Below are 59306 nucleotides of genomic sequence, written 5' to 3' on the forward strand. Positions count from 1 at the left end.
TCCTCAATTGCTTGGCTTATCCATCTTGAAATTGGCATGAGGAAAGTGTCGTCCTACAGCAATGCAGTGGGTACCATTCTACAAATTCAGGAGCAAAGTAGTTTGTTCATGTATTATTAATGCCATATTTGACATTACACATTTTGCAATATGAAACTCTCCCAAGTGGCCATTTTCGTGCCCAACAATTTTTGCAAAAATTGAAGCATTGAAACATAAAAATGACGCAAATCCAGAACACTTGCATTATACACAATTCGTTTTTTAAAAACATTCTCCTCAGGAAAAACAATTCTGGTTTTACAGAGTAAAGAAGGGTTGAACTGAATTTTGAAATCAAAATTCTGCTGACCAATAAAGACCTGTGTACGCAATATGAAAGTCATTTTTAGTGATTTTGTTTTCCTTCTCCCTCTCTCTCTCTCTCTCTCTCTATCTTTCTCTCTCTCAAATTCAATTCCCCTGTAAAGAGTGAACCGATATTCCCCTTTCAATATCCAATGGGGTGTAAATAACTGGCACACCAAGGGCGAAAAACAAATCCAAATTATAAAGAGGTTTATCTGTCAACAATTCTTCTCTGGATGCAGTTTTGTAAACAAAGTGACCTCCATGCAAACATATTCCACAATTTTTAAATAAGAATGCAAATCCATCGTTATTAAAATCCTGTTACAAATAGGTTGCAGGCAGCTTCATATCAATAACAACATTATTCTATTTCTGTATTTGTATTGTTCTCCCACTGAGAGAGATCATAGCTCAATCTGCCAGTGAAGTGGAAACAAGTAAACAAATACCAAATCATACTTTTTTTCCCTACTAATAATATGTCAATTAACCTAAATTAAACAGTTATATGTAGACAAACTTCTAGGTCTACAGTTTAAAAATGAAATAAAAAATTGAACAATTTTAAAAGCACAAAATACATTTTAATTCAAAAGTTGTGGAAGTGTCAGTATGCATACATGTACGTCATTTGAAATTGTTATTAAAAAGTTGCAAGGAAAAATTTGGTATGTACTGAAAGTTCAAAAGAGATATTTTCTCTTTTGTTTCCTTAATAGTGCATTAACAAAATGCTGTTCAATGAAACAACTAATATTAAAAACTTTTTTGTGTGTAAAGAAACACATCACTAGATGTTCTTTGTTTATTCATTTATTGTAATCAATGTCAATTTTGATGGTTTTGGTATCATAACTCCTAAGATATAAAATAACACATTTCAAATGTCAATGCATATACATGTAAATATAATGTTTAATAACAAAAATCCAGATATATAATATAACAGGATAAGATCCTGGGCTGAGCCATGGCAATTTTTTTGTAGCCATCAAATACATTTCATTTCCTCATAATCAGGCATTGACATCATAAGGAAACAACAACAACAACAAAAAACACACAAAGTTACTGAATTGGAAATATTTCTGTCTCATCATGACGCACGAAAATTAGGCCTTTTCAATTAACAAAAGATGAACCGCTCCGATCGGACGAGAAAAATAATTATTAGAGTCATCCCGGTAATGATATGTGCAAGGTCACAAATTGCACTAACATAATCCTAATATAACTGAAATTATTTCTTTTGTGGTCAAACAATTGGTCCTGAAATAGACTGTAATAACAACCAGAGGAAATTAATTCAATGTCCATTCTGGTTGGCAATCACCAATTGGAGATTTATTGATTCAGTGGCCAAATTCAGTAACCGAATTCATGGGAACAATTCCTGCAAAAGAAAGGGTAGGATTTGCAGAAAACCTTGTAATTTTTATTGAAAGACACAAATAAGGCCATGTTTTATGTACATTGAGTGTAGTAGTTTTATAGTTTTTTAATCAATTTCTGGATAAAGACATGGTGTAATCACAATGATAGTAATAATAGGCACAAACAAAAATATATACATGTATAATGAAATTATAGAAAAGATTGATAAGTAATCAAACACAATGATTGCATCTGCAAGGTCAAATCTTTGTTGGAATCAACATCAATAAATTTTCAATAATATACAGAAGGATTAAAGTGCTATACATGTAAGCCTACATTTGTCGAACTAACTGCACGTGTACAAGCATGCTCATGTACATGCAGCAGACCTACAGAGCATTTTACTGGCCCCAAAATAATTGTTTGTGCCTTCAATAGACCATCACTAAGGACTATAAATTTGTACTCAGAAATTGATTGCTGGCTAATGAACAGTTAACAGTTAAGCCTCTTAGCGAAGCCAGTTAAATGCTTATGAGGTGATTGTTATAAAGCAAGCATGCACGGTGGTGCTTTCAATTCTTGTTTTGTAAACCTGTGTGTCCTGGCTAGATCTTGAGACAGAGGACGTCCTGTCGTGAACCCTCCAAAACAGCAAAAAGACACATTGGTGCTTTCAATTCTTGTTTTGTAAACCTGTGTGTCCTTACTAGATCCTGAGAAAGGGACGTCCTGTAGAGAACCTTCCAAAACAGCTAAAAAGACGTTATTTTGAGACTTTCCTCGCAATGTTTTGGTATTGTCTGCATCAGGTTTTGACAACAAACCTTCAAGTACTGTAAACATTGTTATTGTCGTGTGATAAATTTTTCGCGCTGAGCGACCCTAAATTATAATCACTGGTTCTTAAATTTGAGTTGCTCGCAATTCAGGCCGTTCAAAACACGCATAAGAAGTCATGCTTATATATTTGCGGGTTTTAATATTCGTGGACACAGACTTTAGCACAAAACCTGTGAAAATTAAAGCACCGCAAATATTACCTCGTTTACAGTACATGTAAACCTACATCTCTAATAGTCAATCACTAATAGGTTGCCTGTTTGGAGCCATAAGGACGGTAACCTAATATCATTTCACATGGAGTTAACGCCCTTCTCGCTCCACACAGCCGAGGTGAGGGATGCACTTGATAATGATAATGTAATAACTAGCGATCAGGAAATTTTTTTTTTACTCTCATCCTTTCCCTGCTGTTTTCAAATTAATTTTCAATGATCAAAGTGGCCCATGCTGTGTAAGAGATTGAGTCATAGGGCCATGAACAGGCCAACTTTTAAACAATAGTCTATAATTCTTTTCTATTAAAGCTATTATATACATATATGTACATTAATTCTCAAAATCTGTAAATCACAATACACATTTGTTTTAATTACTTTATTTTCTGTTAGACTGCTCGAAAAGAGATGGAAATCCTATTTGCTCCTTCAAAATTATATTCCAATCAACCTGACATGGCTCCTATAAACATTTTGTCCATGAAAACCATTCTTCATTTGTTTTAATCTAAAACAGAAGATAGGATAACAAGAGTTGTTTACAAAATACATGTCTCAATCCAAAAATAGCCTGTTTGTCCTGTGCCATTCATGCACCTCCTACAAAATCTGCATGAGAAGTGATCTTGCGAGTGATCTCTGTTTTCCAATCGATCTGATAATAATATATTGCTTGGACCATGGAGATGTTTGCCTGGACCATGGACAATCTTGGTGACCTAATAAGCAGAGGTTGTGTGTGTATGGCGGACAGCTGATCTGAAGAGGCCAAGAAATGTTTGGAGATGATTCTTTGTTTACCTCTTGATGACTGACCAAGTATCAAATGGGTTTACTCTTCATCGCAAGTTTGCTCTGCGGGTTAATGTTTACCTCGGCCCATGGCACATAAACTTGAAGAGTGTGTGGCTCATATATGTATGTGTGCTGTTTGAGAAAACAAAGCTTGCATCTCATTTATCCAATTAAGGTTCATCAGGGAGTCCGAGATGTGCAGAGCATTCACAGAAGAAGACAGTGAAAAAATACATGGGGGCTCAGGGCGAATTTGCCCCCAAAATGCCCAAAAGCGCCCCCGAAAATCAGAAAAGAGCCCCCGTAAATTTGCATAGAGTTCAATGCAAAACAAATTTTATAGTGTTATTTTTATGCAGGCAAGCTTGAAAAGTAGCCCCCAAAAATCCCTGGAAGAAGAGATTGAAACAAAATTTGATGTGATAAAGAAGTGTTGTATAAAGAGTCTCTGTAGCGAATGTGGTGCCACACAAGATAAATGTCTTATGATTATAAAGGAACCTAAATTATAGAAACTAGCTTTAGGTAAGCTTACATCATGGGCGTTGCTCAAGGTATAAAAATAACGGATTTACTGTATATGTATCCATGGTTACATAAGTACATAATCATGATAAGCCTCACCCAGTTATATGGTTTTAGTTTCATACGATATTCATATCGGCAATGAACCCACTTCTTTATCAGGTTATTGTTCGAAATGATGCTCAATAATCTGTTCGTATGACTGTGAGCAGGTCTAATGAGAATTTCTCAATCATGAAATTAGGACTAGGAGAGTCGTGTAGAATTACTGTAGATGTTGCCAACGGAAAAATCGCATGGGTTAATTGTCTGCTCTGTATCAAATATATAGCTGAATTGAATCATCATTGAGCCTAGTATAGTGAACGTCTACTTACACACAACATTTCATTTGAATACACACAACATTTCATTTGAATACAATGTTCAGACGAGAACAATCGACAATTGCATACATGTTGTAAGTACAATGTATGCAGTTTTCACATTGTACATTGTAGCTAGGAGCTACATGAGAAGTTTAGCTAGTCTGAATGAGGGTCTGAAAACAAAGCAGGCATCTCATTTATCCCCACCCCTCCAGGACAGGAATCATAGAGAACGAAGATGGATGTCAGGGGGAAGCGAGGCATGACCTTGTTTGGTTGGCATCATTCATCAGCCATTTATTGACTTGAACTTGAAGATTCATCATTTAGGGCTATGATTACACCCAGGGCAAACAACGTTATGACCATAATGTTTGTTCTTTCAAGATTTATTGTCGTTCAGGTATATAATTACATGATTAACATAATACGCACAATGACAACACTGGGGAACTCTCTTTATTAAGCACTATGCCATTTACATATGCAGGTCCACAGCTGTGCACAAATCAGCATGTTTAACAGTTGCCTTTCATATCATGCTAGTTTTCCTCTTGATTTCTCCTGGTCGATCACTAGGTTTGATGTAGAAATAAACACTTTTTGAGAGACACAGAAACGTGAACAAAACAATTTCTATTCCAATAAAGAAGATGCGTGAGCCAATTTAAAAATTAAACAAAAAGCTTGGTGTAATTGGCTAAATTGATTATGCAGGTTCATATATAATTATAATTTTCTATACCTTCATTGCAGGAAGGGGGGGGGGTCATCAAAATTACAGAAACGGAATGCTGCCTGGCTCATGCAAAGTACAAAGAGAGGCCCCACAAAGGAGCAAAAATCTTTCACGTTATCATCCCATATCTCCATCCCCCTTGAACCTCGACGGGTCGGCATTAATCATCCCTTCCTCCACCATTGGTATTCAAGTCATGATTCTCTCTCCGTCCATGGGACTGCATGCATTCGGACAGGGGTAGAGCGGAAGGATACCGATGCTTACTATCAAAATTCACTGACCCCCATTCACAAACATCCCAGTGCATATGAAATGAGGGATTGTGGGGGGGGGGGCAGCAGAGTTCTGCCATTGTGATGCATTACCTCTGAAGTGGAATGGCCAACAATTTATGAAGTATGATGCAAATTCTGAAGGGGCTTGAAAAATATGAGTACCCAGGTCATGGAGGAACTTTGGAGGGTGGGAAAGGGCAAGTGTGGCTGTGGTTTTCAACTATAGATTGCATGATGAAAAATGCAATTCTTTCAAATTCAGATACAAAATAGACCCATTCACATTAGAAAGAAGATGCTCCTAGCGGCGTGCCTTAAATGACTTTTGATAGCATGTTTAACTTTGCACAATGAGTAGATCGAGTGCTTTCAAGTCATATAATAATAATAATAATAGCTCACATTTATAATGCGCCTAATACTTGTTTCGAGGCGCGGAACATATTATTACCCCGGTCATCGGATTCAGGCTTACCCACACACAAGGTACGCACATTCTCCACTCCCCGGGGAGCATTCCAGCCAGTCGCCATTTTACAAGCGCCATTGCTAATCAAACCACATTAGCTTTCGCATCCTACCGGGTACCCATTTTAACACCTGGGTGGAGAGTGGCAAATGTAGATCAATGTCTTGCCAAAGGACATTAGTGCCGCGGCGGGACTTGAACCACAGTCCGGTGACATATCCACTCGACCACGACACCTCTACATTGTGCAAAGGGACTACCTTTTGATAGAGGTTAGGTGGAACACCTCTTTCGCGAATGTTTCCTGGTGCAGTTGTGTCCTAAGGCTCCTGTGAGCGCACTTTAAGATGATACCTCCTGTACTCACTTTTTTAAGTGTGAATGTGGGCATACAGTCACCTGTTTTTCTCTCCTATGAATCATCTTCTTGAGCCATCCCTGCATAAATACACATCTCTCCATAAAAAAACAGAATATTTGGCACAAATAGTCAGATATTATATTTCCCTCAGTAATAGTTTCTTCATGAGACCACGTTATTATTCTGATCTATTTTGATGCTCTACACTCAAGACAGAATCAAGTTTTTTCAGAGCCTAACAGTTTGTAAATAATACAGGTAAAAGCTGATACACTTCTATGAAAAAGTTGTTAAACTTGAACTATGTATGTAATTCCCATCAATACCAAATTATGATTTTGTAGCATTTACCTTTTTTGCTGGATTCAAATCAACAGGAACCCAACTGACCCCAAAAAAGAAGTGGAAACAGTCAACTTGCTGGCATCTTTGGAGGCATATGTATTGAGTTAGGGTGAAAGTTTGGAAAAACAATGACCTTTACTCAACAAATCAAACATCCGAATCAAAGCCACATTTGTGGTTCTGCAGCTCAGAGAACCCAGGGCTATTTTTCTGGACGACTTCTTTCTACCAGGGTTTGCTATTCTTCGAGCAGACCTCAGTGTCACAAAATATGGTCTCTTGGGTCTCTTGTAGGATAATATTTTCATTTATACTATTTTATTTTGCATTTAAAAAACAATTGCTTATCCCAGAGAGGGTAAATTGTCAAATTCCTGTGCACACGAAGCAAACGGAAAACAAACGGAAAAATCTCTCTAACTAATGAATAGAGAAATAGAAATAAGGTTCAGATGAAAAACATTATCAGTCCATGTCGCACTGCAACAAATCTGCTGAATTATAAACAGAACTGCGAAATAAAAGGGTTTAATTTAAAAAAAGAGAGGCCTCGATGTCGGTTAGCAATTTGTTTGTTTATTTGTTGTTTTTGTTTGTTAGATTTGTGTTTGTTTGTTTTTATGTTCAATTTGTTTTGAAGTCGATAACGCTCGTTTTCAAAAGGACAGTAAGGTATCGAAATCATCTTCATGTTACATCATATGTACATCTATATCTCGAGGTGCTTCCTGACACTCACCTCCATGTTGTTTGCTGACATAAACATGATGAAGCCATATGCAACTGGGTGTGAAGAGCAGACTAAACAAACCTCCTGTCGACCCTGGACATGCACTTTCATCCAGCCTTTGTTCATTGTGTGGGGGACAGCCTCTGAGGGAGGCACCTGAGGTCACCCAGAGGTCAAAGTTCACTGCCATGGACCAATCAGGGCAGATGTTCTCCAGCAGGATTCTCTATTTGTTTTTACATGTCATAACACTAAACATGTGAAAGAGATATCAATTTGGGCTGTGTCTTTGAAATTGCAAAAAAACACTGAGAACAAACGCACATTCAGCTCTGGCATTGCACCAAAGAACGAGTCCAGATGCTATCTCCATGCCTTCCAAAAGTACAATTTTTCAAAGTGAAAATGAAAGAAGTTATATTTAGCACTTTCGTTCAAAGTTTATAAAAAGCTGTTTCAAATTGTATACATTTGAATTTTAAAGAATATTTCACTTTGGTTTCGTTTTCCTTACTGTCCACACTACTCTGGATTGATTTTTGCCTCATGAATACATTAAGCTATAGCTATAGGGCCATAACAGTTTAACGGTCCCTATATTTTTTTTAGCACAGTTGATTAAAAGTTATCTAAATTAGTTAGCTATCATATTACATCAATTTAAGACCTATGACTGGCACTTTCCATGCATACACCCCACCAGCATAATTTCATCCATTTATATCAGCTTTCAACGAATGGTCAAACATGGCCATGTTACATAACTCGTCTAAAACACAGGGTCAGAAATTGATTATGTATCATGACTGCTTTTAGTTTTAGACCAAATTTGCAGTCGTATCATACACGGCAACCTGTACCTGTACGTTTCAAAGGGGAGGCGAGGGCAATTCAATTAACATAACACCATATGGGTGGGAGGATTTATGGGGGGGGCATGTCATCCTAACATCCAGTATATATTCTTTTTCTCCACTTCTTATTTGACGGTCATACAAGTTCAAACAAACTGAGGAGGGTTAGATCGAGACATTGTAAATTAAAGCAGCATAGGATTCAGAGTTCAGACAGAGGATACAATCAAATTTTGACAGACCATCAAAAAGGAAATCGTTTCAACCGCCAATAGGAAAAGGAGGAAGTTTTTCGCAAAGCAATAAAGGCTATGTGGTGCATTGCATGATGATCCATGATCAAAAAGACATGATACAATCAAGCTGTCAGATTTAATTTTAATTTTCATCTTAATGTGTCCTCATGCCCTCTCTCTCCAGCTATGTCTATTTTGCTGTCTTGAAGTAGAAAAGCAATGAAAATAATCCTTCATGAACACTATTTACTTATCTATTGAGGTGAAAATTATTCCCATTACATGTATATCAAAAGAGACAAGGATTACATTAGCACATAGACAAGGCTAAGACTGGTTTGTCCGTAGATGAGAAAAGAGTAACCATTACGATCATTCTCAGTCATTGGCTTGCATTGTAAAGCATACAATCTCGGCACAATTGTTAAGATGTAATCCTTTTTTACCCTGACCAGCAATCAGCATTGTCATTATTGCAAGCACAAACCCATGCAGTCTCCTTGCCAGTGTATTGAACCCTACATGTAGCTGCATTGGTCTAATAACCCAGAATCTTGTTAAAACAGTCCGGTGGCCACAAAGCTGACGAAATGGGATTAACCCATAGAAGGCTACTTGAGGATTTAAACAGAGGAAAGGATTTACTGTGGATTTAGAGGAAGCATTTACTCAAGTTCAGAGGAAGTTCCATGCCCTTTCAAACTTGCCGGCCGCTAAACCTATAAGCGCAGACAATCTTGGCAGGCAGGGAGGAGAATGCAAGCTGGTCAAATAATAGAAATGTTTGATGCCTTGTGGAGAGGAGGGTGAAGGAACTTCTCGAACAGGAACGTTTCATGTAAAGCTAGAAGGGCATTAAAGACAATATACATGTAGAACTTTAATAGATACCGGTACATTAACATCTGTCTAGCTCTTTGAATACCATTTCACAAATAGCACCATATACATGTCAGTTAGAAAGAAACTGAACTGAAAGAAACACTGAATCAAGAATGCCTTCTGAATCCAAAGTTGAAATGGCCGTGTTTATCGGCTTCAGGTTTTCTAAGGTTGTTGTCATCAGGACACCAAATTATCTACTGGAGAAAAGTGATATACATTATCGCATCTCATATCTCTGTTCCACCCTATAAATAGCTCTCCCACACATCGCCTAAACAACTTTCTTACTCTGTATCTGTTTAGCAAGGGATGAGAAGAGAGATAAACCCTGGAATAAACCTGAAGTTCCTTGGTATCAGTGACAGATGCTGATAGCCAAATCTTTCACATGATAACATGAGATTTTTTGAAATGACACATACTTTCTTGACAATATGTTCCTTTGACTGCAGAGATGGAAGTGTGAACTGATTCGCCGACCCTGTACAAACATCATCAAGCCATATGAAAATACACAACAATAGAAACAAGCTCCTTACGAATATACACAACGAAAGAAACAAGCCTTTGTTGAAAAACGTAAAAACATTATTTTTAGTCAGCAAATATGTGACTTTGAATGATGATTTAATACAGGTGGCAACTTCTTGAATGTTCTTTTTTGGGAGTAGTGCTACGAGGTTTCAAAATTGATTTCTCTCCTCCTTTGATGGGTTAATTGGTATTGTCTAATAACAACAGAGCTTATCTACAACAAAGCAGGTCTAGGAGCAAGGGTAGAGGATATCCCCAAAGACACATCACTCATCAGCAGAAATGCACCCTCACAACCAGGTCAGTGTATCCGTCCTCATTGACTCAACCCCTGGCTTCCTAACCTGGATAACTTGAGGCCAGCAATGATGGAAGCCCACTCAGTGCATGCAGAGGTCAAACCCAAGTTGAAGACATGGATGAACCCCCCCCCCCCCCCCCCCAACAGGAGTGGTGAAAGAACAGAGAAGAGTCTGAACAGAACATAGTGTAGACTACTACCTATCACAGGCATTTTGTTGTAGCTGCCCAGTGCCTGTCATAGCGGAGCTGATTTGGGCTATACTCCAAACACAGTATTTTGCAATTAGTGGTAAATAAAGGAGGATGATATCGCAGACTGGCCAAATTTTTATGATTAGAATACAAAATGATTAAATTTACATCAAACTTTTTCCAAAACTGATATTTCTCTGGTAAGGTATTTGAAACACAAAGCAGATGCACAGTAATGTCATACAACATTTTTTTAAATCAGTGTTGAACTAACAACATGAAGCAAATGCAAGCTGCCGGGCATTAAATCCCCTGGTTTGGAAACGATATCCATACAAACGTAATGCAATGAATACATTAGATTTTATTCAGCTTCAAAGGAAACATTTGCTCTCAGTGAAGTCGTTCAAGATCCATTGGAGACCAGCCTTCTAAGATCAAGAAACCATAATTCACTCATCAAAACCCAAAAGTCTTTCTCCTATTGGAGACATCGTAATTTTACCCCAATCAAGATGCCGACCCGTAGACCGCATTTTGGCTCGGAACCAATACAGACCAGACTAATCCCGCAAAAAAAACCTTCTTCAAATACAGCAACATATTGCCAATATTTATCAATCAATTCCATATTCCTCCCCACTAAATCCGGTCGGGGAAAAATTACCGGCCCATCTACTTAACCGAATTGAAAATATTTCGGGAGTACTCGAGCATGCCCGGCAATGAGCGCAAGACGAGTACGCAATGACTGACAGAACGGCCCAGCTCGGCTTATGTAGGCTACATACACTGTAAGGGCATGTGCAAATGAGCTTGTGTACACACATGCACATGGACTAGATTCGCATGGAATGAATTAACCTCTGATTGGAGGTTCCAGTGCGCGTGAGGCACAGGCATGTGGTTATCAAATTAATTTGCAGACGAAAGTAAGCCATTTCTTCGGCTTGATTAAATCGGGGAGTTTGCGTTCGCCGGCGACTGGATACCCCAACGCTCGACACGGAGAGTAATTATCTTTACACGGTTCCTTGAGAAGCAGCTAGTAGACAGAGAGGAGATGGGAGGTTTAATAAAGGGGACCCTGGACACCTATGGCCATTAGCAGTATCTCTATCAGAAAGGGGAAATATAATCAAAGCTACCACAATTACATTGCCCTCAAGTTCAGGGTCATAAACGCACGTTTGTGATTTGATTAATATCTGTCATTTAATCATTTGTTTAATTAAAATAATATGAGAATAGTAGAACAAAACTTTCAAAATGCTAGGGGTAACAGTGTATTTTCTGTTCTAATAACTTCACGGTCCCTATCCAATATTCATTAAATTATATTTTATTATCAACATCATATGCAAAATACATTTGAATTATAAAATGATATGCATACCTTCAATATATTGGTTAATTAATATCATCTTAACCCGTTGTCTCCTGAATTGTATCGGTCCCATAGGCTTAGCACTGGGATCACCAGGTTCCCGTAAGCAAAGGGTTAATGCTTAAAGGATGTCAACAAAAATATCTTTGATGAACCAAAATCATTTGTTACATACATGTACATGACTACATGTACATCGAACATGAATGTCTACAGTTTGCAGATGCATCCTACCAAGTTAATGTTCGTCCCATGACAACCATGATGGCCATAAATTACAGATTCACACCTTGGATATTAATCATGCTACAATTTGTACAAATCCAAATGAGCATTAGCAAACATCAAAGCATTACACCTCGTAAAATATAAATAGCGAACAAGTCAAAAACCATGTTTGTCGCATTTGTCGCATTTGCAGAACAGAACCCCAAGATGTAGCGAGGCACCCCTCGCATTATACAGGGCCCAGGCATCTGCTAAAGCCATGCTCATTACTAAGAATGGCAGGAATTTTCTGCAGCCCTGACTCTTGAAATCAATCTACCAAATTTGTCGGCTACAATGACGAGATTTACAGCTTCCCCGTTGGAGACGTCCATGCATCTGTGTTTATGGTGTGGGGACTGGGCAGGGGGATGGGGTGGGATGGGGGAGGGGGGGACAATGCCGTTTATCTACTATCCTTGGTTCGGTCTTCCTCCACTGCTTGGTTTCTACATGTAGGTTTCTTTCAAGTAGAAAATGTATAATTGTAGACACTATAGTATCTGCAATTTGTTTTTATCAACAGTTTGTAACCATGGAGAAAGTGTGTCTTTTCTGCAGAATGCACTTTCTGTTACGAAAGAAAAGCCATAAACGTCGTCATTAAAATGAAATAATTACCAGCATTTGAAGAAAAAAACTTGAAGAAAAAAACTTAAGCAAAAACATCTACTGGTAACCATGGAGAAAGTGTGTCTTTTCTGCTGACAGCACAAAAAGCTTATCAAAGGAGTCAATAAAAATGAAATAATTACCATCATTTGAAGGAAAAAACTTAAGCAAAAACAAGTAAGGGTACAACCCACGCATCATATTAAGAGAGTGTTCAAAGAAGCATTTTAGAAGCTCCATTGAAAAATAAGCCTGAACCCGCCTTGTCCACGAAGATTAGATAATAACTTCTAAATATAAGCCTAAATTACCTAAAAATATCAGCCCTTTAGCACGTCCAATGCACTAATGCATCCTTTTTCAGGATAAAGTAGTACATAATTTGCAGAAGGGCACGCACTCTCATGAAGCATGCATATACTTTATTGAATCTGCTGGTATAAAATTACGCTTCACGTTTCAAAGGACATCAAGTTTCAACAAAGGACTGTCATTCTTTCACATTTTGAAAAGGTTTTCCTTGATGTAAGATTCACCGGTGCATTCTTTAATATGATACTTCACAATGCAAGCAAACAGGCCTATACATTTTGTAAAATTATATATTACCATCCTTTACAGCAGTGCTTAATCACACACAGATGCTAAAGCAAACTGATGTACCGTACAAGTGTCCTATCGATATATGCTAACAACATAATAGAGTTCTTTCTCGTTACGGGTATTCAATATTGTACAAGCCCAAATCTATTATATAAATAACTTAAAATGTACTTTTGAACTGTCCTTCTCTCACTCTTTACCACTTGATAAAAAAACAAGTCTTGGTTGCCAACAGCAACCAAGCTCCCTGAGGCTTGTACTTGCAGATTAGTCTCCCCCCCCCCCTCCCAAATTTCCATTCAATTGTTTCTTGATCCCTTTCAACAGGCATGCAAACAGGGTACTTCCCATTGTATTATAATTTCACCAGCTTTGACCCCCTTACAATATTTAAACCAAGTATTATATTACGCCAACCCACCAGGACTAGCCAACAACAGGATACTCAATTAATTAGTCAAGACTGCACACTAATGAAGATGAGATAATAAGACAGCTCTATCTGCAGAATACATAAAAGAGGCCAGCCGTAAGCTGTCAAAAATAGCTCAACCTGGGGTGCATGTTATTACCATTGGAAGGATATTACATCTAGCAAAGCAAGAGCAGTCGTAAGATAATTATTCATAGAGCAATAATTGCATAATACACCTCTTTCGCACTACCATTCTTCACTAGAAGAAATAAAGTGTTAACTTGGAGTGCAGATTACATAACTGGATAATGTACATGTCTTCTTCAAGGGATAATCACCAAACCAATTATGAGTTTGAAGGGGGTCAGCGAAAGTGTCATCTCATTAAATATGCATCTTCATTTCAATGCGTTGGGGCCTGCATAGATCACATAATATCCATCTGCGCTATTATGCAGTGACTAGGTTTGATTTATAATCATCTTCTTTATCCAGGGTAGCCTCATCGGTGTTGATATTTGTCTTCCTGGGGTCCTGCAATTATTATTAGTAGCAGTAGTAGTACCTTGGTATTGCCAGGTACCAATTGGTTCGAGAAAGTTGTCGATGAAACACCTTGTCTAAGGACGTAAGCACCTGGCAAGGCTGGAACCAGGAGCTACACAACTCATGTACACAATTCACAGATTTATACGTTTACAATATTTTTTCTCTCTCTTTCTCTCTCTCTCTCTCTCTCTCTCTCTCTCTCTGCAAGCCTAACAAAAATGAACATTATTTTCATGAAACCCATGGATGCAAAGCCTTACTTCTCACGCACACAATATACACTGTAATTACATGTATGATTAAAGCACGCAATTAAGCTCGACTCCAGCCCTGTTGCCAACTCACTCAGCATTTCATATCTTGCCCGGAGTACTGATTGATCCTATTTGTAGTTCATTGTTAGTATAACAGTATCACCATTGTTGGTGTTAAGTGGATTAAAGCTTTGAGCTGTTGGGAAAACATGCTCCCCAATAATCAAAAATACACCGCAAAAATGGGGGGTTTACAAGGGGAAGCTGGTAAAATGCAGCCTGAAAATTAGCATTATTTTATCTTCTTCTCCCCCCCCCCCCCCTCTCTCTCTCTCTCTCTCTCTCTCTCTCTATCTCTCCTTTTCTCTCTTTTTCTCTCTCTCTCTCTTTTTCTCTCTCTCTCTCTCTCTCTCTCTCTCTCTTTCTCCTCTTCATGAAAAACAAATTTCAATGATTAAAATGCCATAACTGACTTATTCTCAAATCAATTAATTCATTTTTGTATGCTCAGCACAATACAAAATGTAATTCCATTTACTGGGTATAATCAATTTGCAGTACAATGACCTTTTGTTCTGTATACAATACAATTCATAAAATCATTGCATGAATTGTTTATGAATCCAATTTTGTCATCAACTGAATAGACTATGATGAAAAAAGAGAAATAAATATCTTCCTATGCAATAATTGATGACTCATTTTTCATCTACTCCACAAACTGCTTACTTTCAAATCAGGTAAATTCATAATGCAGCTTTTCTATTAAAATTAGTCTGTGCACGTACAATTGTGGATACTGGACGTCCTACCGCAAATATAAAGCATGTATTCCAAATTGCCGTTAATCTGACTGTTCGCGATTCCCTTTGTTTTAGTCATCGCCGCCGTGTATGCCTGTATATTTTTTCAATCAACATTTAATATCCTGGATATTACTGTAAGTTCCAACCGCATGATATATACAACGTGGATTAGTTGAAATATCAGCTATATTTAGTGCTTTCATTGCTAGCCTCAAGTTCATGAATAGTTCAGGCGAAAGCTAATACTCATCACCATCACTGCTGACGCAGGCTTGCGTGCATCAGGGAATATATTACATAAGTCCATTAGCTTAAACACGCTCATCTGACCTGCTATTTTTAGTTTATAAGGATTAATTGAATGACCCATGTAACGATTATGAAACTTGTAATATGCTCTAAGAAATGTCAATTGCATTTTGTGAGGTATTCAAAATATTTATGTCATTTCAAGTTTGTTATGCAACCTTTTTTGTCTGATATTTCAATTCATATTTTCCATATCATAGCTCTGTGCGGTTGTTTTTAATTTTTAGGCAAGACAGTGAATTGAACTCCATGATCATCACCTGAATGATATGCTCGTACATAAATAACATTTTTGAACCAGATGGGTGTCAACTCGTATACTTTAAAGGTAATACAAAGTTTTGGGAAATTTTGAAAATTGGGTGTATAGTGAATCTTCACAATTTTTATATATTTGGATGCCCCTGTGGATGTATTATAAGCACTAAAAAAATTAGCCCCAAAAATACTTCTGTTTTCGAGAAAAATTGAATATAAAAATTTACCGGTACTCCCGGTAAATTTTGATAAATTTCAAATGAAATACCGCCTATGGCCGTACGATGGTAGCTGCGACCATGAAAATCTCAGAATATGTAGTTGTGATATATAATTTCCGAACGGGAATAGCTAATCGGTCGATTTTGGTCAAGAAACATTGTTTCATAGCTAAATGAAGATCTTGACCTTGAGAGGGAGCTATACAAGATAAAGATTTAATTATTTACAATTTCATAACTTTAGACTCGATTTCAACCGCGACAACGATCAATGAATATTGTAGGAACGCATATGCTTCCAATATGTTAATTTGAACCAAATTTATGACCCCATACCAAAACTTTGTAATACCTTTAACATAGAGCTAACCCTCATTTGGCTCTGAACAGAGCATGATCATGGGACTCATAGAAAAGTTCAATAATTGCAGTTTTATGATAAAGCAAGAAATGGTCCATATCTTTCATTCTACAGATTCTCTCTTGGTTTGCTGCGCAGGCAGAGTGCCATGCTTTAAAAGAAAAACCTTCCAAATGTTCTTTCATGAAACCAGCAACAGACTATAATATGCAATTCAAACTGAGCTGTTTAAAGACATGGTCATTTCCTTTGTAAGTTTGTCAAGAATAGTTACTCTTATCATCCACCTAAAGAGAATAAATATGTCATTCAAAAATAAGATGTAGGGCTACATGTCCCACATATTGTATTGTGTGTGAGCCTACAGAATCCAGATTGTATTGTATTCATATGAGCCTATCAAATACCCCAGTGCCTACCTCTTGTATTGGTAGCAGCATCGGCCAGCCGCTGGAATGCATCCAAGAACGCTGACAGGACTGTGATGGTGGCCCTAAACACACAAACAAGGAAAGAGAAACAGAAAAATAAAGAGATTGGATGATTAATGATAAGATGACATCAGAGTCAAGGCATCTGACAGTAGGCTATCTGTACTGTCAATAGGCCTGTCCTCATCAGCTTGAGATAACCAAATAACCCGCTAATCGAACTATCTCGATCGCAAATTATCCAGTTAATTTGTGTTTTCATCAGCCCGAAGATGCAATTAGCGGGATATTTGGTTGAGATAATCATCCCAAGATATCTAGGGCTAGTTTGCAAAATATCCCGCTATTTGTCCGATGCGTCTTCACCAGCCCGAAGACTCACACTAGTGTGAACGCTGAGCAAATATCTCAAGCTAATATCCCAAGCTCGAGGTCGAGTTCGAGTTCCGAGCTGATGAGGACGCGATTTGTAACTTCGGGATTATTTCCCAAATCAGAAATAGCAGGCTATTTGGCGTTCTCGAGCCGATGAGGACAGGCCTAATGTCTCAATAAACCAGAAGGACCATGTATTATCTCACTGTGCTGTAGGATGTATGAACCTTTAAACAGGCCTCTTTGCAGATAAATATACACGTGCGATGGATGTCCATAGTTTCAGTTGCGTTTCAACTTTCAAACCAAATCTCTTATACACAGGATCTCTTCTGTTCATCTCAATTTTTAAGAGCATAAAATATGAGGTTCATATAATTGATTATGATACAGGATCTGTATTTCATATTTTGTCATTTAGGTGATTGAGCAAGTATCAGATGTGCCAACCTTTACATTCAGAAATCAGGGAGGTTTCTATCAATAGCATACAGCATAATAGGAATAATCTTTCCAATCTATCAAAAATCTAATTATCAGGGACGGTTTAAGCATCTCTGAAGTATGATGCATACATGTTGGTCACAAACCTTTTGTGACTAAAAAATGTTTTTCAAAAGTGATCTTACAGTTTCAGGTTTCATATATAGAGCTTGGGGAAAAAAACGTCAGGTTGATTGATAATTAAATTCATGAAAATACACATTATATTGACTATTCAATAAGTTTTCAGGTCATACTCATTCTGTTTGAATCCTTAGAGTCATTTATATGTACTTGTATGCTAGCATTCACTGTCACTAATAAAATGTGGCAGACATACATGTAACCAATAAATTGAACTGCACATAATTTCCTCCGACTGGATTTACTCTTCGTTGCACACAGAGCCATGGGGTAGACAGTATGCAATTAAATTAAGTTTCATTAGCCTGACCCCTCGTGGCTATGCACAGCTTGTTACTGTTGCCGGTAAGAGGGCAAAACGATACAACGCACAACAATGGGACGCCAGTCAATGGCAAGCCAGTAACTTTTCAATATCATGGGTAAAACGAGACTTGAACCATATTAGAAGAGGGGTACTACACTCTCCTCTCCGCTATGTCTAATTATTAAACCCCCCTCGACATCCCCTAGAGTACGTATTTAGATACATAGATAGGAAATGAATCTAAGCCCAAAATGTCATCATAACTGCCTTGATATACGACCGCTTTTATTTCCCTCTTATACCGCCATAAATCATGAAAGATTGTTCACTAAGAGATGACTCATCTTTTTGTATAAATTGTGGATACGAAAGGCCGAGCAAGCTGTATGATTATGACAGAGAATTAGTGAAGCGGGCTAAATGTAAGCAATCTGCCCTGCCAGTGACAAAATTGGCCGAGCGTGCATTCTGCTTCCGTGACAGTAATCACTCCAAGGATCGTCTCGTAAATGTTTGCTTTTATTCCGTGTTTGCCCAAGAATCCCGCCTAATTCATGTTTTGTTTCCGACTAATGAAAGATTCATGCCGCATGTCATCTATGTGAATCTTTCTCTTTACACAAAATTTTGATGTGTCTCATCTCCTTCAATTTCCAGTGATTCTTCTGAAGCATCCAAGCGTAACAGACAAACGTAATTAAAATCTTTTGTTCTGGAGAAAAATCATGATTCGCAATTTCAAATAACATGCGGCGTTCATAAATCTTCGTCATATAATCTTATGAAAACTAAGTACTGTAACCTCCATTTTAAATCAGACATGGAAATGATTGCCCATTGCAATAAAATGAATATCAACTGAAACGAGAGGACCATATGTCACTCTATTTCTTCTTTTCATTCCCAAACTAACGAACAGGAAATCATATCACGACATTTCAGACACACATAGCAAGTAGAGGCGATTAAAAGACTCACTTTTGTTCTGCACAGCACATGTGTTTGTAGGAAGGTGCTAATATCAACAAATGCCGCACATGTTACTAAACAGCTGTAAATTAACAATTGGTCAACATCTGTTTAGCTAATGTGTGCTGTTCATGTGTTCAACGCACATGTAGCCCTTCACACGTACGTTAAAGGTGACTGGCAGGCCTACATGCATAATGTATGCAAGTATTGACAAAGACCAGGACACAGAGTACTCCAGATGAAAATTTGCATGTAAATGTACTATTATCTGAATATTGAACTTTACTTGACTTTAACCAGTAAGATAAAAGTTTGATTAAAAGTTTGAAACTCACACAGTAAGTAGATATGCACAGTGAAATTCACACAAAAAAGGGTGTGTAACAAAGGAAAGTTTGGGAAATTTCAGAAATGTACAAGAAATCAACAAGGAGTATTTGGGGGAGGGCAATATTGTAAACAAGGAGGAATGTGTAATTTATAAGGCAGTGAGCTCCTGGAAATGAAACCTTTTGCAGTTCTATTATGCTGAAGCTCATATTTCAGGGTACTGTACACAAACAGCCTCTTGCAGTACGACTTTTGATGAATAGCAAGCAAAGGACGCAAATCACGAATTGAGAGCCAGAAGGGTATTAACTTTGTGTTTAAATGTTTGAGTAAACACCCTTCTGGCTCCAAACAGATGAAATGTCTATTTCTAGTTGTTGCTACTGCTACTGCTACTGCTACTTCTACTACTACAACAATTACATATACTGTATACTACTACTACCACCACTATCACTACCAGCACAACTGTACTACACTACTCCTACTACTGTATGATCTGAGAAGTATTGAATGGGGAAGTTAAAACATACCTGAGTTGTGTGTGGAGCTTGCCTGCCTTGCTGGAGAAATCATCCCATAGAGGTGAATGTGACTGTAAAAAAGAGAAAATAAAAAGATATAGCAGGTACATGTATAATCCAAGGAATACATCATGATGAACCCTGATGAAAAAGAATAGCAGCATCAAAAATATGACACAATCCTTATAATACATCTGCTTCAAAAGACATGATAGCTACAGTAAGAGTTTTAAATAGAGCAGTGGTCTTAAAACTAGAAGATCCCAAGTTCAAATCTGAATCGGTGGGGGTTGATGTTCACACGACACAGCCAAATGAAACTGTGTTTCACATGTAAATGAATGGCGAGTGAGATGAAAAAAGTACCTGCGTGCAACAAAATCCCGTAAGCACAATCGATCTTCGTATTAAATTATACAGAAATATGACACGCACTACCCTTACATGTACACTGTATGTGTCATTTTATAATGCCACAAGCAACAATTGGTTTCCCAGCAACTTTCTAGCAACCATTTTGAAAGTGTTTGCTACATTAATTATCATGTTGAGGGTAAAAAAAAAAATATATCACAGAATTGCCACCAAGTACATGTATGTTACACTCACAGAAGCAAAGTCCATATCTACTAAAGATCATCTTCTACAGATCATCTTTACGTGTAGACATTTTCCTGGACCGTACAATCCTTTTCCATAACAAGCATTCAACATCTCATGTACATTTGTACCTCTCAAATATCAATTGTAAGGTCAACTGCAATGTTGCTCTTTCATTATCAAAATTGGAAGGGAAATTCTATCCATGGGTTACAAATTTCTAAACATACAAGTCCTGCTTTATTATTAGTCCATTCAAAATGGTACATCATATCAACATTAATTTGCCTCCTCATTCACGAAACTTGGAAGGTGGACAGACTCTTAGTACTGTAGCATGAACAAAGAATTACCAAATTTGACATGAAATAACAAAAAACCAAACAAATTAATTACACATTGCATACTGTACACCTGTACCTGTACATTTATATCAAGGTTCAAATACATTGATGTTTTCTTCAGGAGCTTCAATATAAATTCTTTATTGAATATTTTGTTTAAGAGTTAAATATTTACATGTACATTAGATAGCAGCTGTTACATGTACAATGTAGATAGGGGGATTGAGAATGGGGCTTTCATTTTCCATCTTGTGCCTAATGAAAGATTATTCATACTTAAAAGTGTAGGTGTGTACAAGTACAAAATGGTCTTTTTAGCAATTTGAAAGCAATTTGGAATATGAATTAGTGAGTGGGTTTGAATTGGCATCCTTGGGATTTCCCATTAACTATATACACTGTAGTTTGTTGGGACTTAAGGAAAAATGTTTAAAAAATAAATGGAAAAATAATGCACATAGTATTCTCTCTACTCTCTAGAATAATATTTTCACATTACCAGGTACTTTGAAATATTATGAAAGTACAATAAAAGTACACAACAGAATTGTACAGATTGTATAACGTAGATACAAAGTACATCTATCTTAGATTTGTAGGAATGAGTAAAACCAGAACTACACCTGTACATTACATTATATGCACATTACATTTCACTACTAAAAATGTAGCACTTTTCGGTTTCCTGAATTTCCACCCCATCCTATAAACGAAGACATGAAATCCATGACTCATGCTCGATTTCACTTTAATTATGGCAAATCTGCAGCAAATGCACGTTTCGGGAGGTAACCTTGTCACACGTTCGTGATCATATTCAGCCATAAACAGCGAAGCCGCGCACTCTAGCCCCGTACTCCATTAGCTGGTGGCTGGTAGCGGGATGGGAGACGACGGCGGCTTACCCCCTAAAAGTAAAAATGTCCCATCCCCGGGTTTTATGATGTCCCGCCATCACATAGATAGCAATTAACATTTTATGCATCTCAGGGATGCGCTCCTACTCATCGATAGCATGAGTCCACAGACGGTATGGTCTTTGGATGGGGCTCTGTCGGGGGCGCATCGTGATGTCACTGAGATGGCTTGAGTGCTATCGAGGGCCTGCTCACATAGTCTACCTTTCATACTGATATGAAATAAATATGCTATTGACAACACTCATTAACAGTAAAAAAAAAAAAAAACATGCAATAAAGCTCTGGGGGGTTTTCCCCTGATCATGTGATAGGACAAATTTGGTAATTACTGTACATTTAAGTTGAATTCCATAAAGATTGTACAGTCAAAGTAGACTCTGATGAACTGCATTCTTTATTGCTTGACCTAGATTTCACTTCCCTAACCAGAAAAAGGAAAAATTGCAAGCATACCTTGTCCACAAGAAACAAAGCAATTAAGGATAGCATACACCCAAGTAAATCTGTGTTACAGTTTACCTGGAAGAAAACAAAAAATATATTCCATCTAAACAGAAACTGACAAGTCTGGTTATTTTGACACAAATACAAAAGGCTAGTCCACTACATACAATGTATGAATCCTTTAAAAGTGTAATGTTTCAGCAATGAAAACTTCATGTACATGTACATGTACATGTACAACAGTAGTGCGACACAAAGTGCCGGTACAAATTCAAAAATGTTGAGGCTGTGGCAGGTATATGCATGATTAGGTTTCCACCACATTTCCTCAGCTTACAGTTCATTTGCATAGCATTCAAGACTACATGGCGACGAGTACATGGGGACGATGGCCCATTAAATGTCTGTTGCTAGGCAACCGGGCCACAAGTGTGAACCGGGCTCGGGAGACAAGGCATCGTGTACTTGACAGAGTAATAAGAGAGTGGAACACTAATTGGAAAATACACTGGAAGCTTCAACAATGCATGACACGTGGGCACATGACGCTAGTGGCTCGACATCGAGCGCTCTTTTTTGATGGCGGCAAAAGCGTAAAGGCTCGTTCAGATATGGCGCGGCAAAACCGCAAAAAAGCAGCCGCTGCTTTTTAACGTGTAAAAATGAATGGCAACAGAGCACAACTACGGACTAGCACGTATGCACTGCGCTCTGTGTCATACATGTAAGATGCAGAAGTGTGAAGCGTATTATACATTTTACGTCATCATATTTTAAAGGTAAAGACCAGTATTGGAAACGACCCAATTTCAAAAAATGAAATGGAAGCTCTCATTACCAATCATGTGAAAGAATATGTTTTGACTAATACATGATGATAAAAAATTTGCCGGGAAACCGCCTACTAATTCATATATTTGGTAAATTTGTTTCTCTCATGGTCTGTGAGAGATATAGGGTAGTCCCATATACATCTTTCTGTGTATAGTGCTTGTAACTTTACGAAGAATGGGCCAAATTTCTTATCATTTTGATGATTCCAGAACCTTGCAGATGCTAGATGCTAGATGATCAACCTTTTCTGATTTTCGATTCCACAACGTTTCTTTCACAATGCAATCGCATGACCATAACTGGTCTTTACCTTTAACTGTTTTGCCTAGTGCTGTAACATCACGGATATCTCCAATTCCGTTTAACCGCCTGTCAAAACCGGACGGTTTTCGGTTAAACGATTTATTTTAAAAAATTAAATTAAAAAAAATAAAAATTAAAAAATCATTTTTTTTTTTTTTTTTTTTTTTTTTTTGGCCGTGTGAAAAAGCAGGAAGGTGATTTAACTGAAGGCGCCGATTTGTGCTTGTGAACTAGTCACAAATAATAGTAACAATGTTGTTTTAGAATAATGTGTAAGATCATTAAAGTAAATTAAAAACAGTAGAGGACCTAGGATAGAACCTTGTGGTACACCATGTGTTAAACTTGGATGAATATACATGTATATTGAGATCTATTACAAAGATTACTTTCAAACCAAGATGACAGACAAATTGGAGTGTTGTTCTAGTTTCCAAGTGGTAAGTCATCACACCGATTACTGAGCTGGGAGACATTGCTAGGCATAGTGCCAGGTGGAGGGGCATAAATCGAAACTTAAAAAAAAAAAAAAAAAAAAAGAACATCGTATTTCGATGGAGGCACAAGGAAAGACTTGCATACAGTATATGAGCATGCACATGTTAATGTACATGTACATGTAGTACTCCTACATTGTACGTTGGTTTTTATAGGTCAAATAAGAGCAATTATTACAAAAATTGAGTTAATAGAAAATTGATTGGAAGCTTTAACAATGCATCACACATGCATGTAGGCATATACTGTAGGACACTGAAAAGCGCCAACCAATCATTTTTCGATGGATGTAAAAGGAAAGAGAGCAAGTGGCCATGTTACTTGCATAATTTGATCGCGGACATGTACATGCTTAAGTCTACATAGCATTTCAATGAGTCAAATAAGAGCAATTATTATTAAAAAACTAAGTTAATGGAAAATATGTGAAAAGCTTTAATACTGGTATATTTTGATGGAGCCAAAAACAAGAAAGTATTAAGCCTGACTTACTTGCACACAAATATAAGTAGGAGTATAAAACCAACACTGCTTTTTTAAGGATAAAATAGGAGCAATTATTTCACAAAATCAAGTTGAATCAATTTGAATTGCATTATGATCCGACTGCTTGAGATGATTACGAGCCTCCCAGGTCTCGCGACGATCATCCAAAACCCCTGGAGCAGAACATCATTTTCCATTCCAAATGAGGGCGATAAGACTAGCTAGATAAGACGTCACCTGGGATGGTTATCAGGGGAGCAATTGGAGCCCCATTATAAAGCAGCCATTAATGCAAATGATCGACCATTTCCATTGCTTTGACACAAGGGAGAGATGAGGAGTGATTTCGATTGAGAGAGCTCGGACTTAAAGAAAAGGTTGAGTTCTGGGAAGAGGTGAACAATAATTTGTGAGCGTTATCATTGTATTATGCAAGTATGGAAGAGCATCAGATAAAAGATATTCCCTGAAAAGCATGGCTCTTGAAATGCCTTGATATTCTAAATTGGGCATGTAACATCGTAAAAATCAGGAAAGATTTTTACGCCGCTTGTTCGTGTATACTTCCTTCTGTGTATACAGTGCTTTTAACTTTACGAAGACTTGGCCAAATTTCTTATCATTTTGATAATTTCAGAACCTTGCAAATCCACACAAAGACTTACTGTACATATGCTAGATGATCAACCTTTTCTGATCGATTCCACAACATTTCTTTCAAAATGCAATCGCATGACCAGGACTCAACTTTATCTTTAATAGATGCTTGCGTAAAATCAAGGAGATATCCTTGGTAAAATGTGTGTCTTGGGTAATATTATCCCAGGGTTAAAAGTTGAATTGAATGTACTGGATATAAAGAGTTTTCAGAGTTGATAGTTACATCATGCAGATTACATAAATTTATTTATTAAACCAGATGACAGAAATCTCTTTTATCTTTTTCATTTACAGTAGCTGCCATTACTAGTGTCTACGGGACCATGGACCTACAAAATGTACATTGTAAGAGGTCCATGATAGGACCAAGGAGATTTAAGAGCACTTGAATCTACTTGATGGGACATACATGTATCACCAGCTGTTAGCCCTTTGTCGTTTTTTTTAATAAACGAATAAATGAATCCCTTCATTTTGTGTTCATGACTATGTACATGGACATGTAAGCCTCTATGGACATCCTGTAGATCCTTCTTTCAATAAAATTCAGACTTTTTAGACTTGGTAATGGATGTTCAAAACATCAAAGAGAAAAGTAAATTTCATTATAAAGAATTAAATGTACATTACATCCTGAACATACATGTACATAAACATGTAAAATGATCAGAAAATCAAGAAGACAGTCAAGTATAAAATACTAGAAAAAAAATGCTTAGCTCCTGGATTTTAAAATGAATATTGTACAGGATGACAAGAAGTTGAAGGTAAAAAATCAACAAATACTTTCAAGTGAAAGAAAAAAATGGATTCTCTTTTGTGGAATCCAGACTATGGGTTGTACAGAAGCAGAGTAGCTTACTATTTGATCAGCTGAAATGAAGTGAAGCAAGATGACAGTGAGGATCGTATGGGAAAGCCGTAGAGGCAACATCATACAGTAGTATTCAGTCAAGCAGTTCGTTTGAGTTCCTATTTTTTGTTTGTGTCCAATGGGGTACTTTCAAGTACACGTACATTGTACATACTTTGCATACATGATACATGTACAGTAGAAAATTTACATGTTCAGCAAAAATCCAAATTTTGACATTTTTCTGTTTTTACAATCAGTTTTAATAGTGAAAGACAGTGTATGTCAAATTGAGTACCCAGTACAGTTTATGAGGGGGTGGGGAATACATGTACATTATATGTGGTTATTATCCTCATACATACATGTACATGTACATCTACATCTACATCTACATGTACAAAATGGCACAATGTACTTTGTATGTACACAAGATTAAACCTGTACATGTGATGTACAGGTCCTCGTTATGGAACTGAAAATGTTTTTTTTTTCTCTGTCTCTCTCAGTCGATTTTTTAATTATATGCATTTTTTAGCTTAATTTTTTCAAGATTTCATTTCAGTCCAAATAATCAATATTTTCACACTGAACACCGTAAAAAGAGAGTGAAATAATATTACCTGTCTAAAACTAAGATCTTTAACAATCAATATCAAATGGAAAAAGGATCAAATAATATTAACACAACCTGCCAAACGTCCCACTCCATGACTGGATGCCCCCCCCCCCCCCCCACCCATATCATTATGTCAAGCATGCACACACCAATATAGTAAGCACATACGTAACTAGTATGTACACATGCAGTGTGGTACATTAGTACCAGGCGGATGTTTGAAATATGAATATTTCATTGTCCACAGACGGTACTAGAAATCAATAAAGGCTTCCCACAGCACTGCATTCATGATGACGTGCATATATCTCGGTGTGCCATAAAAAAGAATCACTAATCTCCTTGACATTTTGTCTGTGCTTTGGCATCCATAGACCAAATTACACACAACCCATAAATTAAGGAGCGGACATCCACTTTGCACATTAAGAGATTGATGCTTAATGAAATTGCGAATGAATACATGTAGATTTGCCTGGAAACATTCACTCTAAGTCTTATTTAATACGATTGACAATTTTTGGAAATCAAAGTCAATTAGCATAATCTAATCAACAATGCAGAAAAATACAGACTATGTTGACAAGAAGACTTATTCTAGCACAGTTTGCATATTTAGGCATACTAGATAATGTACACATACAATGTAGGTAGAACACTATTTCAATTTTCAATCAAATCAATTTCATTTCAATCAAATATTGTACTATATATGTACACTGTATAATACTGTACACGGTGTACAATGTGAACATTTGCAACACAGTTCCAATTTAAATTTAGTAATTCACTGAGATCATAAATAATTTCACTATTAAATCTATCAATATTACTGCCATACGCCTTTATTGCAACTTCAGTCTTGTGGACAAATTAGGGAAAAAGAAAGTAAAAAAGGTAGGCTCCACAACAACAACGACGTATTCAGTGTATCTGCTCAAAGTCATATTGGATGGTCAGAGCTGTATGCTTCAATTGGCAATTTAAGCCCACGCTGTGTGACCTCCCTGTGAACTCAGCTTTTAATAGAAAGGTGCATATTGCTCATGAGTCCATTAACAATTATTCCCTGGGTTGAAATCAATTCCAATGAAGAGAAATATGGCCAGCTTTTTTTTTTTTTGCTTCACATCACATGTGTCTTCATTATGCTCTTGAAACAAAGGTGTGAAACTGTTCACTTTGTTTATTGAGAACTAGAAGGGCATTGCCTCGACATGTACAGTATGTGGGAAAGGATATGGATTAAAGTCCTTATGGAAATCAGCATTCAAGATTTGTTTAAGGTAATGTCTATCCCGACTTCACACTGATTTGAATAAAGGTAGAATTTTTGCACTCAAAATCAAAACACAATTTTATGTCATTTGCTACCCCGCGACTATACTGTACTCTCCCAATTAATTAACATTTCTACCAATGCCATAAATGTACAACATATAATTCACTGAAAGCATGTTGTTAAATCCTTCTGAAGGAATATATTATCATCAACAATCAAGAAGACACATCTTTTATGATGTGACTGTGTAGTGTACAAATGATTCTGATAATTATCTTCATTGCCAATTTATACAGTTATCTTCACAACTCCACTAATCAAAATTCATTTGAAATCATTACATTATTACATTCAGAGCATTCTTACTGCATTACACACATTGTATGTACAGGTGTACAACTTTAAAACCACTCTATTTTTGTGGTTATTCAAATTCAAAACTGACACGCATTCAGTACATCCAGTCAATGATTATCTTTCTGTTGTTCTGTTGTTCAGTTGTGGACGCAGAGTCCAAAGGTCACCTAAAGTTAAATAACAGAAAATATGACTAACACATGTACATGTATACTGTCTGCTTTATTTTATTTGAACGAGCACATGCTTACTCAAGTGGATAAACAAATTAAACAAGCACTAACACTGTAAATCCAATATAAGCCCACATCAGGCGTCCAATGCATAAAATATGCCATGATAAGACCAACACATTCAAATGAATGTTTATTGTCTTTTTAAAAAATGTACAGGTACTGTGTACATGTACATGTGTTCAATTTCTACGACAGAAAGGAGGAATCAATTTTTTTTTTTACATTTGACATTTTGTTTTCTACTTACAAGCAAGTAAAGTATCTTGAACCCCATAAATATTAACAGGACATAGGTTCACTGTCTTTCTAAAAAAAACTTAATCGTTAACCCTCCTTGGAATCCTGAAGGTAAACCATACTAAAGTAAAAGCTACTTAACACAGGCTGGATAATAAAGGGCAGACAATGATATCCTGAGCTAGCTGTTTTCCTCTACTTTTTAAAACCCACTCAACTGGAAAGACAAAGTACCTGTGTGGGTTTTCACAGCCTACATGAATTGTTCACCTGAGTATTAATTCCTTTGTTGGTGCACGTGTATTCAAAAGATGTCCTCACTGCACCCACCCAGCTGTTTTCTAAATTGATTCGCTAGTCCAATGAATAGAAGACGAGTGTAATGTGATGGTAGTAATAAATGACGATTCAGGAAATGAAAAGAAAACTGCCTGAAAGCCTTACCTTAGTCTAGACCACATGAATGTAATGAGACAGTGACTTCACATCAACACAATTCAAACATTTTGTTATACTTGTATTTGATTAATCCCTCAATCACCTTCTAAAAAGGCATTCTTTCCAGAGAGACAATGAAATATAAATCATATCACAATTCACAATGTAATTCAAAGTGAACATGGCTGCATTTCTTGAGGTGCGGCCAGAACTTGCAATGAAGGCTGCTAAAACTTCATTGTTATAGATGCTCCCCGCCCCCTCCTTGTTTTGTTGATCTCTTTAGGTGGGAGAGATACACCGAAGTCTGCAGAGTGTAGTACTAGGAGTAGAACGTTTGTACTGTAGCTGCAGCAATATCCTCCAAAAGGAGTTACAGACGCAGCACAGGCAGATTAGACTTGATGGGAACATTTGATCAATTTATGAATAAAATTGCTTTCTTTTGCCATTGAAATCCATGTCATAATAAAAGTTGTATGATTAAAACTGAATATTCTAAGAGACTGTCATTTTGGAATCTCACTGATTCTCAACTTCAACTTTTAAAGTTTTAAGATTGAACTGATTTTTTTTTTTCTGACCTCAAAATTGAGCCAAATTGATTAACATGATCATGAGGAATTTATTTTTAGAGCATACTGCACAGGATAGTCTTGTTTCATAAAAAATTACAGGTCAACTATAGTCTTTCAATCAGAGACTTATATTTTAAACACTTGCCATTATATTCTTCATCATGTTCATTTATATTTTATAATTCTTTTAATGTCGAAAGTGTCAGTCTAGACTAACTCAATTCTCTCTAGATCTACTCACCTTCATATCATTAATCACACTCTGGAATAAGCCTCCAAGAACACTGCAATCCCTTTCACTCCCTTCCATTGTCACAATATTTTCCTGTTTGTTTTATAGAAATAACTTAAATATCCACACCAAAACTCCACGAGGCGAGGTTGGGGAGAGGAAGTCCCAGATCTTTTGTTTGTGTTGTTCCAATTTACTCGCTACTCCTGAGACTAGACCGCTGGGCTCTCTGTGTCCCTTCGCGCTACCGCACCGGCCGCGGCGTCGGCTGCAGCTGGAACGAAGTCCGCTACCCGTTCCTCGAGAGAGATTACAAGTTCAAACGATACTCCACTGTTTTGCAAAACGAGCTGCCGACTGAGTTTTCACAATCATGAAGTGTTTGTGATATTCATCGCCCAAAATTCACATAAGTTTCTTCGAAAATCCGACATTGACGTGGTAACTTGGGAGAAGTCCGCAACACCATCAACGTTGAAAACGCGAGTGCCATGTAGGGAACGAGCGCACGTACGTACGGCCGGATAGTGCGCCCGCGGATAATGCACATGTACTGCGCGCTCGCGGATATTACAAGCACATAGACATCTAAATACCGGTGCTGTGTTTCTGTTTTTTGATACTTTGTTTATGTTTGTAAATTCCGATTTTAATTCCGTATATTGATGATTTTAAGGGCTCAACTGAAATCCAACAAGATTTTAGAATTTTTTCTATCGAAGAAGAAAAAAAAGTCCCTTTACATTTCAAAAAGTGCCAGTGGAGCCCATCGATCTTTGTGTTTAGTTTACACTTCCCTTTATTATCTCATTCAAATTATACATGCAATGCTTTGTGTAATTCTATGAATAGTTGTTGTTGTTGTTGTTGTCATGCATTTACTCTGTAATTGCGTTTTTTAAATCGTTTTGAACAATGAAGACTCAAAGAAAAACAAATCAGAATGTATATCATCTAGAATCCTACTACACGGTACATGTAGATGATAGATCAAAATAATTGAGCTGCATCGTCAATTTCGGTGTCTCTGTTAGAAAACCATCGAAAAGGTGATAAAGGAAGTAGAAAATGCTCTTTACTTGTATTACGAGTTATGACATAATCTAATGTATTCTTAAAAAGAGGGTAATTATGAGGTATAAGACAGGGGAAGGGCATGATTTGTTTGTTGTTGTGTCTCTGTAATCAACATCTTGATAGTGATTCCTTATGTTTATAGTTTATGCCATTATTAGTTTCAAGATATTAAAGGATAATTTGAAGAAAATTCCTCTGTACGGCCATGCATTATGGTTCAAGGCATGGCCACACAGAAGATATTTTTTATGTAGGGGATCGGGGCAAAATGCAAAGAATTACTAATAATTAATTGCACTTTTCTTTTTGTTTTTTGTTTATTTGTGGGGGTTGCCCCCTACGCTAGCCCCCGCTGCGTACAGTCATGATTCAGTGGTCAAGTAATGGCCTCCAGTAAACAGTACTGTGAGGCCCCAGGATCGATGTGTCTTGTAGTGCCATTTTGTGAGGTATTAATCCTTATTACTGTCAGTATGGCTTAAGGGCCGTAGGTTCCCTAGTTGATAAGCATAGTAGCATACACATGCTCTAGCAGTCACGTAAAACAAACACTGCCAACTATTATTCAATAACATCTAGGAAATGTATACTATTATTTAGATCTATAAGAATAAATCATTGTCAAAATCATGAGACTGGGCTAAAATAAAATTATTCCACCTTTATGACCAACAGGGTATATATTGCATTAAAAAAAATATATATATCTTTCTCATCGCGCCATGTCAAATTATCGACGATCTTCTTCTTCTTCATATTTTGTACGGAACCTATGATTTTTTTACGAGCTTTGCTCATATAGGTTTCATCATATTTCACTTTCAAATAAATATATTCATCTTCTTCAACAACTAAATTTGTAACATGTATCTAATTTTCCTTCTTGTGATTATAATTGACAAAGTATTGTTATATATATTGTAATATTTGTATAATGTGGAATATGAAGGAAAAAAATATAAACTGATACTGAAACTGAAACTTGTTTCCCACTTTGGAGAAAGAAACAGTTTGTTTTTCATGTTAACACAATTGCAATTGGTACTAAAATTCCTATGGCATGAATTATAATTTACAAAGTATTGTTTTATATAGTAATGTTTGTATCGTGTGAAATATGGAAAGAATAAACTGATACTGTAACTAAAACTTGTTTTCCACTTAGAAGAAGAAAACAATTTTGTTTTTCATGTTCACAAATTGCAATTGGTACTGAAAGTCGTATGAATTTCTGGTGTTTTTTTCTTCTTCTCTTCCATGAATCACAAAAAAAGGCATTCTCCTTCCCAACATTACCAATTCATAACTTATTTTGATCGGTTTTTGCTCAAACAATCGAGGTTCCTATTTAACTTGAGATTTTGTTAGCACATGTGTACTGTTGTACACTGTTCCCTCTGTTTCTTGTTGGTAAACTTCGGGCAATGGGTCGTATATAAATTTTAAAAAATAAAAACAAAAAGTTGTTGGCATATTCGTGTTTGTTTTTGATTTGTTGCTAGCCATGCAGTAGAAGCTCACAGCCAGGCGTGGTTCTGGAAGCAGTGGAGCATCTCAGGGCCGGGGTGCTGAGGGGGCACAAAAAACCCGCAGAAATTAAAAAATAAAGGAAGAAAATGAAGAGAACTTATTGTTCCTAAAGGATTATGCTCTCCCAATCCAGGGTAAACTGCAGAGGGAATCTTATATTAGGAGCAAATACAATTCATACATTTTCTCTCCGCTTGATTGCTTTGGCCTAAAGTTCGCTTATAATTCTTTAAGATCTGTTAATTTTGCACCGCCAAAAATTGGATATAGTGCATTATATAACTTGAAGGGAAATACATCAAATAACTTTGTTCAACAGTTACTGAAGAAAAGAAAATAATGTAAATAATAATAATAATAATTGATTCTTATTGAGCGCTGCAGTCAAACTGATCAGAGCGCTATACAACAGAAAAGAAACATACAAATCATAACAATTAAACAAGGAACCGTAATTAAGATATTATGAACGAAAAGAAAATTTAGCTACTCAAAATGTACATTATGGATTCAAGATGGAAAGAGTTGGGTTTTTTTGAAAGTGTCTTCTGTACTACATAGGCGGAGGTGTTGTGGTAGAGTGTTCCAGGTGGATGGTCCAGCATAAGAGAATGAGCGTTCGGCTGCCTTGGTGTTGGTGCGTGGGATGGACATAATAATCATGTTCTTCTTAAACCGTATAAAAAAGCGAACTCTAATTATGAAAAGATTTCACAGTGTAAATTTTCCATCTTCCTTTTTAATTTCAGTCATAAAAAATTACGATGAATGTATATTTTGGATGCGAATTGTGTACAAAACTATAGATGGCGCCATTCAATATCTACACTACAGTGCACCGGCTGAACACGTTGAGGCGAGCTCATGAGCTTTATTCTTGGCCAAAGTGTGAGGATATAGTTATTGTCCACCCCCTCAATTTCGATATATTGATATAGATGTCGGACAAAATTGAATGTTAAGGTTTGCCATGCCAATCTGTAACACATAACTTTTGTTTTGTTTTATTTTGTTAGGGTTTTTTTTTTTCTCTTTTTTTTTTGAATTAGAGAATCCATTTTGGTTGAAACCCAATTTTTAAAAGATTCATTCTTTATATGTTTCATGGAGGACGTACCAGAGATGTCGTTATGTGTTTTTGTAATGATCATATAAAATCAATGTTACATTTAATGTACCTATTTTTTCAGTAGATAATCCTTGAGATAGTTATATTGACGGTTCAAATTAGGCAAAGCAAATAATATGAGAGCTGTATTGAGTACCAAATTAACTTTTAAGGAGACATTAATTACTGGCTCAAAAATCTTAAACCGATGGCGACAAAATAAAAACTTTCATCTTAATCCTACTTTGAGGTGACTGGCTCAGAAAAATTTCTGCCCGTCCAAAAGTCAATATTTTGTAATGAGTTCAACACTGGAGAATTCTTTTGAAGTTTTTAATAATTCATCTTCTTTCTCTGTTTTAACTCTTGTATATAAACTTTTAAACTAAACGCTTTTGTTTTTTTCATTCAACAATACGTTAAAAAGCATTATTTTGTTTTTCTCTTCCTGTGATAGCGCCAAGCTCCCTTCTGAAAATGATGACAAAAGATTCGCCTATTAATATTATCATGTCCGTCGATCGAGTAAATAGAAGTGCAGTGCCCAGTGTCATTCCACGCCTGCATCCTTTTTCATTATTTAAGTTTTCAAGAACAAAAAAAAAAAAATAGTTTTTAAGAGGAGGCGTTGAGGGGGGAGGAGGGGGGGGGGGGGTAGTCGTGGAAGGCCTGAACCTATCCCTGTTTTAAGAAAGCCCAAATTAGCCATAAATCAAGATGGGAATCATGGGAATGAGGGAGGGTAAATGATTGAAACAAAGCATGACAGTGGGAGAGGGACAGAGAGGGTGGGAAAGTGTGTGTGTGTGTGTGTGTGTGTGTGTGTGTGTGTGTGTGTGTGTGTGTGTGTGTGAGAGAGAGAGAGAGAGAGAGAGAGAGAGAGAGAGAGAGATAGGGAGGATGGGAGTCAAACCGACAAACAGGCAGATAAGGAGACAGACACAGAAAGAAAGGGGAATTGATAAGTGGGAAAACTGACATCACATAAGAGATTCGTTTTCTTCGAGTGAATTATGTTTATCATGCGAAGAATTAATGTTAGTCAGAGTTAACGGTTTTTATTATTTGACACTGTTTGAACAAAAATCTGCTGAAGTCATATGAGGTAAATCCCCCTGTATTGTCGGTATTGTATATTACGTGAATTGGGCGCATTATAAAATGAATATTTTAACTCTTCTAACCAAGTGCGTTTAGACAGCACGTTTGTTCTTTTGGGCAGAAGGGGGCAGGGTTTGTTAAGGCGGAATAAATAATGTACCCCTATACACCTCTCTCTTCTCTCTCTCTCTCTCTCTCTCTCTCTCTCTCTCTCTCTCTCTCTCTCTTTCTCTCTTTACATCTCTCTACCCCCCCCCAAGATATTGGAATGGGGTGCTTGATCCAATGACCCCTTCCCTAAATTCCATCGGATCTTAAGTTGCCACTGCACCGGGAAACGGGCCCTCCGTTGAAGGAGGGGTATCCTACAGAACGGATAGAGGCCCATAGTCATCTTAAATTGAAGTGTAGCACAATATGTGAATATTAGATGGTACAAAAGCAGCGGCGTAATCACGAATCTCGAAAATTTGAAGGGGTACGACACTATATTTTCTTTCAAATGGTATTTTCTCATGAAAATACAAAGCGGTTTCTGATAATAAGTTATGTTGTTTTCACGAAATTGACCTTATTCCAAATCCAAAATAGGCCTATGTTTTTATTATAACTAAATTTCTCTCACGGCACCCCTAGGGAGATGTATTGCGGCCTCGCCCCCCCCCCCCTTCAATACGGGGTCGGAGGGACTTCATTTCTTTAAAAAGGGTGTGTTTTTTCTCTCTGGACTCCAAGGCAGGAAAAGCCCGCGAATGGGAGGTTCAGAAATGTTGGCAGTCCTGAGATAGGGGGTGCATTCAAAGGGAAGGAACTAGCCGGGGAACAAACATACCCACCCTAAAAAAAACACTGAGTGGGGGGGGGGGGGGCGGACCGTGTGGCACCCTGGTTGGAAAAAAAAAGTTGCCATAAAGAGTGGGAATGTAAATTTATCAGTGATCATAGTGATGTCTATAGCAAAAGGACTAGATCTGATCCAATCTAAGCATTTATAGAGTGCCTACTTTCAGTAAGGCCCCCCGCCCCCCCCCCCCACTCAGTGTTATTTAGGGTACGCATATGCGTGTTCCCAGCTACCCCCCCCCCCTTACAACAAAAGTCCGGTGTGTACGGGTCGACCTTTTTCTTTTGTTATACGAGCCTTTTTCAGTACCCCCCCCCCCCCCTTCAGCAAAAGTCTGGTATGTAAAGTCAATATGGGTAGACCTTTTTCTTTTTTTACGAGCCGGAGAGTTTGGGAACACGCACGGAGTGTGTGTGTGTGTGTGGGGGGGGGGGGGGGGGGTAAGGCCCTTGTGCGACTGAAAAGTACTGTACCATAATACATGGATGCAGTCTACGATGTACCAGGGAAGGATGGAGGGAAGGATGGACTACTTGCATGCCCCTACTTTCAGGGGGGGGGGGGTCGGAATGACAGCATGCGTGTTACCAAAATGTCCGGGTAAGTTTTCACGCACCAAAGTCCGGCTCGTACATACACATTGATTTTACACACCGGACTTAGGTTTTTTTTCAAAAGGAGGGAATACGCATATGCGTATACCCTAAATAACACTGATTGGGGGGGGGGGACGGGGGGACGGGGGGCGGGGGGACGGGGGGACGGGCTTGCATGAAAGTGATGAAACTGTATCAATCTAGAATCTAATTATTTAATTGCCTTTAATAAATAGTTTTCTAATTGTGTGACCTACTATCCCATAATTCAGACATTAAGCCTGAACTCTGAAGGCGCCTGTTGGCCCGAAAAATAGCAGAATTCTTTTGATGTTTAGAAGTGAATCTTTCGACAGATGCTAGATTTTCGGGGTCGAACTTACCGGTACCTACACCGGTACTCACATCACATTATTTCGGTTATTGTTTGTCCTTCACAGACACCCACATTGCACTAACTGCAAGTCAGCGCGTGTGTATCGTCCGATTTTAAACTAGAACTTTACCATTCTACAACATGTCTTCTAGGTACGACAGAGCAATCACTGTTTTTTCACCAGATGGCCACTTATTTCAGGTAGAATATGCCCAAGAAGCTGTGAAAAAAGGATCAACTGCGGTAAGTTATTATGTATTTACTTCTCATGGTCAAATTGCTCTGCGCTCAAAAAAACTGATCATTGTCTTGTCCCACACGTTGAAAATGAAGGAGTGTTACAGAGTGACATAAATGATTGCATTGTTTTGTGCCAAATAAAATTTATCGCTGGTTGCCGGTGAATGCTGTTTTTGTGATAAGAGTACAGACTACGCTATATCTACTGCTTCTTAGCTTGACATTTATAAACTCAACAGAGCTGGAGAATGTAGATCTAAGTAGAACTAGAATAGACTAGATGAGGACTGAACATGCTGAATAGTGTTAGTGAATTGGTTTCAATTTTCTTTTTCATTTTGTTTTGAAAAAAAGTTTTTTCGTACAATTAGTCTATGAGAAAAATTGGCGCTAGTGCAGAAGTCTAGCCAAAATTTTGGCCCGTAACTCCAGCATGGAGAAACCCTACTAAAACATACCCAAAAGGAAGTAAATATTCATCAAATGTCCAAATAAAGGTCATGATTTAAGTCGATATGTTTGTTACCTGTTTCCTGTCAATTTTCTCATCTTTTTCGAGGTATTTTTCCTAAAAATGAAGACTTGCACCTAATATGCACCTTCTCACAGGATTCACGGCAAACTGCAGCACATTACAATGGCATACTGTACCGACAGTGGGGTGCAGGCATGCACGTGTGTTCAGTTAGCAACTCTAATCTTAGTTTACAGTCGCTAAATGAATCGACCTCAACAAATCGACAGTCACAATGTCGCACCCTAAGGTCTCCCTAAAGTTGCGCCCCTGACAATTTACAGGTTTTTATGTATACATGTGTGACCTTTTAAGGTATGGATTCAGCGCTCTTGGCCACAAAGATACAAAACGTGTCTTCGCCAGGATTGACAATAGATATCCGACATGTGTGAGTTGGCAAGACAGAAGTCTACATTAGCCACTCTTCAACCCCAAAGTAAAGGGGTCCCCGGTAGGAAAACATCCTTGGAACGCTTTGGCGTCCAATCATGGCGGCTCAGCCACAGCCGGGGTAATAATATGATATTTGTGGTAGTTACACTTTACAAATGAACATATTATTTTTATTAACATTGCTCTTCTTGTCCAATTCAGGTTGGTGTGCGTGGAAAGGATCTGGTAGTCCTGGGTGTGGAGAAGAAGTCGGTTGCCAAGCTGCAGGAGGAGAGGACAGTCAGAAAGATATGTGTTCTTGATGACCACGTCTGTATGGCATTCGCTGGTAAGTCGGTATACCTTAAGCAGGGCCCACCACCCGCATACATGTAGGCTAAATGGCAAACAAGCATTTACATTGATCCTTAGCTATCATATTATTCAAGAAATGGTGAAGACCCCCTCGTTTTTGATGATTTCTTTAAAATCATTACCAGTGCCACTATGTTTAACCATGTACACAAAAGTTTATTGGAGAGGTTTTACTATTCGCAGTGCTTTTTCTTTGTTTAATCGAAAACAACACGCTATGATATCCAACTTCAAAAACTTCACAAATGGTGTTTACTGGAAATGGAAAGATTTCATTTTTACCGTGCAATGTAGAAAGAAAGAATGTACTTTCTTTCCATGCAATTTCTACTCATGCTTCAATATGAAACTGTTTATTGTGTAAATTTTATTACTAGAAATATCCAGTTTATTACTGTTGCCTGAGCTACTTTGCTTGGGCAAAATTTTGCTGATGAGTGAAAAGGCAAAATATTGTTTGAAACATGAACTGTGAATTAGATTGATTTGATGACTTCATGCATCATGATTGGCCCAAATTCTCTTGTCTGACATAAGCATTCATAAAGTAGAAGTTAATTCCTTTGAGATTTATTCAGCAAATCACATTTTGTTTCATTTTTGGACCCTATGAAGAAAATGGAGCAATCAGTATGACATGGTTGCAGCACAGATAAGGTGCTGGATGCTATTTTAGTATTCTAGAAACAAAGTTTCTTGCCTGATGCCTAGACGAAATGTAATCCAAAGCAAAAGCTCAAGAACTTTTCCTAAAAAAGAAAGAGAGGACGTATTCTGTATAAAACAAAACTGAATCTCAACTTTGTTTCATCTGGCATATTTCTATCTTTGTTCCCTTACAGGCCTGACAGCAGATGCACGCATCCTCATCAACAGGGCTCGTATAGAATGCCAGAGTCACAGGCTCACTGTGGAAGACCCTGTCACAGTGGAGTATATCACTCGCTTCATGGCCCAGCTCAAACAGGTATGTATTAAAGCGGGACTGCACTACTTGTAGCTACTTGCGCCCTCTATACAGCCAACAATGCTTAAGCGGTACCCATTGATCCCCCATGGTCCCCTTTTTCTTATGTTAATTGAGAGCTGATTTGATGAGATAACCACCTGTCTAGTAACCTTGCAGGGCGGTCTATTCCCTCCTATAAACTAGTACAAATAAGCTTTAAAGGTCTTCATGGAGCATGTTGCCATAATACTTTTTCATACTTTATGGCTGATGAATTTAATTTAGGTAATTTTCAAGAGACTTATTCAAATGTATTTACTGAGGGGAAAAACATGAAAGTGATTTTGAGAAGACATAGAAATTCCTTACAATTTTCTCTCGATCATGAAGTAATTTGTAAGGGATATTGCAATAATTAGTATTAATTATCTGAGAGAATTTCTACAAGAAAAGAAAAACGTAGGAAATGGTATTGTGACAAGTGAGTCTGTATGAAATGAATTCTGGTCCATGAGCTGATAATGATATATTCATATGATGTAGACATTCCTTTAGATAAAGCTTGCATGCAATATAATACACAAATTACGAAGGTTGTATGGAAAGATATGCTGATGTTCCTTACAGTCGTACTGATAACATATAAATGTGTACAATCTACAGATGTATGAATTTATGAGAAATACAATCAAACTTTAGAATTAACATCTAGTTTCTGCTTCATTAGAAAACTTTGCTAATTACGAACTATCCTATCATTTTAATTTCTTTTTATCAGCGCTACACACAAAGCAACGGTCGAAGGCCCTTTGGACTGTCAACTCTGATTGTAGGTTTTGACTACGATGGTTCCCCTAGACTGTACCAGACCGACCCCGCTGGGACATACCATTCATGGAAGGTAAGAAACGACCATCAACGACTCTTTGAGGGTCTCTCTGCACTCTCACCTTACTAACAAATTGAACCATTCATTTTCATTCATGTCCGATCCAAATGTGTGGTATGTGACAGTGACTTTACTCACATGTAGTATAGAGGACATTGCAGTATTTCACTATGTTCATGTTTAAGTCAAATGCTTGAAATGTAACAGAAAGAGTATACTTTTAGCTGAGAGGATATAGCAGCAATAACATCTAGTACTGTATCGAATGATTCGAATCGTCAATTAGTTTGTCATGCCTCCTAAAATTTCTTGAGGGGGTTAAAGGGAGCATAGTCAAAATTGTATTTCCTTAGACTAAAGCATGTTTTCACATGATGCAGTATTAAAAACTGCTAAAAAATCTTTAACGAAGGCAAAGACGATATATTTTGGGGGAGTAAATAACTCAAGTGATCCAACATTTGTTCCAGCAACATTTGCTTTGGGCTTTATTTTATCAAAGATAAAGGATGTGTTTGTAACAAATTTCAAGCATGCTACTTTCATCTCATTTAATTTAGTTCTTGTGGATTTTATTGTATTTTGGTACTTTGGTGAAAGAAAAGGGAGAATATCAAGCTGAATATTTAGGGACTAACTGGCAACTGTAAATGTTGTAAACAGGGAACACAACAACATCCCTCTTTCCATCACAGACAGGCCTGATAAAAACCCGATTTAAATCGGTTTCCCGATTTTTTTTATTTTTCCCGATTTTTTCCCGATTTTTTTTTTCTTCCCGATTTATTAAAAAAAAAAAAAAAAAAAAATCCAGATTTTTTTTTTTTTTTTTTTTTTTTTTTTTTTTACCAATTTTTTTTCTTCTTCCATATTATATTTTATCCTGATTTTCCCGATTTCCCTCTTATTTTTTCTACTCTTCCCTATTTTGCCCTATTTTTGTCCAAATTTGTTTTACTTGAAAGGCGGGAATGTTGATACATGCCATTTTTTCCCCGCGAATCCTCTTCTTTTTTTTTTGCTCAAGGGGGGCGTGGTTGAGGGGAAAACGAAAAACCTATTTTTTTTTTAGTGCTCACTATCACCCCTGCACAGAAATACCTTTCATGCCACTTTCAAAAGATGCCTTAAACCCACTTCTACCATGAGGAGTAATGTATTTTGGTGTACCTATTTTATGAGTCTGTATTTTTTTGTTTTCTCTTCAAATCCCGTGATTTTGTAAGGGTCATTCCTTTTTTTTGGTGCTTCTAAATAAGTATATTCTTTTTGTTGTCTTATCAATTTTACAGGCCAATGCCATCGGACGCAGTGCCAAGACAGTGAGGGAGTTTTTGGAGAAGCATTACTCTGATGAAGTTGTGGAGAGTGAAAGCGAGACGGTCAAGCTAGCCGTGCGAGCCCTGCTTGAGGTTGTCCAGTCAGGCGCCAAGAATATTGAACTGGCTGTGATGAGGAGAGGAGAGCCACTCAAGGTGAGATACTTAACAAAACACATAGATGTGGGCTCTCATGAGGAATTTGACACTATTTGGGTGTTTACCCAGTAAATAATAATAATATGTAGCTTTTATATAGCGCTTAATACAATGTCTCTAAGCGCTTTACAAATATACTATTACCCCCGGTCATTGGATTCAGTGCTTGCCCGCACACACTGTGTGCACAATCTCCACTCCCTGGGGAGCATTTGAGCCAGGTGTAACTTGACGCTCAAAACTGTTTGACCAACAATGACGGTCGCATCCTCCCGGGTACCCATTTTAACACCTGGATGGAGAGTAGCAAGTGCAGGTTCATATCTTGCCAAAGGATATTAGTGCCGTGTCGGAATTCGAACCCTTGACCTTCGCATCTCCAGTCAACCGCCTTAAACCACTCGACCACGACATTCCCACTAATAGTAATCATCAAAAGCAATTTTGAGTAGATGTGTCTTAAAGGTATAGACCAGTTCTGGTCATGCGATTGCATTGTGAAAGAAAAGTTGTGGAATCGATCAGAAAAGGTTGATCATCTAGCATATAAGTATTGGGTGTGTACTGCAAGGTTCTGGAATCATCAAAGTGATAAGAAATTTGGCCCAGTCTTGGAAAAGTAACAAACACTGTACTCAGAAAGATGTATTTGGGACTACACGATATCTATCCAGGCCGGATCGATATGATAATTTACCAAATATATCAATTAGTAGGCGGTTTCCCAGGAAAATTTGTATGATCACGTATTAGTCAAAAAGTTCTTTCACATGATTGGTAATAAGAGCTTCCATTTCATTTTTTTAAATGGGGGCGTTTTCATAACTGGTTTCTACCTTTAAACGATAATGGCTCAATTCTTCTGTTGTAGGTTCACTAAAAGGATAAAGCAAAAGGGTGCTAGCCATGAATATGATAAAGGCTCATCCAATCTCCACATTTTGCTCTTTAGCAGGGTTTAGGTGATTGCTGTTGGCTGTTCAGTATTTTGTGCCCATATGATATACAATTATATCATGACAATATTTTTCTTGTGCTTTGTCTTCATCAGATGTACGAAGTATCAGAGGTGGAGAAGTACGTCACAGAGATCGAGAAGGAGAAGGAGGAGGAAGCCGAAAAGAAAAAGCAGAAGAAAGGAGCCGCAACTTCATAATGATTAGTCGGAGCATGTCTTGTATATTGTTTTTGTATGTTCAATTGAGAGGCCCCTCCACAGTTGGTCTGCAATTTCTGTATTGATGAAATTGGACCAAAGTGTTAAAAGAAACCTGGTATAAGCACAAAACAGAAATTTTGTGTTTGGAATGGTTAGGGTCCTACCATATTGTACCGTGTATAGATTTTCCTAGTACATAATCCTTCCTATGAAGAGAATTTTAAAAAGAGATAACGTTTCTGATCATAGATCACATACCTGTCCCAATATGAACATTTCATTTTTTTTAATGTCTTCATGTCATGTTAGTATGTACAATCAATATTTGTTTGTAATACATGTAGTTTGTACAATCGCCTCTTATAGGCTATTCAACAATGTGATGTTGAGCCATGGAATGAAATTTTCAAGAAACTCACGAAAATTAACCCCATGAAGAATACATCTTATCTTATTTGTTAATGTGTCACAGCATCTAAATTGCAGTTGAAAGATGCATAAACTAAGTGGTGGAAAATTAAAACAGCCCCATTTAATAACTTTTCAAAAGACACATGGCAACATGTTGTTGATATAAAGAATAATAGCACTCTGTATGTGTATGTTATGCTAGATCATAATGGGTTACACATGGGCCCAATTCACCCATCTGTCTATGTGGATACGGTAACTTGATTTCATTCGCTTGTGAGCCTATTGTGAATTATACTTGTGGTCTGTTGAATAACTGGCTTGATCAGTTTAAAACTACCCGAACCGAGGGGTATCATCAAGCGACTCATTCATGAAATGGAATGTTAATCCTCAATCAATTTGTTGTACAGGTGTCCCATTTGTGGATTGGAATCATATGTTTCATGATTGTGTAAAAGGTATGGGGTGGTATTTTGAAAACTATGTTATATTTTATGTTGATAAAAGTATGTTTTAATTGCCATATCAAATCTAATTAGGACATGTCATTGGTTAATTTTGGAGAAAGCTGACTGTGTGCGCATACAGACATCTACGTGATAAGCGTCTACTCTACTCAATTTGTTATGACAACTAACATACTATTCAGTAACATAAAAGACAGCATTGTTTTCAGAATACGAACCATGGAGAGCCTCTGTAATAATATACCAAATGTCATTAAATTTGAATAATACTGTCAAAGTTGTACATGTATGTACAGGGTTGAACACACAAAAGAGCTCATGTCCTTGCTTCTATGGCTTGTTTAAAAGTTTTGACACTTTCAAAAACCAGTTGAAATAATCACTAGGTCTTTTCTTCTATCTTGACATATACCTAACAATTTTAGGCTTTTCAACATGAAGTCAGATGAAACACAATGAGAGTAACTAAAGACAATTACTATATAAACATCAATACCAAGATTGTAATATTATGATTATGATGTACAGATGTTGCATGCCATGTAATATACTGTAGCAAGGCTCTTTTTTCTTTTTTTTGTGTGTATTCTGTAGAAATATGGTCATTTTGCAAAGCAAAACATTAAAATTCTTTTCCAACACTATACTACATGAATTTGTTTGCTTTGTATGTTTGTTTTAGTAAATTAATTTATCTTAAACCAATGGACCAATAATGATGGAGCTAACATAATTTACCATCTAAATATGATTCTCAGAAAAGATAAGACAATGAAAGATACTGACAAAATTTGTATGATTCATTTCATGATTGTTTTATTTGTTACCTTTTTTACCGCGAAGGTAAAAAATAAAATCACACATTCACATAGAATTTAACACATTGTGTTTCCTAGAAAGGGAACTTGGTATTCCGATTGGACTCCCTTTAATTACAAATATAAATTCAAAATTGTATGTTCTAGCATGATGATGTCAAGATGATGAAAGTGATGACCATGAGGATGATGATAATAATGATGATGGCTTGATGGTAATTACTATTACCTGTATGATGATGATGATGATCAAGATTTAGTTGACGTTGATGAAAATGATGATTTAGATATTACCATACAACCAGAATCACTTGGCCCTTGGAAGAAAAGAAAGCCAAATTTGTGAACAAGTCTGTACTGTCTGTATAACCTAGGCAGAGATGTACTTCATAATACATTTATAGTAAGGGAAAATCACAGCCTCAAATGCTTTGGCAGTGCTTCTTGATAAACAATTTAAATTTTAAACCTAATCCTCAAAATCCATCTTTCAATATGAAAGAAAGAAATGTACAGCATTTAACACTACATGATCCACTTTATATTATGACCATCTCTTTGTTCAAAAGCATCCCAAAATAACTTCAGCTTTGCTCGAGTTGGTCCCCAAATTACTGACATCACACTCAATAAGGCAAGTCCTAGTACTTTGTCCCATACATTTAGCAATAACGTCATAAATGTACATTTCAGTATACATGCACCCGTGATAAGCATATGATGACGCAGTGCAATCTCTGTGAAGCACTTTATGAATGTTAATTATCATCATTAACATCGTATTTTGTTGATAGCTGTAACTATAGCTTGGATCACACACAAAAATGAAAGACAATTATACATTTAATGCTAATTACCTTCATAATTCTATGAGACTTGGTCATGTATTAAACACAAAATATTCACAGCACAATTCATAAACCTTTTTCTTGTATTTTTCCCCAAACATTGTCACTACACAATTTGTCAATAGTCACTGATAATCCATAAATAGATTCACATAATTTCTTATCATTTCACACTTGTGGTACATTTCATGTAATCCTTTCAACAGTTCTCAAGCATTTGTAGGAACACTGTTCAATTTAAAAAAAGACATCAATATCACTCTGTGACCTTTGAACTCTAACCTACAAACCCCCAAAACTGATTGACAGAAGCCAATCCTGTAATATAACTAAAGCCAAGTCTGCTACCAAGTATACCTTGGATACTACATATTTTTAGATTTAATTCTGTCTACTTGACAATATAACCTCTAAAAGGACCATAAAATATAATCAGTTTGCTTTCACATATTACTGGTCAAGTCTGCCGTAGAAACCACCTTTATAGAATGACCACATGTCCATACGGACCATATTCTGTGCTCTTCTAAAAAAGTGTCTCTCATTGATACATTTATTAAAGGAACCTGTCTCGAAAGACCACCTCCCTACAAAGACCATTTCTCTTGTCTCCCTTAAGTATGTACATATCGGTTTAACTGTACCTGTGTTTCTAAAGACACTCCAGAAAAATAGAATAATCATTAAAATGGAAGAGAACCCAATTTCCCTGGTAGTGGAGGTATATCAAGTTGTCCAAGTCCTCAAATTTCATATCTCTGAATGTACATGTATCACTGTCTGTGAAGGTCACATGATGTCTTGTTATCTGTGGTCAGCTCCAACTGCTTCTGATACAGAACTAAAACCATCTTTCCTGTAAATAAAAAACGTACAAGCAAACAAAAGTAACTAAAAAGGGCAAAATATATGAGAAATTGAAAGCGTTAACTTTGCTTCCGTAAGAATTTTAGATCAAATTTAACTGGTACATCACATATATCATTATAAAAACGTAAGCCATCAACATTATTTCCATCATATTTAACTTTTACATTTATTTCACAACATAGATACGTAATTGTTGGGGATTTTTGTCAATACTCAATTGACATGTTTTATTAATTGTCTTCATTAAAACATAATGATAAAGGATTTATTAACTAAAAAAGTGTATCTCATTTTGAAGATCACCAATAGTTACATGATTCTATGACTCAAGGATGACTATTAAATTTATCCTTCCCAACTTCCAAAAGTAAATACCTTTCAATAGCCTGATGCAATAAAATTGTCAAACTACATGCAGCAATAAGGTTTTTATCAAATATCACAGGTTTTGTTTTCAATTTATGAAAAACTTACTTCAGCAAGTCCTCCAACTCTCTCTTAATCTTTGACGGGAGAGGCGGTCCTTCGTATGCAAATGCGGTGTAGAGTTGAACCAATGAGGCTCCAGCTTTGATCTTCTCATAGGCATCTTGACCTGAGCTGACCCCACCCACTCCAACGATAGTCATTTTACCTGAAGATTGGAATGATTGGAGAAGACATGTATAGAAACTTATCTGGATTTCAAGTAAAGGTGAGTACTGGGGGTTGTTTCATAAAGCTGTTCGTAAAGTTACGCATGACTTTACGAATGACGTACCGTAAATATGAAAAGCCAAATGGGATGTTCAATCATTATTTACTGCATCAACTAAAGTTGAACTGTGCAGATGTAGATTGACATTCTTATTATAACAAACATTTTGAATGCAAAGTATATTGTTTTGCCATAATTTAATTGAGGTACGGTAATCGGAAATATAGTCACACTTTGTTAATCCATCAGGAAAAACTTTGGGCATCCTATCTGGCACTTCATATACAAGTCGTTCGTAAAGTCATGTGTAACTTTACGAACAGCTTTATGAACACCCCCCTGGTAGTATAAAGGAAAATATAATAAACCCTGTTGAATATGGTCTTTTAAGTGTTTTGTTCCACATGCATCATAATACTGATATGCTATATATTTTACATTACCATAGCCTTTGTCATTTTAATACTAGCTGTTCAACAACAAAAAGCCAGTGACCTCCCCTATCACTTTATTTTGTGATCAACTCATCGTCCAATTACCCTTTCGCAGATTATTTCATTTTTTACAGAAGCAATTTATACAAAATTAGCTTTGTAGCATGTCGTGTTCTTTTTTTTTTTATCCTAAAATTCAAAGAAAAGTAATAAAAAGAATTTTAAAAACCTTGACATTTAAGATACAAGCACAAAGGGTGTTCTCTTTGCACAAATATTCTGAAGGCTCACAAGACTCAAAATTACAGCCACATCATAGACCTTTATTAAAGACCTTCAATCTCCTGGACTGTACTGGTTTCTCACCATTTGTTAATCTGTACATATCACTGACTGTTGCCGTGGACATGTCTTTTAAAGGAACACCACTCAATCCACCAGTCTCTCCCTTATGTTTCCCCTCCAAGCTCTCGGGACGGGTTATCGTTGTGTTGGTTACGATGATGCCTTCTACAGAACCCTGAGAAGAAAAAAAATCAAACACATTTTGTTATTTTTATACTAAAATGTTGAAGAAAATAGGGCATACACATTATCATCCAAACGTTATACTGGACTACCCTGTCATTCGATTACACCAGAAGGTCCAGCATCTCATCAATATTTTCAAATGAATTGGGATATTTCAAGATAATTTTTTTGCATGGATTTATTTGTACTTGATTTTCAAAGAGGAAATTGTACTTTTCTCTTGTCGATTCAACCTTCCATACAAGAGAAAAGGCAAATTTAATACTAATCTAGATAGTGATGATATATAAAGCTTTGATGCAGTATAAATTATAACTTATAGTACTCTCAATAATTCTATGTCACAGCAGTTCGGCCATAGAGACAGATATTTTGACAAATGACCTTTTGAACTTTTGCATCTCAGGTGGTCCATCAAGAACATGCTCCATGATCATTAATGACATTCCTCCTTGTTTACAAAATTCATTGTTCTAGTGTATTTCTTGTAGATTTCTTATGCCCTGTAATGTACAAGCTCTCCTTTGTCACACACCTGTTTTCAAGAGTAAATTTCATATCAGCATAGGTAGGTTTCATACCTACAGTGTACATTTCACAGGAAGCATGTCCTGTGTAATATACAACCTGTCACTCCAGTAGATACATGACCTACATATATCTTGAGCCAACTTAAGGTCAATGACACTGGAATTGTGAAGTGCACAAACTTGAAACTTATCAAGATGTTTCTTTCATTTTCAATAGGGATGTCTAGCAATAGAGAATTTGGTTGATTGCTGGTAATTTCAATTTTCCATCAATACAAAGGTTGCAATTTTTTCTCATGCCCCATAATGACATATCCACAGAAAAATCTGCAGTTTCTCATATTAAAACAGTTTTCATATTTTCCCCCTTCTTTCTTTTTTGTTGTTCTAGTATTATGATATTCTGAATACTTTGAAGTGCAAAATGAAAGATTGCTTTGACCAAAGATTATTATCAAATCATCTAACATATTTTGTTGAACATATTTTGTTGGAAGTCCATTTTCAATTCTCCTACCTTTTTGCCCATGACCACTGCGGCTATATCCTCCTTATCAGCTTGGGTTAAATCAGGAGCTATCTTGACGAGAACTGGAGGTTTGGGTGTACAAGGCAAGAGATCTCGCGTGGCAACTACCTGTGACATCGACCAAGAAAAGATATAAATTCAGCACACATTATTTTATAAAGGGTGTACCGGTACTCCATAATTCTGTCAATAATGAAGAAACTTTTTTGAAGTAGTGGACAGGGACACAGACACACAGACACAGTCGTGTGTTGTAATAACATTTTGGATATGATGGGTTAAAGGACCGCATAGGGGACAATATACTTTTTTTTGGGGGGGGGGTAATGATATCCTGTCAATATTGGATCCAAACCATCAACAATGCTTTTCATATCTCTTTGTCTGGTGTTACTAAAACTGATTTACCTTAAAAATCAGTTGTTGGATAGCTCACTATCTCTTATTTTATCAGTCTAGTCTTATACTTTTACCTTACTCAAAATCAAGCCCAATTAACAGATGGATTCAAAGTGTAGGTGCATCTTGGATATGAGTAGGGATATGATCAATACAAAGCAATTACACACAAAAAGGTCCTGTGTGCAAACACTGTATTTAGTTATGGTGCAGGGGTGGCTTAAAATAGAGGCATGTAATCTAGCTGATGCAATAACAATGTAGAACAAAGAGATATTGATAAGGCTCTCATCAAACTTATCATTTGGATTGTAAGATAGGCAACCGACACTTAAATTGCTAAACTCAAGGGGAATGGACAAAAAGCAAAGAGATAATACCAACATTATCTTATTTGTGATATTTTTTTCAGTAGCACACAATCTATTAACCCTTTGACTACTGAATTTACTCACTTCCGTAGGCTTCATACATGACCACCCTGGTTCTGTAGGCAATGGGTTAAGGCGTGATTCTTAGGTTAACCACATGATTTAAGAAACCCTTTTTGAGACAAGATGAAAGACAACACACCTGCTCAATAAGCTCTGCCAACTGTTGCCTTCCCTGCATGGCTCTCAGGCCTGGTGTGTTTGGACTAGAAACATTGATGACCAGGTAGTCCCCAAAGCAGCCTAGCTTCTTCACACCATCCACATAGTCCTGGACCGCACTTGGGGAGGTCTTGTTCTTGCCGAGGTTGACGCCGATGATACCTCTTTGATCTAGCATAGCAAGCATAAATTGAATAAAAGATTACTTTACCAAATAAATTCCACACAGAAGAGAGAGGATGGTGGTCCATGTCTGTTAATAAATGGTACATATCAATTCAAAATCAGACTTTATTTTCCATGTTGAAGAAAAGAAGAAAAAAAAAGGAAACCTCCACTGGCATCAGATGAAGATTAAGGCTTGTCCATATATAACATTGTAAACTGCTACAATTTTGAAAACAAATTAAATAACGCTTATAGGACCTTTGTTGTACAAAGCTACCTTTTTTTTTCATCCTCACTTGCAATTCATTAACTTTGTGGTTACCTGCGTCATACAAAAACAAGCCTTAAGTGCTAGTGGAATAAATTAGTTATAACATGGACAACCTCTGTTTTTTCTGATATGCAAAAAATCAGAGCTCCTCAACTCTTCTGATATTATAAGATGTAAGCATGAATAAACATCAACAACATGAAGTGCATTTATCTAGCAACAGAAAGTTACCCTTTTCTGACATGATCAGTATGGTAAATAAATGAAAAATATCTTGTAATATCAATATCAATCTTACAAAGTGCATAACAATAACAAAGGTCATGCATATTACATTTCACAAATCTTTTTAAAAAAACGTAAAACTGCATTTATTTGATAGATTTAAATATAAAACAACAATGTTATTAACCTTACCTTGAGGTAGATGTGCTGCTTTCTTTTGTCTTTCCTTTAGCCTTTGATGTACTACATCATGTCCAACACTATTAAATCCATATCTGAGGGTAAAAAGCATTGAAACTCATACATGTTTGGTGTGTTATTCTTCAAATTGAAAGTCCTCTCACCATTCTAATCTTCGAATATCCATATACCTTATTGTTTTTCTCATAATTTCTAGCTTCCTGCAAATGACTCTTGCCTCTCTCCAATTCCCCCTTTTATGTGTTTATTTCTTCCAAATGAAAACAGTTAATCTACATCAATGTGGGAAAACAAGAAATAATTCATTGATAAATTCAATGATAATAAAAATATACCTGAAAATTGGAATAAGATAATGCTTTTATATTAAGGATTCTTGAACTCCTCATAATTCAGGTTCAAGCATTTTAAATGGACTGACTTATCATATGTTCTACAATATTCATCATTGTTGTTTAAATCAATAATTTCAGTAATATCAATCAATGGGCATTTAAAATGTACATCTCAATCAATAATCAATGGCACATAAGAAAAAATAAAAGCATATAAACGAGTTTCCATGGCCCTATTCCAGGCATTTATACAAAGTGTTGTCAATTTTGCTTTAAAGTTGTCCATCAGGGCCCCCGTCTCATAAAAAGTTGTGATATCAATCGCAAGTCCTCTTTTCAACTTCAAGTTTGCAGTCCCCTATCTCTTATGGACATAATTGCAATCGATATAAATCGCTAATAAGTTGCAATTAAGAACTACTAAATATATCTCTGATCATGACGTTTAAATCTGACTCTTTCCATACCTATTGATAATCGCCTTGTCTTCTGTCAGTCTGAACACTCTGGGTTTCGGGTTTCCTTCTTGGGGTTCAGGGGTGACACTGCCGACCTCTACGAATCCAAAGCCAGTCTTAAGGAGACCATTCATGGCCTCTGCGTGCTTGTCAAACCCCGCTGCCATACCAAGGGGGTTGGTGAATTCTAGACCCATGGCCTTGCAGTGCTGAGACGGAAAGAAGAGCATATAACAACTAATAAAGAGAATTTGCAAATCATGATATTAACGGATGGATTTGGGACTCGAGGAAGAACGGACACTGAATACTCTAATTACTCAAGCTATAGTAAAGCACCCACTATTAAATACTCAAGCATTTTACCCATTAACTACTGAATTCTCTCAGTCCCAAATGTTTGTTTGTTTGTTTGCTTTTATTTCTGCGTTCAAAATAAAACAATACATAATATAAAATGTGTTTACAAAGATAATATACAAATCAATTCATAAGATAAACAATATAGTCATGATACATAATGAATACAAAATAAGGAAGTGAGCTTAAACTTTTTTTATAGATATATATATATATATACGCACATATACATACATATACATATATATATACATAAATGTTCAATATAGCCGCCTGTAATCATAGGTAATAATTTTTTGTTTTGTTTTACTAGGTAATACTACTTTGCATCACCTGGGTTGAGAGTGCCAAATGAAGATTAGCATCTTGCTACAGCAAGTTAATTACCGTATACAAAAAATATTAAATCCCAACATAACTCAAGCTGGAAAATATGTAAAATGTGTGTATTATCTAAATCAAATTGTATCCAACAACAAGAAAAAGAGGCTGCATCTGTACTTCATACAAATTGATCAATCTTCCCTAAATAAGTCTTGTTTTCATAAGACAGTGAAAACAATAATCTATACCTCACAGAAGTTAGAAAATGCTAAATAAAAAATAAAGTCTTGAAGACTCTGTGATAAGGCTTTGAAAGTATTCCCTCATAATGTACATCTGTAAAGGTGAATGAGCTATAGCTGTTTCATACATTGAAATTACAAAAAAATAATTTACAAAATGACAGCTGTACATTAACTGCTCAAGGGGATCTGTTTTTATTGGCAATAGGTCTGTACATGTACACACACATATATATATATATATATATATATATATATATATAAAGATTCCATGAGAACACATTTTAATTTTACAAAATATTCAATGGATACAAAAATGTGTGATTTTCAGAGGCAAGTGGCCTTTCTATACAGGTGGGTCATCAAACAGGTTTGACTAATAAAAAAGAAGCAGTGATCAATAAATACCAGTATAGGAGGATCTTTGTATTTGCTTCTTGGCACCAGACCCCAAGCTGCGGCTTTCACGGCCAAGACATGCGCTCTCTCTGGATCAACCCAACGGAATACTGGCATCACAAAGTCACGGTAGAACTTCTCGTTGCCATTGGCGATATTGATGCCGACGAATAGCACAGCACCCCCTCCTAGGATGGAAGTGGCACTCTGAAGCTTTTGCTGAAATTAAGAAAAAAAATGTTGACGTTGATAATAATAATAATAATCATCATCACCATCTTCATCATCAATAATGATAATAATAGAAGCAACAAAAACTTAACAACAACAATAAATAATAATAAAATAACAATAATAATATTAACAATAACAATATTAATAATAATAAAGATCAAACTAACCATAATAATAATAACCATAATGATAATAATAGCAATGATAATATTAATAATATTAGTAATAATAATAATGTTTTGAAAATTGTAGTCCACAAGGGTTTGGTGGCTGGCCTGATAATCACTGATATACTTCTTTACAAAGATTTCAAAACAGTTGTGCATAAAATATTTTGATTTAATTTAAAGGAACCCAAAAGGACAATCTATTTTTAACTGATTACTTTAAAAGCAAGTCACTAATGGGTATATTTAGTTCCTCCCATTCTCAGATATAAGTTTTTAAAGAATGTTGTAGCAAATGAGCGAAAAGACAAATAGATAGCCGGAGAAAGGGGATGTATACACTGGGCTAGACCAAAAAATTTCTGTCTCTTTCATTTGTTAGCCTCTGATTTGGGTAGGGTCAGCTCCTCTCTACGTGGGTAGGGTCGGCTCCTCTCTCTAGAAAGGAGCCGACCCGACCTATCCAAATCAGAGGCTAACGAACGAAAGAGTCAGAAATTTTCGGTCCAACACTGGGCATGCTGGGCCTGGGTGAATTCCATCTCCACCATCAGCCCCCATCATCATCATCACCATCATCATCATGAACATCAATCACTATTGCCATCTTTCAGTTCACCATCGATCACATCAAGTGTCAACATCAATATAGTTCAATTAACATTAATGTCACCAGCATTAAATCCAACATTATCTCATAATTTTCACCGTTACTAATACTATCATTATCATTCACCAGATCACGTACCATCATCACCTGGTATCATTATCATCACCATGCACCACCCCTACCATCTTCATTATTATTACTAAAGTATTTTAAAAAAAATTATAATTATCACAAACAACAAACAATCATGGCATGTAGACCCTAGAAACTTTTATTAGTAGAAGTAGAATAGTTAAATAAAATTTCATTCAACTTCTGAGTTTGGAGGGGGGAATAGATCTAGATCTAGTCAGGAAAACATATTCATTTTCAACTGGAAATAGTATTACAAGAAATAAGATAGAAGCATAATAACGAACCTTAAGTGACATGGTTGATCTGTTCAACAGAGGATGGTTCTTGATCCAGTTTATTTGTTACCCTATACCGTATACGCGAGAGCTGGGGCTCGTTCCTAGAAACCAACGACAAGACAGTCATAACTTTATCCGCCAACTACGGAGATGTCTCTGATCTTCCTAAACCGTTTCACGAAGAGCTTACTAGCTAGTATCTCGTGAGATCGATATTATCGGCGAGAAGAGGAGCCGAGAATTAGCCTTAGTCGCAATACCACCAGATTATTACAAAATTAATATTAGGGAAAATGCAATTATTTAAATGAATTAGTAATAAAAAAGATTGAAAATGATACCAAGAAATAAGAGATCCAATATACTTCCAAATTTGTGTAGATTAAACAATTGAAGTACTTGTAAAATATAATTGTGAGTTTTTCATTACATGACCAGTGAATCAGTTTTGTTGTTGAGATGGGCACCCCCCGAATATTTTCATTTGATAGTTTATAAAAATACACCCTTATATTATTCTTTGAAAAAATACGATGTAATGAAATTTGTGTTCAATGTTTTTGGCGTCAGCACAATATAAAAATTACAAAACTTCAATATTTCAAAAGTTAAAACATATGTTTAAACCATTCACTTTACATAATTGAAAATAGAATTCATCTCGAAATTAATATGGGTCTGAAAACTAAAGAATACACTTCAAACTATGGCTTGCCTGCCGTGGCAAAATACATATCCCTTCGACGAGTTTACAATGTGGAAATAAAGGCGTATAATCAGTTTATTTAAGTGGAAAAATCCTTAAATACAAACATGGCATATTTTCATGAGATAATCAAATACAAAAAACGATAATTCACTGTTTAAGTGAATGTGTAGAAAAATCATAGTTGGAGGATTTATTGTCCTTTTTTGCCAGCCATAGCCTACCCAATAAATGACATGTGATGGCGCTGCCCATCGACTAAATAGTTATGACAGAGATACGACGGTGTCAGAGGTGTCATAACTCCTTAGTCAGGATGTTGTCGTTGATCTTGGCAAAGAGGGCTTGGTGAAACACGTAGCGGACAAGTTGTTCACTAACGCTGATTTAGTCAAGAAGTTAGACTTATGACGGTTTGTAGGAACGGGCCCCTGCAAGCTTGACATAACAATATATCGGTATACCCAATATATCATGCTTACGAAATTTCGCGCGGGATAGCTCCTTTTCAGCTGTATACGACTAATTTTATAGTAATCGTCATCATTTATTTTGATTTAAAAAATCAAAATAATTATTTTGATGCTTTTAAATTAAATTTAAAAAAACTCAAATATTAAATTATTCTTAAATTACCTTTGTCAACGATAAAATTATAAAACAATTACCTAATTAAATAAAAATATTTATAGGTTACGCATAACAAACGACTATGAGAATTTCAGGTCACCTGATCAAACTGCATAGCGATCATGTGATGAACGAAACCTTCATCTATATCTCGCCGTTTTGTAACTTCTTCCTGTTTTGATCAAGAATGTTTGCTTATTGTCGTCTATTTCTACTGCAAGAGATCAGCTGAGACCTGAGTTATATATGATTGATCAGACACTGACTGATAATTTCGGCGAAGAAAAAAGAAGGCATCCAGATGTGTCTAGTCTCTACTCTAGAGTAGACGGTAGACTTTTTAACTTCCTCTTTTCACGAGTATTTGTCACTAGACTACTTTACTGAGCTGAGCTGAGGAGCTGAGCAGGCAAGAAAATAGATACTAAGATGGGCGCTATCACAGTAACTGCATCACTTCATATATCGTGTATCTTTCTTGTTTTTGCTTTTCTACAGCAAGGGTCTTTTGCTGTTTACTTAGGTCAAAATGATTCATTGAACTTTATGGTACTCGCTGACTGGGGCGGCCAATCAACTTCCCCGTTCGTCACACCCTGTGAGGTGAATGTGGCAAAGCAGATGGGGATTTTAGCGTCAAGTTACGAGTCCCAGTTTGTCCTTGCGCTAGGGGACAACTTCTACTACTTTGGGGTTTCTAGTGTTGACGATCCTCGTTTCAATGAAACATTCGAAGATGTCTTTACAGCAGATTCTCTGCAGGTTCCTTGGTATTTGGTGGCGGGGAACCATGACTGGCACGGCAGTGTTCAGGCTCAGATAGACTACTCCAAGGTGTCCAAGAGATGGAACTTTCCCTCTTTCTATTACACGCTGCGCTATCAGATACCCTCCAGCCAGGAGACGGTCACTTTCATCATGATCGACACCGTCATGCTGTGCGGGAACACCGACGACTCCGACGTGCTGCAGCAACCGACGAAGCCCAAAGATCTGCTGATGGTAACAGAGCAGTTTGCCTGGATTGAGGATCAGCTGAAGGCAACCATGAATGACACCTACGTCATCGTTGCAGGACACTACCCCGTATGGTCAATCGCAGAGCATGGTCCAACAGATTGCCTCGTCAACGGTCTACGACCAATGCTGATTAAGTACAATGTGAGCGCTTACTTCAGCGGTCATGACCACAACCTGCAACACATCAAGGAAGACAACTCCAGTGTGGAATACTTTGTGATTGGATCGGCTCACGTGGTAGATTCTTCGGTGGCTCACAAGGCAGATGTGCCAGCCCCCTGGGTGAAGTTCCACTATGCTGACCAGGCTAGCCTGGGAGGGTTTTCCTACATGGAAGCAACACCGTCGGGAATGGACTTTACCTTTGCTGATGGCAGGGCGGGCAAAAGTCTGTACCATGCAACCATCAAACCAAGGATGTAGAACTTTCTGTCATGAGGTTAATCCTAACTACAGTCAAACTTGTCTATAGCGACCACCCAAGGGAAACACAAAAAGTGGCCTTTGTAGACAGGTTCCTTTAGTAAATGATTCAATGAGAAACCATTTTCAAGGGAAACAACAAATGTGGTCTTTGTAGACAGGTGGTCACTAAAGCAGGTTTGACTGTAGTAGTAATACCCTGCTCTTTCTGAGTGATTGATTGATTTTTCTTTTCTTCTTTTTTGTTTGTTTGTTTTTCTTTTAATGTCAGCAATTGATCATTGGCAAGAAAAAGATCATTAAAAAATAATACAAAAAATGCATTTTGTATGAAGTGAAATATTACATCACTGCTTGAAAAGATTTTAAAGGAATACATTTAAGATGGATATATATGGCACTCAAGCAGAGGTAGGGTTTTTTGAGAGACTTCACATGCAGGCACGTAGCCAGAGTTTGATGTTTGGGGGGGGGGGCGGGGGGGGGGGGGGGGGGTACATGTAATCTAACGAGGTAAAAAAAAGGGGTCTAAAAGAGTTCAACAGATCTTGGAAATTTTTGGGGGGCACATGCCCCTACATGCCCCCCCCCCCTCGTGGCTACGTGCCTGTTCACGTGGATGATAAATGATTTCATATTTGAATAAAATCTATGTATTGTATAGCCATGTATAGATGTGTAAGATGTTTAATCTTTCTGAAAAAAACAATGATGTAATCAGCAATGGAGTGTTGTACACTGTACTTAGAGAAAAGAGATATATTTTTTTGTACGAGAGGATTGATCTGTACCTGGAAAATGGAAGGATGTGATTTGTTGTACTATTTTTTTTTTTACTGATATGCATTCCATTATTGTGTGTGATGAATGATGTTCAACCTGTCCTAAAAATCAGAAGTATATACAGGTACTGGTAGTATGCACTTTTTTGCTGTACTTCAGGTACTTTTGCTGCATTCAGGATCTGTTGCTAAAAATCATATACATGTCAGTTTTGTTACACCTGAAATATCCAATGTATTTGATCTCTGTTAAAAAAAGACCCAAATACTTTTTATTTTCTCTTGAAAAAGATGTGATAAGCAAATTACAGGTGAATGATATTGATCGTGCCTTTTTTTGTCCTCTGTCACTGGACTCGCGAGGGACAATGTTTGTATCTAGCTGTTTTTAACTTTTTTAAATATCTTTTGTCATTACTCTTTCTCTCTCTCTCTCTCTTTCTTTGTATGCAAGTTTACATGTAAATAGCATTAGAAATTATGTTGGAATTTGGTAGCGTAAAAGCAATGAAGGAAAAATGTTTAAACTACTAGCTCTTTCTAATACAAGTGTATACCTGTACCTTTGTTAAATTCAGCTTTTAGAATATGAGCAATGAATAAAAAAGTTATATAGATTAAAAGCTGAAAAAGAGCTCTGGATCACTAAAAAATGAGAATTTTTTTACAAATTCTCAACTAATTATTAAAACTAAAGCATATTTAACAAAGTCAATGATTCTTTAGGACACAATATGTTGCTTGTTGGATTTTTTTTATTTTTTTATTTTTTATTTTTTTTTTTTGGGGGGGGGGCAATTAGATACCAAGTTTTGTTTGATGGCAAGTTGACAACCCCTCCCCATTCAAAAATGTGTAGCATCACCATTGTTAACATAATTGCTAAGTAGAAAAACATATATCTTCCCTATTTTCACGAAGTGACGGTAGTGAGGAAAATCGTAACGCAAAGTGAATGCAATTTTTTTTCACTACCGTCACTTCGTGAAAACAGCGACAATATTTTGCTTGATGATTACACATGTACCTGCCTATTAATCAGAATTATTTTTTTAAAGTAATTTCTAGACTACTTGTATTACATAATGTTCTCCTGCCTTTATTTTAATTTTGTACAGTTTATATAAGGACGGCATAACCAAGTAATTGTTCATATCTAGCTATTTTTTCATATTTTTACAATTTTATGATATATTTAAGAATAGTATATTATCTTGAAAATATTCAATTATTGGGCTTCCAAGTTCACATTTTGTCATTATTTTTCTAATCCAATTACCAATGTACATGTATGCAAATGTAGATGTATAAACTTTAAACGTGATATTCAGAAAGAGCCACTTTCTTACATAAAAATAGTATATAGGGTATGTGTTTCTGAACTGCAAATTAATCAACTGAAATTTGTTTTCCCCTCATTTAGCTCGCATCTATTTTGTGCATTTTCAGAAACAGAATTTATTGCATTTATTTATTTTATTGCACAAATTGGATTTCAAATACAAATGGGAATAGAAAAAGATACATGTATATGATGTGCATGCAGCAGTTGTTGACAATAATATACACATGGAGGTCATATACAGCCTGTGGCCCTGTGTGTGTTCCTTGAATGAATTATCGACAATTGCATTTACATGTATATGGTCAATACACACAAGTTAT

General features: G+C 36.7%; 4 protein-coding genes and 1 long non-coding RNA gene across 5 annotated transcripts; 2 read left to right on the top strand and 3 right to left on the bottom strand.

The window, feature by feature from the left end:
* Positions 1-14917: 14917 nt before the first annotated feature.
* On the bottom strand, positions 14918-16554 carry LOC115920321. The gene is made up of 2 exons (XR_004062335.1): positions 16437-16554; positions 14918-15925 (listed from the first exon to the last, which is right to left on the bottom strand). It is a non-coding gene; the product is annotated as an uncharacterized LOC115920321 (long non-coding RNA).
* A 42-nt stretch (positions 16555-16596) lies between these two features.
* LOC115920325 (protein MTSS 2-like) lies at positions 16597-30428 on the bottom strand. The gene is made up of 3 exons (XM_030975898.1): positions 29942-30428; positions 20021-20082; positions 16597-16938 (listed from the first exon to the last, which is right to left on the bottom strand). Exons 1-3 carry the CDS (start codon positions 30008-30010, stop codon positions 16845-16847), a joined length of 225 nt encoding a protein of 74 aa, XP_030831758.1. The 5' UTR covers positions 30011-30428; the 3' UTR covers positions 16597-16844.
* A 6203-nt stretch (positions 30429-36631) lies between these two features.
* On the top strand, positions 36632-44073 carry LOC579458 (proteasome subunit alpha type-7). The gene is made up of 6 exons (XM_011681606.2): positions 36632-36807; positions 37916-38042; positions 38911-39035; positions 39796-39918; positions 41199-41381; positions 42436-44073. The coding sequence occupies exons 1-6, from the start codon at positions 36706-36708 to the stop codon at positions 42538-42540; spliced, it is 765 nt and encodes a 254-aa protein (XP_011679908.1). The 5' UTR covers positions 36632-36705; the 3' UTR covers positions 42541-44073.
* A 1785-nt stretch (positions 44074-45858) lies between these two features.
* Positions 45859-54154, bottom strand: LOC589543 (dihydroorotate dehydrogenase (quinone), mitochondrial). Its single transcript, XM_789182.5, has 9 exons — positions 54087-54154; positions 52666-52875; positions 51341-51540; positions 50530-50612; positions 49654-49844; positions 48670-48789; positions 47458-47611; positions 46435-46594; positions 45859-45946 (listed from the first exon to the last, which is right to left on the bottom strand). Exons 1-9 carry the CDS (start codon positions 54096-54098, stop codon positions 45895-45897), a joined length of 1182 nt encoding a protein of 393 aa, XP_794275.4. The 5' UTR covers positions 54099-54154; the 3' UTR covers positions 45859-45894.
* A 1368-nt stretch (positions 54155-55522) lies between these two features.
* On the top strand, positions 55523-56980 carry LOC579390 (tartrate-resistant acid phosphatase type 5). The gene has a single exon (XM_030975968.1). The coding sequence runs from the start codon at positions 55846-55848 to the stop codon at positions 56857-56859; it is 1014 nt and encodes a 337-aa protein (XP_030831828.1). The 5' UTR covers positions 55523-55845; the 3' UTR covers positions 56860-56980.
* Positions 56981-59306: the final 2326 nt, after the last annotated feature.

This window comes from Strongylocentrotus purpuratus, unplaced genomic scaffold (assembly GCF_000002235.5).
Source record: "Strongylocentrotus purpuratus isolate Spur 01 unplaced genomic scaffold, Spur_5.0 spur5_scaffold_8, whole genome shotgun sequence".
NCBI lineage: Eukaryota > Metazoa > Echinodermata > Echinoidea > Camarodonta > Strongylocentrotidae > Strongylocentrotus > Strongylocentrotus purpuratus.

Bases quoted from the DNA above. Each gene is read 5' to 3' on its own strand.
- LOC579458 (XM_011681606.2), top strand. From the start codon at position 36,706: ATGTCTTCTAGGTACGACAGAGCAATCACTGTTTTTTCACCAGATGGC. The intron at 38,043-38,910 runs GTAAGTCGGTAT...GTTCCCTTACAG, and splicing joins CGTCTGTATGGCATTCGCTG to GCCTGACAGCAGATGCACGC. The intron at 39,919-41,198 runs GTAAGAAACGAC...TCAATTTTACAG, and splicing joins GGACATACCATTCATGGAAG to GCCAATGCCATCGGACGCAG.
- LOC589543 (XM_789182.5), bottom strand. The intron at 49,845-50,529 runs GTAAGGTTAATA...TTGCTATGCTAG, and splicing joins AGCAGCACATCTACCTCAAG to ATCAAAGAGGTATCATCGGC. The intron at 46,595-47,457 runs GTGAGAAACCAG...TCCAATCTTCAG, and splicing joins TATGTACAGATTAACAAATG to GTAAAATGACTATCGTTGGA.
- LOC115920325 (XM_030975898.1), bottom strand. From the start codon at position 30,010: ATGGAAGGGAGTGAAAGGGATTGCAGTGTTCTTGGAGGCTTATTCCAG. The intron at 20,083-29,941 runs GTGAGTAGATCT...TCTTTTTTACAG, and splicing joins GTGTGATTAATGATATGAAG to TCACATTCACCTCTATGGGA. The intron at 16,939-20,020 runs GTATGTTTTAAC...TTGTGTGTTTAG, and splicing joins AAGCTCCACACACAACTCAG to GGCCACCATCACAGTCCTGT.
- LOC579390 (XM_030975968.1), top strand. From the start codon at position 55,846: ATGGGCGCTATCACAGTAACTGCATCACTTCATATATCGTGTATCTTT.